Below are 70,924 nucleotides of genomic sequence, written 5' to 3'. Positions count from 1 at the left end.
ATTTCTCATTTGTTTTCTCCTATTATTTTAGAAGTGGATGCAAAGGAAGTCAGTAGTGACCAGCTGGAGGTGGCGCCCATTGAAAGTGATGAAAGTAAATCATCAGATGCCATGGAAACTGTCACACAGGCACCTACAACTGAAAGTTTGCCTGAAGTGGAGATGGCAACTTGCACAGTCACAGAAACCGTCCAGAAGAAACCTGTTCGAGGCAGAAAGGCCAAACTGGTGGAATCTAAAGCAGCTGAAGATAACCAAGAGGCAGCAGAACATTGCGAAGATGCTGTTGACCCTGCTCCAGTCAGAGGAAGAAGAGGGAAGAGAACTACAGCTACTGCACAACCCGCTGTTAGAAAAACTACCAGGGGCAGAAATGCTAAGTCTCAAGAAGGTACTACAGATGATCAACCTGAAATGGTGCCAGAGGAAGCTGTGGAAACAAAACCAGTGACTGAGGTTTCACCAGAAGCTATACCTGACCAAACAGCAACAAATGCCAGTCAAGAAGAAAACGAGTCTCCACCCCCTGAAAAGGAAGCTGTGTCGAAGCCCAGCAGGGGGAGAAGAGCTAAACCCACACCTGTCGAACCACCTCAATCAGAGCCAGAAGTGAGTGAACAGCCCGAACAGCCTGTTCCCACTGTTGGAAAATCAAGAAGAGGGAGAAAGAGAAACCCTGATACTGTTGAACAAAATGAGGTGGTTGAAGACACAGTTGTTGCTGTGGAAACCAAGCAGCCGTCCCAACCTCCTGTCAGGGCTAAGAGGGGAAGAAATGCCAAACATGAAGAAGAAAAGGTAGAGGATGATGTCAAGACTACCTCAGTAGAGACTACTAAATCCCAGGAGCCGGTTAAAAAGTCGAGGAGAACCAGAAAGGCTGAGCAAGACCACGTAGAAGCACATGAAGAAGTCCAAACGGTTGAAACTCTTGTCCCAGAGGAGGCTGAAGCTCCACTTGCTACTGAACCAGTGAAGATGAATGAACAAGCAACCGTGGCTGCAAAACCCGGGCGAGGAGGGCGAAAAGCAAAACAAAACGCTGAATCCACTGAGACCCAAGAGGTACCTGTTGTCAGCACCACAGACAAACCCAAGCGAGGTAGGAGGGTAAAACAAGTTGCTGAAGAGGTTAACATCACTGCTGAAGTACCAGAGGAAAAACCTGACCATGAGCTGGAGACCGAGGAGAAGCAGCAAAATGTTGAGTCAAATGCTGCTGTCGTTAAAACTAGTAGGGCAACAGGGGCGAAAACTTCTGCGAAAAATGAGATTTCACAAGCCGTTCCAGCCAAGCGAGCACGTCGCGGTGCAGCCCCTACCACTGAGGAGACCAAAACAGAAGAGTCTGCTCCGATTTCAGTAGAACCGGCCAAAAAGGGAAGACGGGCAGCAGCAAAACCCACACAGCTCACTGAAGATTCAAGCAATGCTGTTGTGGAAGACACAAAAACGTCCAAAAAATCCGTCAAGTGGCAAGGAGATTTGAAAGTCTATGATATAACGCCTTTAAAGGCAGTTCGCGGCAGGAAGTCAAAACTTGGCGGCCAAGATGATGCTGAAAGCAACAAGATGTCACAGAATGCCGACAAAACTGAAGAGAAGGATCTCTCAGATAAGGTTGTTGAATCTCAGCCCGCCAAGAGAGCCAGACGAGGGGCAAAGGTCGCTGATGTAACCACTGAGTCCACAAGCACAGTAAAGCCTAAGAAAGGTGATACCGTGCAGGCTGCTGAAGCCGAGACACAGCCAAAAACCAGAAGAGGAAGATCAGCAAAGAAATAAGCATTTGTATATATTCTTAATCATAATGGATTTTTCCCTTTAAAAAGCCTTTTTGTATTTGTTGTTTTTAGACTGTAATGGGTTTTAGCAAGTAGTTTTATAGACTGAAAATTAAGCACTGCTTTTTTTCTTTTCAATACAGCAGGGAATTTTGTCTTAACCATTTATTTTTTTGAGAAGTTGTATGTTTTTCATTACAGATATTGCTGATATTTTATGCTGAAAAAAGTGGTTATTAAATTTGTTTTGTATAATGGAAAAATGTCTCTGAATTTTTTTCGATGTTATCTATTAAGGGTGTGTATCCACATGTGGTGCTAAAATGTCTGGGGTAATAATTAGCCAAATGGCCTATATACAGTTTTTATGTGACTGGGATCCATCATTTTCATGCATTTGTCAGTTGCAGAAAGTGTTGGAGGATGAGATACTCAGAAGTCAAATGACATAACATTAAATGTTATGTCATTTGTTGTTGGTGCAGCTGTGATTTTATATGCAAAAGGAAAAAATAAAATTGTTTTATTCCTTGCACATAAAAGGTATCATCTTTCTAGGGGGGCTGAGCAAAGTAGTAAGGCAGGCATGTGTAAACTGGTAAATGGAGTGTGAGGTTAAAGGGAAAGTCTTTACCTAATTTTAACCAACCAAGGGAATTCTGTCAATGCCCTTCACATATAATGTGGAACAATACATCTTATTAGAAGTAATCAAACATATACACTTAACATTTATTCTTAATCATCCAGTGTTACATGTTATTACAGTAAAGTATTTACCACTGGACAGATCTCATTGCTTGGATATTACAAAATATCTTTTTAGATCTTTGTAGAACACCAGAATTCAGAAATATGAGAATCGAATAGCCGCAAATTGAATAATAAAAAGTGTCTATAATCAATGAGCCGAAAGGTGAGCAGACAAAATATCACCAATGTAAACAGATTAAACTTGGCCATGGTGTAGTTGACAGGCAGCACAGAATTGTTAAATGTTTGCATTTTTGCAGGATGTCTGAATCCCGTCATTACACAATTTGCAGCATAAATAATTAAAATCAAGGTTTACCGGAACTTAAAGATAAAACAGGAAAACAACCCGGACAGATTTTCGAGGCGGACTGGAAACAAACGCAGAGCAGACGCTGGAGGGAGATTTGAGCAACGCGTTACAGGGACAGTCGGTCTCAAACTTGACCGACGACTTCACTGGTTGACTTATTTCCTGTTTTATCCATATAATTTCGTTTTTGGCGTTATGGAGTCAAACAGTGACATAAAATCGACGCCGAGAGGTTTTCACTGCACCCTGTGCAAGGTCAACTTACCAAACAGTAAGTAACGTTAGCTAACTTCGCCACATGCGAGTTAGTGAAACTTCCAGTTGATTTCCAGTTACACCACTGTTGTCCTATGACCTTGTAACTTGTCCAAAGCAAGTATCAGGCGCAAAAATCCAGCTAACTTTAAATTATGTAGCGTTAGTTGTTGGAATTCAACGTTACTTCTAAAACTGATACGACTTTGATGTTGTGGCTTCCATGTTTGTACTAAAATTCTGCAGCTGAACGTCAGTGTCATGCGTGGTTGGTACATTTGGCTAATTCTACACTGAAATATCCACAGCTTTGAATGTATTGGATAAATCTATCATGCTTTGGTTAGACTAGTCGCCAATAAAACTGTGAACAACACATTGAACGTTGAAGATAGATATACACAGCATTGTTAACTGTTGTATTATTGACAATTCACTCTTAAAAACAGCTATATTTCAACCCATATACATGAAGAATACACTTTGTTTAACTTAACATTTATTATCTGCCTGTCATCTTTCAAGCTGATATTTTTTCCTAAGTCATTAATTCTTATATTTAAATCTGTAGAGCCAAGCTTGGATCAGCATGTGAAAGGGCGGAAACACCAGACGTTGTCCACTGTGCGAAGCACTAGGAAGAGCCAGGAAGAGCACAGTGTGTTTGTCAGCGGCATCAAGCCTGACATCTCTCAGACTGACCTAACTGAGTACTTCCAGCAGTTTGGGCCAGTTACAGATGTTATCATGGATAAAGACAAGGTCAGTTCGCTGCACACCATGAGATACAGCTCATTAAGCGATGTATGTAGCCTTGCTTTGTTTGTCTTTACAGTTTGTCACCATACCAAGAGCACTGACAGTCAGTTTCTTCACTGCTTATCGGAGTGTGTCTCATGAACGTGTCCTCTGACTGTGACATGTCACTCTGCACCTACAGGGTGTTTATGCCATCGTGCAGTTCAGTGAGACAGACAGCATACAGGCAACCTTGTCCTGTTTAGAGCATCAGATGAAAGGCCTGAAGCTGCGTGTCAAACCCAGAGAAAAGAAGGAGTTCAAGTTGATTCCCAAGAAGAAGAACGACTCACAGAACCTCCAACAAGTTCTCGACCGTCTCAAACCCCAGCTGTGTCAGCTGCCGTCTGTAAGCATAGTATTATCCAATTTATGGCTACTTAAGCCCTACAAGTAATGATTTGGGTTTACAGGATAAAGATGGAAAATTCAGTTGGGTGTAAGGAGCTTCACAACCTGTAGGGGCTGCTAGTGAAGCCTTTTCAGATTCTTAAATATCAATGAAATCCCATATTGCAGTATATCTTAAAATGTACTGACTCTAAAGTGGTGTCAGTAAATATAAAATAAACTTGCTTAATATTTAAGTAATTATTATTTCTGGAGTGTAAGTGTACATTCTGACCACATATTCAAACACAGTCCATCCTCTGTTCTCCTCCAGGTGAATGCACAGATGCAGTACATTGTAGAGCGATGTGAGCTCGGAGAAAATGAAAAGAATGCTCGAGGTTTGTTGGTTCAACTTCTGCAAGAGGTTTTCATAGAGTTTTTTCCAGGTGAGCGCTGCAGACGCACAGTTTCTGAAATCTTTCATAATGATAAGTGTGCAAAACATTATTATAGTTTGGCTCTCTCACTGTTTACACCATGTTTGAATGGTTGCAGACAGCCAGATCCTACCGTTTGGTTCATCTGTCAACACTTTTGGCATCCACTCCTGTGACTTAGACCTGTTTCTAGACTTGGAAAACACCAAGGTCTTCCAGGCCCGTGCCAAGTCCACCGCAGAACAGGTCTGACATTTTCACATATACAGTAATTGTGTGTATATATATATGCACAATACAGTTTCCACCTCATACTTGTTGCTCAAAATAAGGTTTTGAATCCACAAAATTCAGAGCCAAAATATTAAATAATGTAAATTCAGAGGGAACTGGCTGTGTATGGATTAGTCACACTTGAATCGTCCTCTTTTTTTTTTTTTTTTCTTTTTTTTTTTTCCTTCAGGCGGGGGAGGGCATGTCAGACGATGGGTGCTCTGAGGACTCCATCCTGTCTGATATTGACCTGTCCTCGGCCTCTCCAGCTGAAGTTTTGGAGCTTGTGGCAGCAATCCTGAGGCGCTGCGTCCCCAGTGTGCACAAAGTCCACGTGGTCAGCAGTGCTCGTTTGCCTGTAGTGAAGTTCCATCACCGGGAGCTCAACCTGCAGGGCGACATCACCATTAACAACAGGTCAGTGGCCCATTTCTTAGGATATTATATGATATACTGTGTTGTATGATACTGTGTAGAATTGAAAGTCTAGAGATGTGAATTACTGAATAGTTTCTATCCGTATCCCTCACTAGACTTGCAGTAAGGAACACCCGCTTCCTGCAGGTGTGTTCAGGGATGGAGGACAGACTGAGGCCTCTGGTGTACACCCTCCGCTACTGGGCCAAACAGAAACAGCTGGCTGGTAAGATAAATGTCTTTCCCCTTAGAGAACATAACATCAATTCACTTTTTGTCATTTTTAAGGGTAAGATTTGTGTGTTTCTGGTTACCTGTGCATTTAGATCATTTCATTTTTGGTCACTAGATGTCAGTAGAACTTCACTTCTCCCTCTGATCATTTTGGGATCTGCCTGGACATATTGATATGCAGTGCCTTGTAGCACCTTGTTATGGAAGCCGTAGTTGAAAAAAATAAATCAAAACAGCACAAGTTCATCTCTTTATGGGTTGTAATAGTACAAGCAATGGCTCCTGATATAATAGGAGTGTTCTTCATTGAAGAGCACACTAATTACCTTCACTCCTGGGCCATAACTCCTTTATTCCCTTTCATGAGCAGTAGCCTCCACACTGCCAGTGCAGCTCTCAAAAAGGCACTTATGCAGCGTGATCAGCGGAGTATGATGGGATCAGTGACATGTAAGGGTGTTGTTGTGATCCAAACTTAAGATTGTGAAGTGACAGCATAGATCAGTGTTGCCAGGTTCCTAAAACCAAGAACTGCACAAAGACTCAAAGAAATTATTGTTTCTTACATTCACACCTGTGCACCTCTTTCTGAGCTTGTAACTATGACTCTGTGTCACAGTTTATTAAATGCTTCATTAATGCCTTTATCTGTTGGCTACCTCCTGTATAGACACTTGCATGACATTGCAGCAATTATGGTTTAATCCTGTCAAACACACAATCTGTCATTATTTTGATTGTAACGTGTAGGTAATCCCAGTGGTGCCGGACCTCTGCTCAACAACTACGCTCTGTCACTGCTCATCATCTTCTACCTGCAGAACTGTGAGCCTCCTGTTCTTCCCACAGTGGACCAGCTTAAAGACATGGCCTGTAAGTGCTACATCGCTCTTACAACAATGTGTCCTCCAACATGTTGCTCCACATTACCAGTCCAGCTTAGCTGAATAGGTAATGCAACAAATATATTTTGCAGATGATGTGTAATCGAAAGGATAGATGCACTAAAGAAATAGTGTTCAGAGGACTTGTATACTTATTTATGGGAACCTTTGACACTCTGAAATGCAAATGTGGGATCAGAAATACAATTATTTCACTCTTTGTGTCTCTTTAACACAAGGGATGTTACTGGATTTATTCATATTTCCTTGGTAATTTAGATTGTTCCATATAATGAAAAAGCTTTAGCAGGTTAATTTCTGTTTTGCTGCCATTTTGAATCAAACAAACTATTTGTTGACCTTTGTTTAATTATAATTTAATCTCCTTGCAGGTGAGGAGGAAGAGTGTGTGATTGAGGGCTGGAACTGCACCTTCCCCAGTCAGCCTATTGCTGTGCCGCCCAGCAAAAATACCCAGGACCTCTGTAAGTATGAGTAATTCTATTGGGAGGAAAAAAAAAATTCAGTGACATGTTTTTATGTAACCTAGCTTCTTCATAAATTCTAAATATGACCTAATTTAATGTCTCAAATGTGAAGCCCACATCACTACCACAAACCCTAAATGTCTCTCTTACTGTACATGTGTACATGTACATTGTCTCTATCTAGGCACCCTGCTCGCTGGCTTCTTCTCCTTCTATGCAAAGTTTGATTTTGCAAGTAGCGTTATATCTCTAAGGGAGGGGCGTGCACTCCCAATCACAGACTTCCTCTCAACGAATAAAGGAGAGGAGGCCATGCAAGAGGAACAACGCACCAAGCCTCATCAAACTGGTCCAAGACTGGGCCCCCTAAATCTCTTGGACCCCTTTGAACTTTCCCACAACGTAGCTGGAAACCTGAACGAACGCTCTCATCGCAGCTTTCAGAAGGAGTGCGTGGAGGCTGAGAAGTATTGCCGCAGCCTCCAGTACCAACGCAAATCCACCAAGGGGAAGTCATGGGGGCTGGTGCGCTTATTCACCCCCCACGGGGAAGTCCCACGCACCAAAACGGAGCCGCTGACCATCAGCATTCCTTTCAAATCGGCATCGCTCCCAGAAGAGCTGCGCAATCAGCTGCACATGGCGGGAGACGGTTTCCGTCTGCTGTGGTTTCAGAAGGTTTGCTCTGCGGTGGAGGAAGTATTCCAAAGTGTACTCAGGTGTCACCTCGCTCCCTCTACAGAAGCTGTCTTTGGCGAGGATTCAGTTGTCGATGCAGCTGAGGAAATGGAAAGTACTTCAGCCTCCCTCAACACATCAATAAATGACAGCTGTGACAGTGTTGAATACCCCGATGAAACCAGCCCTCTGGGTACAGCTGTGGTTGGTGCCAAGAGGCGGCTGTCTGCCGGCAGTGATGACTCTGTGTCACCTCAAGGAAAAAAACCGAGACTGGCAAAAAGGGGCAAGCCTGAGTTCCCTCACTGGATCTGGGTGCAAAAACACATAGTGTGGGCTGGCAGGAGAAAGGTGAGAAGGGAGCTGATCAAAGACACCGACTCAAGGCCAGAGGGCAGCTGTATGGAGCTGGAGTCCCAGGTCACAGCTCACATTGTTGAAAAAGAGCTGGCACTTAAAGACCCACTGAAATTCAAGGTTCAGCCACAGATGATGGGTGGGACAGAAAGCACAAAGGCAGTGCTGAAGTTGGAGCCATTCAGTGACAAGGAAGGAGTTTTTCATGACTTCTTTCATTTCCTGGAAGCTTTCCTACCCAAGATGGTAGAGACATTGCTAGAGAAAGAAGTGGGTAGCAGTTAAAAAGGGACGTATTTGAAATATGTCTTCATTAAATCTAAAAGATTTGGGTTCTTTTTTGTTTTGAATCAGAGATTTAATGACTGCAACTTGAATGAACCCTTGAGAGTAGTTCATAAAAGAGCATTACTGTGGCTTTATATTGACCAGCCATCCATAGTAATACTGTATATTAGGTATGGGCTTTTTCAGAGTGTCAAGTTTGTAATTGTTTTCAAATATACTGTATTTTTGTAATTATGTGTTTTGTTTCAAAGTTATATTTCCTGATTAAGCCTTCTTTTATGTTTGAGAGGTGGCTTGGTTTTAGTAAATTTGTTTAAAATAATGCTCTTAAATGATGAAGCTTTGAAGGGAAACATCAGTGGCAGATATTTTGTGTAGACAGCATCTAATGGTGTCTTGAAAACAATAAAAAAAATCTTTGTAGAAACACTGCTTCACACCCAGGACTATTGTGTATTATTTTGCCTTCAAGCATCATCTTATAAAGTAACCTCTTCATAAAGAATCAGTAATTGTAGTTTACATAGTTGCAGCAGTGAGGGGGAATTCAACTTTGGTTCAACTTGTATTGTGGGCCGCCAAAAAGGGGCCGTGTGGAGCTGTTATCCAGCCGGGTCTTCATTTAAACGACTGAGACAGATGAGAGTAATTACTCAGGCAGGCAGACTGCTTTATTACAGCAGGTCAAGCTGGAGCTGAGGGATGCGCAGGGCTCCCATGTGCTGATTAACATCATTCATCTCACTATTAAAGTGGAATACAGATGGCCAGCAGGTTAGATGGGACTATGGAGGATGGAGAAGGCTTTGATGATGAAGAGGTTTGAGGCAGCTTACTACTTGTTTATCTGATGCTGGTTCACATTACGGATAGAAAAAACAGATAAAACTGTGTTACATGGTCCAAGTACTCAAGAAACGTGTGTTTCAGGGGAAATCACAATGTGTTCTTTGGTAGTAATCAGAAAAATAGCATAACATGGGTAACATTCAAATCAAATGAGCAACTGTTGAGCTTATCAATCATCAGTAAATATTGTACCATGACTCCACTTGAACCACTTGAAAATGATCAAAATACAGATTTTTTTTTTCCGTTCTCATTTGTGTTATTTTTTTTTAGGTATTTTCTCTGTTCTACATTTTTTGACTTACCAAGGTCAGCATCTCTTCAGTTTTTGATGGCACGTCACTTGAACACCAGCTATTTTCCCTCACTGACACTCCAGGCTACTCCGATATCATCATCCCTTGCTTTTTTTTTTTTTTTTTTTTTAAAGGCGCTCCTGATGTACGACCACTCACACACCTCTAAGCCAGACAATCAGAGTGATTGATATCAAAACTAGAGGGTGTGTTTGCTGTTGGCCATTAATAAGAAAACAAACCGTCACCAGCAATTCTGATAAGAATCATACAAGCTATTTTCCTCAAGTTTCCCCTCATCAACAAAAGCAATCTATTGTAAAATCTTAAAGATGGATGGTAACTCATCAGTCCTGGAAAACGATAAGAGACGGTTTCATTGGGGATTGATGACCAACCAGTTCAGTTACATGTAGCTCATTTGCTGTAATTACTTCAAGAATTGATTCTGGTGGGCATTTGTATGTACGCCGTGGGTCGGAACACATGGCCTATTCTTCATTTAGAGTTTCCCAGAAATTAGAGAAAAAAGCTAGTTTCATGTTTTCTGTAATTGATGTCCATTGGGAAGAGATCCTGAGTCAACCCCCCCACCTCGAGACCTGAAATTCCCTGCAATATCAGCTGTTTGTGACACATGACTAACATCTTGCATGATGTCATCTTGTTATATGACTGTGATGCTGCAAGTTTACAGCACAACTAGTCATCAACCCCTCTGCGCAATCCGATGCCCAGAATATGGAAAGCGAGCAAGTACAATTCCGACTATATGCTGCCATTAGAGTTCATAAATAGCACGCTGACTCCCCTAACTTGTAGTGAATTTGAGAACATGCCCTGAATCAAATCATCAACCATTCCTGAGCCCTCTGACACCCGTCTTACCATCCATCAGGGTTACCTGAAGCCGCCGTTGCAAGCTTGCTCATAAACACATCAGTTGGTGAGGATATTGCTGGAACTGGTCAGCTCTGCTTTCCAGAAAAGACAAATTGCCTAAGTGATGCTGCTGCTGGCAGAGTGGTGTCAGTCCTCTGGGGCTAAGAGAATCACATGAGACATTACTGTTTTGGAAAGAAAATGAGAAGCCCTGACTTGTGCATCCATTGTTTAGGATGTGACTATGCTGTTAGGAAGAAGCTGATTCTGTGTACGTTTGTGCCAGGAAGCGCTGTAAAGCCCATGGGGGCTCAATGGAAATATGTCATTGTTTGCCCACTACTCATTCTACAGTGCTTTTGACTGACACTCAGTGGCCCCTTTTAGAGCCATTTATATGGTCATGAATTATCGCACTGTGGTAGTGGGCAGCCATCAACCCCCCTATTTTGTCTCTGAGCTGTGCAAACAGACCTGGCCGGCTGAAAAGCACTCTGTTCATATTAGTGGCTCCCCCATTCTCCAGATAAGGCTAAATAAAATTGCATAATCATTTCCCCCTTTCTGTCTGTGATGGCAGGAAGGAGTCAGACATTCTCCTGGGAGATTGCTCTTACACTAGAATGGTTTTTTGTGTGTGTGTGTGTGTGCGTGTGTGTGTGTAATCTTCTTTTCCTATTTGGACTAGGCAGCATGTGTCATGCAAATGGAAATGTAAGCTGTTTTACTATCTAAAGTGAAGACAGAGGTTCAGGAGAAAAGCTTTTAGAGCTACATTGAAGGAGTACAGGTGCAGAAGTCTACGACAGTAAGTAGATTTCCCAATACTGTGATTTGTTTGAGAATATGTTGTCGCTCTCAGCTAAAAAGGTTATGTAAAATGTGCATTTCTTGCCTAACATAGTCACAGACATCATTAGCACCAGCAGTAAAAGTTAGTATAACTGAAAAAGTTTTGAAAATTTGGCAGCACCCTACTGGTCCCATTATCTTGGCCTTGATGGCAACTCAAACACTTCTCCCCTCTGTAGGAGCTCAAACTGCTCTTCAGGAGTGCATTAGCTGGGATTTATTGGACTGTGAAAACTTTAACTGTCTGCCCTTTCCCTTATCTGGTGCTGTTCCTTTCTCAGTGTGTACCTGCAAACACTGGACCAAGCTAATGAGTTTGTCTTGTACATATTGTTGTTTCTTGCCATTGACTTTTATGGCCTGTGGAGTGGACACAGAGATGTTGATTGCTGGAGCAGAATTAACAAAATGTTCAGGAGAGCCACTGTTAGCTGTGGGAAATGGGGTGATTACAGCAGAGAGGACTCATATCACTTCCCTTGAATGAAATGATTTATTGTTATTTATGTTAAAAGCCATGTTTTTCCACTTTAGGTTCCATTTTGCATTAATTGGGACGTTAGTGGCTGTTTAAAAACTGCAACGCACTAATTGTCCCTTAATATCAATTTGAATTATGCTACAATAATTGCTCAGAAATGATCAATGCAATCAATGTGTAATACCACAATCCACTTACAGCCTTTATGGCATGGTCATATACACTTTAACTGCTGCTTTATTGTCAACAACGACAGCAGCTCCCCGGAGGCTGTCAGTGGGGATTTATGCCCAAATCAACTTGTGTTTTTGACAAGGGCTTAGGGACAGACAAACGAAAAACCATTGTTTTTACGACTCTATAAACAGCACATGAGAGGACTTGTCATGACTTCCCCCGGGAGCCCAGTGGGACAACGTGTGTGCTGTTATGTTGTATGGCACCATGACAATTTCTTTGATTTATGTATGATTTGATACTAATCTTATACAGTAGGGCTGTAAAAGGTTATGATGGCTTCTTTTGTTTTGTATTACACTCTTGCTACATTTGTATAACATGTTGCTTTTCATGAAGAATGCATCTAGTATAAGCCTCTAATAAGCAATTGGAGTATCCATGCAGCCTAATGATTAGCATGCATACCCTATAATTGCAGCATCCTCTCTTTGATTTTGGCAAGGCACCTTTGTTGCAAGTCTTTTCCCATGTTTGCTTCTCTCTGCTAACAATAACAGCTAAAATGCCCCCTGAAAAAATTGAAAGAAAGCTACTGCATGAATAAATAGCAAAGAACCAATGTCTTATTGACTTTGCTGATACTTTTTCAGACTGGTTTGAAAACTTAAACCACTTTTTGGAAAAAGCAAACTGTGTGCACAATAGCACTTTGCTGCAAATTTAACAGTTGCAAAATAAAACTGCAGCTATAGATTAATCCAGCCTTAGTGTCAGATAATAACAGTATACAGACTGTGACACTTAGGTAGCTTTTAATAATGACACATTTTATCATCTTTAACCAAAGCAGCCAATAATCAGTATTCTGTCCACAAGCAAGGGAATGACTTCCCCCCGAAAATTCAATTCATTACAGTAAGAAACTCTAAAATCCTTTATTGTCATGGCTACATGATTAAAAACAACCTTACATCAGTCTTTCTCAGGGTCAAACAATCAATACTGTATCCATCCAATATATGTAATATCATGGATAATAGTAACATCGATATATATATTAATTTTCTTGAAGAAGTGCATAACCAATACAGGTAAAAGAGAAATCCCCATCAAGTAAGGGAAAAAGGACAGATTGCTCTAACTGCAGTATCTTCAGCTGCAAAACAATGTTTATGTTTTGCAACCAATGTTTTGTGTTAACTATTAATATTGTTACATAAGAGCAGTTTTATCATATTAATGACAAGAAGTTGCAGTTATCCACAATAATTCCCTTCCAGACTGGATAGAAAAAGCAAAACTCAGACAGTTCTTCATAGTAAGACTGTGCTCCTTTAGTGAAAGGGAAACTAGGATACATCTGGCCTTTAAATGATAAATGAACCAACTAAACAATAAAAAGTGTAGAGAAAATAAAATATTTTGTTATCAAATTTCATGCACATCTCTATCTTTTGTGCAAACATACAGGCAGAGGCAGAAACCCTTCAACATGCACACACACACACACACACACACTAAAAAGAGATCACTGCACCTACACTAGGATAAGGGAAGGGACAACTTCAGGCATTGTGAACTGAACAGCAGACCATGAAGATCCAAGATAAACAGGAGCCGCTGCAATGGTCATAAATCTGACCGATTACATTAGACTCACTCTCAGCACTTGAGACCTGAAAGGTATTTGTGTACACAGTGTGTGCTCATGTCATATGAGCCCACATCCACCCTTAAAGTCTTTGTGGTGTGATGAATTTAGAGAGGCAACATGTAAGGGTTATTTGAACACCAATCATAAGAGAATTACTGCACTGAAAATGACTTTTCCCTAAAGTGTGCTGTGGCTATTTTCATGTGAGTGTGTGAAACAAAATAGCATTATTGATCTGTGGATGGTGTAGCCTATGACCTCCAGACCATATTAAAGGCTTTATCGCCATCTGAATAATGCATGCAGGAGTGATGAGTGCGTAGAAGGCCAAAGGTGTCGTAACTAATGACTAGACAAGTTAGGCTCCATCATTCCTGGAGAAGATGTGTCATATTAATGAATCAACACAAATGGATTTACATCATCCAAATCTATTTGTCTCTCTTTGTCATTCTTTAAGGCAATAAGTTGTAAATTAGAGCATGCCCATATTTTGAAATGTAGTTTTAGTGTCTGCACAAACAGGCAACTTCCATCCTGTATCCTCTAGATCTACCTTAAGATGTGTTTGTTCATTAACTACCCACATGCAGAATAGATTGGAGTCAATAAAACAATCAGATAACCCTGATTACACCAGTCTCACTTTAATTAATATAAAAATCGAATTAATTTGCCTTATTTTCATGTGAATATACTGTATAGCACTGCATAGGCTCATTAATAGCATTTATCGATAAAACCCTGTTGTGAACCTTAACTCATTCAGTATTATACATTTATATCTGAAGATCTGACACATTCAATGAAACTACACAGAAATTCTTTTGACCCTTATTGAGAGTAGATGCAAGGCAAGTTATACTAAAAATGACAGTGTGCCATGTTAAGATATCCTTGACAAAACACAGAAATCATAAGAAAACGTCTGTCAACAGAGGAAGTGATCCATGGATAGAGACTTTAGACTGTGATAGCTGGTAAAATGTGTTCTGTCAACTGTTGTGTTGCAGTATATCGGGGCCAGTCATCCCATCCCTCTCTGACTGTTGATACACTGTAGTTTGTGAAGTGCTGTGCAGACCATTATTTCAAGTGCAAAGGGCCAGTTGTATTTTTTTTTTTCTGATTGCAGGTATATTGTGGTTTCTGAACTCCAGGTTGAGCTATTTTAAGGTGGTCAGTTCTACAAGCCTGTTGAGGTAGAGGCATTCTAACTTTCATATAGGTGAGTCTAGCTTTGTGTTAATTCTTCTGTGTGCTGTCACCAATGTTTTGAGATGAGTTGCCCATCACTCTCACCCACCAGTTCCTTCCAGATCCAAGGCAAGCTCCTGCTCTTCACCTACAGGATGGTTACATCACCTGCATACAGGCAGATAGAATAAAATAAAAAAACTTTATTTTTATAGCACTATAGCACAAACCAGAGATTACAAAGTGATTTATGAGGACAAAATAAAAAATAAATGGAAAAACAACCAACCACATGCAGACACATTTACCCAAATTGAATGAGGGAATAATGCAAAAATACATATTTTTAAAGATATGAATGAACCAATAAACTTTATGATTTGATTTACAGGTGTAACACTGCATTCAACCTATCTGAACCATGATTTGAGCTCATAAATCATAGCAGGGACTACTTTATGACAACAGTAGGACTCTTGGCGCTGTTCGTGGTGCTGAAAGCTCATTTACGCAAACCTGAGAGAAATCTGCATATTTTGTTTCATGTTTACAACGAAATAAACCGAAAATAGTGAAGCTCAGTTGCGAGTGCGTCCACCAGCTTTTGCAAATATGTGTGACCCTTCACACGCTGCTGCTGGATGAATAAAAAAAAACCGAGGGGTGTGGTTAAGTGTTACTCAAGCGCGCATCAGGTATCCATCCCTCACTATATAATCCTGTGAACCGGGAGGAGAGAAGCAAGACAGGACACCAACGAAGTGACTGCATCAAGAGACAACTGATAAAAAGTAAGTGAGCTTACTTTTATGTTACTTTGCTGCATTTTAGAAAGATTCTTGTGCGTAATTTATGCTGAAATTGCATGTTAATTAATGTTTTTATATAATATTGGGCATGCACTGGAGACACTTTATAAGCTTTAGATATTTATCTGAAATGAAATTAACTTGAAAACAGAGTAAAATAAGCTTAAATAAAAGTTTTATTTTCGGCAGAGTATTTTACAGTGATATTCTTCTTATCCTCAGATGGCCAACATGCTGAAATCGTGGATGATGCTCGCAGCGCTCGTCGTTTGCTTGCTGGTGTGTTTGAGCAGCTTTGCGGACGCCTACCCTCCCAAACCGGAGAGCCCAGGGAGCAACGCCTCGCCGGAGGAGTGGGCCAAATACCACGCAGCTGTCAGGCATTATGTCAACCTCATCACCAGACAGAGGTGAGCTTACCAAACTCAGGACAGACAACGCAGGAATTTCTCCTGTCATATCAAGACAGAGCCATATCAAGCAGCCTGTATTTGCAGGCAAATAGCTCTTCTATCAACACATTATCACATGCAAAAACTCAAGATGCTGTCAAAATCCACATCTTTCATTTTTTATATAGCTTATTTAAATGATCTGTTCATCCTCAGCCGGGTGGTTAACCTCCTTTGATGTGAGGGTTTAAGTTTCTGCTCCAAGGACAAGTTAGTAAGGATGGGCCACATGGGGGGGAGGACTGAGTCCTCAGGTTGTGGCATGACTTCACTCATCATGAGGCCTGTCTGCTCCCTTTGCTCTTGTTTGGCAAGTCAAGGAGCACTTAGGTCATTAAGCTACAACGCATTGCTGCGATTGTTAAGAGAAATAATGAGGCAGAGGAAGACAGGAGCCTGGTTTTCCTCAGGCGGGTATTTAAAGTTCAGACTAGATAAGAGCCTGTAATGACTCAGTCGTGACCCCAAATCTTGTAGCACTAATGGAGACACACGAGAGCAACAGACATCCTAATAATTTCATTTTGTTTCTTACTAGGTGAAAATCAAGACTTGGTAATCACAGAATATCTAATATTTGAATTGTAGTATGTTTTATACGCCTTTAGGTCTTTAAAATGTAACATTGAAGACGTTTTGTGTTGCAAACCTGTAATGAAATGTCCCAAATGTATACATGTTCATTGTTTTCAAAAAGGCATGTATAAATTAGAAGCAGTAAATTCTATTGGTCCAGTTGGAGAAACTGGTGGGTGTACAGTTTCCCTTCACCATTCACCGTCCTGGTCTGTAATTAAAGAGGCTGGATCTGTCATCACACTCGCAGGAGTCTGTGTCACACAGTGCATCCCTCCCGCACCTCAAACAAAGGCAGGTTTACTCTTCACTGGCCAGGCATTGATTTTAGTGAAAAGACTTCAAAAGACAAAGTCGGAGGAGCTTGTTGTGTTTGGTCTTTGCTCTTTACTCTAAGTAGTGAACTTGAAAATTCTCCTTTTCTGTCAGATAAATGCTCAGCTGATTTGATACTAGAGACCAAGCAGAGAAGCAATACTGATGAAGTCTTACCTTGTTCACAGCTGGATGATTTTTTTTCAAAAAACGACGTCCCGTAGTTGAAATTCAAGGCTGGTGACACAACTTGATTGCAGAAATGCTGATAGAGTGACCGCTAGTGTATGAACTGGATGATCTCCAATTATTATTTAGTTGTAGCTGTTACATGCCGGTGTTTGGTTTTCTTCAGGTACGGGAAGAGGTCGACCCCGGAGGAGGCAGTAGCGTGGCTGCTGTTTGGAGCTGATTCAAACCAAGACTCTGAACCACGGTGAGAGAAACAGATGTGGATACTTGTTTGGTTTGTTTATATGAGTTTTTAAAACTGATGTTTCTATGTAGGGAAGTTAACAATTGACAGTGTTTTGTGTGCCTAAAATTACAGACATTTTTTCAAAGGTGGAAAGGACACTAAAATTTATATAAAGACTTAAGTTAATAAAATTCTGTTTGGTGGATTATCAGCTCCCCTATGCATGGTGCTACTAACAAATCCATTACTGACATATTTAACTGAGAAAAATAATACATAAACTGCACCAAAAAAAAGATGTTGTTGCGTGATTTACAGAATATTTTTATGTGTCTGTGGTCAGTGATGGGTATCATATCTGTAGCTGCATGAGTGGCCGATATCCAACATTCAATAAAAGCCTCATTACAGGGGTGAGAGAAGGAGGGGTCTGATTGGCCACACTCGTAGCTCCCCACAGTGATTTTAACTATGACAAGCAATTGGCTGGTCATTATTAATAAAGGAAGAACATGCAATTTAATGAGGCAGTGCCTAAAATGAAGTGAACAGTTTTTGTTGATGCAATTGCAACATGTGAGAGTTTGTACCTCTAGCTGCCCTCCTACTTAAAATATTGAAGACACAGTCCTGCCAGTACTGGTCTAATATAGTCAAATTACTTTATTGCTTTAATGATTACTGCATGAGGATTACGTTGCTGTTTATGTTGCTATTTTTGAGCTCCTTGTCAATATTCTTTTCCTCTTGGAGTGATTATTGATTATTTTATCTCACTTGTGGGTTTACACAGCTTATTGGTCATGTCGTCATCATACAGTTTAGCTGATAATCTGTTAGAGCTCAGTAAAGTGGATGCTGCAAATGTAAACGTCAATTAATCAAACCGTTTTTTTTCCCTTTTCTTACAGCTTGGACTACAATGATCAGTGGTAAATGACTCCAATGTTAACCCTTCTCTCAATCCCCCCTCCCCATCCTCAAATTAACCAACAACGAAAAAAACTGAGATTCTCAACAGACAACCTGCACTGGACTTTGTGACTCTCCATATTTAATTATTTAATGCAAATATGCATGCATAACACGCATGCAAATCTCTGTCTCTCTTTCTCTCTCTGTCTGTCTGTCTGCCTCTTTGCTCTCTGGCCAAAAATGTAAATAATTTGTATCAAAATCAATCACTTTACAATAAAAAAACGAATGGAAATAAAGTACTACATAGACACACATAAGCTTTTGGTATTCATTTATTTATTTATTTTGATGAAGCCCGCTGTACCTGCATTTATTGCCACTAGATGTCACTATTTCTCTAGGAAAAGTGCATTAGTAAGTTAGTCCATCTTATTGGTGGTCTTGTTGGGGCTCATATCGACGGCAGCGGTCAGGCTTCAACTTCTCACTGTTTAACCACTGCGTAAGACGCGTTTATCATCATTAAACCTTCCTGTGCATCCTTTGGGAAACAGGATCAGTGTGAACGGAGCAGCCAAGTGTCTTTTAACCGATGGAGCTATTTGTCCGAGCGCGCGAGCCCTTTTAGATAAGGTCTCGTTAAAGATAGCCGTTTGTGTGGGCTGCTGTTGGCTTCGGTGTTGTGAAAGTGGCTGCATAGGTTTAACAAGAGCTGCCCGCGCTACGGAGGAGACAGACAAGACTGCCTCAAACCTCTTCCTGCATCTTAGACCGAGGAGGCATCCGGATAAAAGGTGACCGGGGCAGGTGAGCGCTTTAACCTTTCGCTGTTTTTCACGGAGGAAACGCGGTGTTTAGTTCAGGTTAGCATTTAACGCCGTTTTCCAAAGACGTAGCCCACCTTCGCTACTCGTCAGGTGGATGGTGGTGCACGCAGTCAGTTATTATTTCACGTCTCCTGTGAAAGAAGGAGCATACGATATGATTCAGCCTTATTATCCCCATAAATAACGTTAAAATCCACTTATTGTCAAACACTGTGTGGCATTTTTTTCCTCTGACAACAAGGTAACGCAGCACGAGAGGAGGCTGGACGAGCGCGTGCGCCTTATTTTGCCTCTGTCAGTAGCCACATGCAGTTTTCATTGTGTTAACCTAATTGACCTCAGGTTATATGCACCTCTACAGCACCGACACGTGAAACACAACTGTTTTTGGCACTCATAACTTAGTCTGAGTATTTGAAATGAAATCAAATAATGATGTTAACAAAGACTGGATGGACGTCATGCACTTGTAAATTGCTACTGCGCATGCTCACACACCGGGACATGCACAGATGTTTGAGCGCTTGAAAGTCAGGCGCCGATGTGTGTCTGACATGTATTGTAGACGCACCTTAATAACAGAGGGGACGTTTTCCTTAAAAAAGTGATTTTTTGGATAACTATATGTTATTATTGAATGACAATGTATTAATTAAATGATCTGAAATAGTCTAAACCAGGTTTTCCACCCATGTTACCAAGTTTTTGGAAGAATATGTTTTTAACAAACATGCATATATAATTTTTTCCCCAGTTTTATCTTCTGTGACATATACGTAGACCCTTTTCATGGCATACATTTTGACTTGTCAAAGCAGGAAAAACACAGATGTAAATAATAATATTAAAAGTATACTATGAAAAATTTGTCCGTTGGTGTTTGTAAACACAGCATTCACAGTTGGCCTCTCCTCCCTGGTTCGACCAGAGCGAGCAAGTGAGAGAGAGCAGCAGTGGTCGAGCAAGCTAGAGAGTGAATGAAGAGAGTGAGCAGTGCTGGCAAGAGCAAAGCTGTGAATCAGATGAATAAAATGTTTTTTTTTCTGATTGTTTCATGGTGGTTACATTCTAAAGCACAAATAAATACGCCCCCACACCTCTGCACAACCCTGCAGAATGAATGCAGAGGTTCATCCTGTCCGCTGTGGCCTCTCTGCTCTGCATGTGTGTAGCTTAGCCCCGCCCTCGGTCAAGCAGACACACAGACCTGCAGCTCTTTATACATCCATGACACAGAGACAGAGAGCGGAACAGCGTGGAGGAGAGAGACAGAGACATCGATGTAACCTGATCGCTACGCTACGAGTCCCAACCTCACGCCCTGCGTGCTGTTATTGGCTGGGGGCTACACACCCAGTGCCCAAAGGCTGATGCCCAGAAGTGTCCTAAACACAGCAAAATAACAAGAAAATACACAGCCAGTTTTGCGCACAATTACTCACTGACAAGGTTTACTGGGACAGTTAATGGAATGGAGCCATCGTTAATGTTGTTATTTACATCTGTGCAGGTGGCACAAAACCCTGCTGTGACAAGTCAAAATGTCTGTGAAATGGGTCTAAAGTATATACAAATTTAATTTAAAGGTCCAATAAATTACATTGAGCCTCACTGGATGTCAGCAAACGACTCTTTGCTATGTAAAGATATAGTGCAGTAATGGCGACCTGAGCAGTGAATGAAGTCACACTCCCTCAGTGTGTCGTTATCTGAGCCTCTCTGTTCTTTGTATTTTTCTGAAAACATTTGAGTTGAGAAATTCGCAATGCACTAACAGAATCTTTATCAGTTTTTGATCAGCACCGCCTAGTTTGACAGTTTGATCTTGAGTTTCATGAGCTTTTTTTTTTTTTCTTTCAATTTTATTGAGTAAATGACTCGTTAATTTCGGGCTGAGATGTTGGTGCTATAGTGCGACATCTAGTGGCTGAATTTCGTGTATTGCAACTTTAAATAGAACAAAAGGGAAAAAAAGACAAAAAATTGTCAACAGTTTTTACATTGACATCTACAGAAGCAAAAACGAGAAACAAATATTCCCCACCACAAAAAAACCAACAAATAAATCAAAACAAGAAAAAAAAGCCTACATTTCACCCTTTTAAAGATACACAATTAAACATGCATCATGTCAAGAAAACCAATATCACTGTATCATAAATAATGGTGATTTCTAGAGCTGCAACAACTAGTCGATCAACTGAAATTTAATCCACAACGATTTTGATAATCAGCTAATTGTTTTGAGTCATTTTTTAGAGAAAAAAACAAAAATTCTCTGGGTTCAGCACCTTAAATGTGAATATTGTCTTGTTTCTTTTGTCCTCTGTGATAGTAAACTTTGGGTTGTTGACAACAAAGTATTTCAGGTTGCACCTTGGGTTTTGGGAAACAGTGATCAACATTTTTCACCTTCTACTGACATTTTATAGACCACACAATGAATCGATTTATCGAGAAAAAAATAAGCAGATTAATTGATAATAGACAAATAATCTTCACTTGCAGCCCTAGTGGTTTTACAATTTACTGATAAACTTGCTTGCATCTGAAAGCTTCTTTTCCAATCTCAAACATTCTGCCATTTTTTAAACCTCAGACACTAATGCTAGGCCTACATTACCGCCTTAGATTTGTCTGAAAGGGAGGCTTTTCAGATCTAGTCCAGATCAAGACTACAACTGGTTGTTATTCCCTTTCAGTTTGTGCTAAATAGCAGGAAATATCATAGATGTGGATTTTTGTTGATATTGATATATGTTTTCATCATATGTATGTTTTTATGGTCTCAATTTTAACTTTTATTCCTATGAAGCACCTTGTGAATTTTATTTCTGTGAAAGGAGCTATCCTAAATAAACTTGTTATTATTATTATAATAATTGGATGTCCATTAGTTTCACCTAATGTTCATGTTGTAAGGTGTCTTTTAGAGAAATCATAGTTTAAGTTAGACTCACTTAAACAAGAGTAAATTCAACTGGTGTTTACCAGTTGTGTTCAACTGTCTATGATCTCTCTCTCGTGTTTTACTGCCAGGACATTTTATCACTGCAGAGGAATTATTCAAATGACCTCTGCCAGTGAGAAAGAAGTTATTGTATTTTCAGTGGTAATATAGATGTACAATCCATTTGGGACTACTCAGGCAGCAGGCCTATATTACAGAGCAATGTGACGCTGTATGGTTTGTGGTCCTAAAGCATTTTGGAAGTAGAGATTGGAAGGCCATTATATTGACAAAGTATCTTCAGTTTACATGCAAATTTATTTAATAACTTACTGCACTAGACCTCATAAACAAGCAGTTTGTCTGTGTAATTGCAAGGAAATTTATGCTGTCAGTTAAAAGAAAAGTAAAGAGTGTAAAGATCATTTGCTAATAGAGCAGCCTCAAAAAATTAAACCATAAATGAAAAAGTTTGATTTTTGTCACTGACTTTTTTCCGCATAAAAAGCTCTAATTCTATACAGATAAAATCTGTCAGGCAAACGCATGGTGGTGATAACTCTTTTATACAAAGGAACTGATATAGTCCAAAGAGTAATATTGTTATTTTGGAGTAGTCTTTCAAAATTAAAGCACTATCATGAGTAATACAGTTTCCTTAAACTTCCATAATTTCTAGTCACATATAACTACTCTACCGGAATTTTATATCAAACCTCAGTCAGGGGGGTCTCAGAGAGCTTTTTACTGGGATTAAGAAGCTTCAGCAGTCTTATCAGTTTAAGTTTTGGAAGTGGGAGGTTTACCATAAACAGGTCTAGTTGTACCCCAACAGAAACATTGTCTAAGCACTTCTCTAACTGCGTGAAGTAGGACTCTTTAGACTTTGAAAATACGTCTGTGGCAGCATGGATGTGTAGTCAATGTGACTGGCATGTCTGAGCTTCTGAGTACTGCATACTTTACACTAATACTAATCCTTTAACATTGGTCACACATTCAGAAAAATTCAAAGAGCTACGTGTGACCCATGAAGGGATTCTGGTTGTTTGATGTCACGTACAGAATGCTCACCTTCAATCATACCAGACCTCGACACAGTTCACTTTTACTGCTCTGATGCACTGAATGATTAATTACTGCATCAAGCAGGAATTCTAATTAACTGTAGCTGTCAGAGAGAAGGCTTTAAAAGTAGGACCCATCCACATTCGATTCCACATGGAGATTAATCAGCAGTGGTTCACAAAGCATCTCAGCATCTCTGCCCCTCAACACTGCGGTGTCATTGATAAAAAAAACCTGCTCATTTACTCTCACACCTGCTACCTCAGTGATGTCTGCATCCCCCAGTTTTCATCACTGTGCTAATATATGTATATCTTTTAATAAGCAAATATGATATTTTTAGCCATTCCAAAGACGTTGGTCAGTCTATCGGTTGGTAGGTTGGTCAATTGGTTGATTGGTCCACCACTTTGGTCCTGACTGAAATATCTCAACAGGCATTGGATTGATGCCAGAGGATGACTCCTAATAACTTTGGTGATCCCCTGACTTTTCATCTAGCGCCATCATCAGGTCAAAATTTTTATTTATGTTTATGACTTAATACCTATAAAACCATTGACATGTCTCAGCTGTACTTTGGTAATTAGCAAATGTTAGCATGCTAACTAGCTAAACCAAGAAATAAACATTATAACTGCTAAACATCAATATGCGAGCTTGTCACTGTGAGCATGTTGATATTAGCATTTAGCTAGAGCTGCAACAAATAGTCGATAAATCGATTAGTCTATCATCAGAAAATGTATTGTTTTGATAATCAGTAAGTTTGAGTAATTTTAAAGAGAAAATGCCAACAAATTCATTTCAGCTTCTTAAATGTGAGTATGTTCTCATTTCTTTAGTCCTCTATAGTAGTAAACTTAATATCTTCGCATTATGGACTATTTGTTGGTACAAAACAAGACATTTTAGTTTGCATCTTGGGTTTTGGGAAACAGTGATTGACATTTTTTCCCCTTTTACTGAAATTACATCAGTTAATCAACAATCATTAGTTGCAGCCCTACATTTAGTGCAATTATTGTATATTGTGATGGTATTTAATATCTTTACATTGGACCCACCATATTACCAAATACCTAATAAATGCCAGCATTGACAATAAACATGGGTAAGCCAATGTATTAGTCTTGCCCTAAAAGTAGGGATTTACGCTGTAATGTTCAGGCTTTAAGCCACAGAGTTTTTCTCAAGAGAGATCTGGTTGACATTGAAACAATGACATTCATTTTGGTTATTCCGTCATGGCTGCTTCTTCAGAAAAAAATGACAAAAGGAGCTGGGACCTTTAATGAAATCCAGGCAGGGTGGTGATTGTAAATTCTCCCCCCTGTGTGGTTCTCAGCACTTTGCCTGAGTCCTTTACCCTCTCAGTGGTATGTACGTGACATTTAATTTTAATTACACTAATTATAATCCGTATCAGCTGAGGGAAAAGGAAGACCCACAACACTCAGTCGATCAGGTTATTTTAAATGTCTTGCTGTCAAGTGATCTTGCTGCTGGTAAATCTTGTGTCAGTGCTGTTTTAAAAAGGCTTTTAAAATATTGTTCTTTACTAATAATGCAGAATATAGAAAAATGCATGGTAAAATACTAACAATATAACATAATTTCTTTCTGTTTGAGACTCTCTGGGTAGTTTGTGTGGCTTAGGTGGCTAATGAGTCCCAGAGTTGTTAGCTGATGGTTAATAATTTACATTTAGAATGAAGTTTCATTGAAGGATTAAGCTCAGCCTGTGCCCAGGAAAAAGACATAAAATGTTATTTTCCATGTTTCTCACTGCCAAGTAGTAGCACATTGTGTGTATTAATATGCATGTGGGGAGTCTGACACACCTTCATTTTTGAAATCATTCAACCATGCAGCACTGACTGGCTTTAAACTGCTTTTGAATTTGTCTCCACCTTCAAAAGACCTCCACAGACTGTTTTGATTTGTAGGGGCATTTGTAGCGACTTCGGTGTTGATATGAGCCCCAGAAGGCGAGATTGAATGAATTGCTTTAATTTTGTCTTTTTAGTCTAGGATCTAAGCTGGTTTGACAACAGGGAAGCATAAACACACTGGTGCTTTAGGGCAGATACTCAAAAGAAGCTTTAATGGTAGTTTTCATGAAACCTCTCAAGTGCTATTACCCAGTATTTTATAAGAATGGCATAAACTCTGTGTTTCTCTTTCCCAACCTCTGCACTGGTAATTGGTTGTGTAACATCTTAGTGATAGAGATATATCTACTTTTCCCCAAATAAATCATCCCCAAAAAAGGCTCTGTGAATCAGTACCTTGATCTTGTTCTACAGTTCTGATTAAATTGTTGTTCAGGGTTTCTGGAGCTGTAGAAACAGTGTAATCAGGTACAGCTGTAGGGTTCATTTACGTATTGTGCTCAGGCCAAAGGAGCTAAACACAACAGGTCTGTTTTTCTTGATTTCATCGTAGAGCTCTGAAAGTGCTGTCTGTGAGTTTTTGGCTGGTGAACTCTGTTAGAATTGATTTCCTGCCTGTTGTGTAAATGCTAAAGTCTTTTTTTTTACAATTGGGACACTGATATAAAATAATTTCCTCAGATGAAGAACAACTCTGTATTAAAGTCTTGCTCAAACCTTTTAATAGACCCAATTTTAGCTCCAACTTATTATTATTTTACGCATTTTTCCTTGTTGCCATGGCAAAGCACCGGGGAAAACGGCGAAGAGCTGCTCATGGTTGTCTTGGATACGACAGTTTTCCCTTGTAAAGTAATGAGAGGAGCTGAACCTGTGGGAGCACAGGGTTATTTTTAGGCCTGACGCCAGCCTGCGTGTGTGGATTAAGACTTGTTTGGTCGCTGGTGCGTTTGTGTGTATGTGTGTGTGTGTGAGAGCATGTATACAGGCTTTAATGCAGCTTCACCGTGGGAATAGCTCAAGGCATTTTGCACTTGGCATACAAACACCTGGGCCACCACTTGTATCATTGCTCTAGGCTAAAATGTGAAATATAAGAAATATGTGTGATAAAATAATTTACCACAGTAGATGGGTTTCACTTGAGAGAGCAGGCTTAAAGACCATCAAAAAAAAAAATCATTCAAGAGCAAAGGTAAAGCAATTTGAAGCAAATCATTCACATTCCTCAATGAATAGTAGATGTTCAACAGAAAAAAGATCATTCAGTTTCATTTTGAAACAAGAATCCTTAAATGCTGGCTGTAGCACTTAGTCCCTGGAATTTAACGGATATTGTAAGTCAGCAAAGCCTTGACCTTTGCACTCATTATTGGTTATGTAAGAATTTTAACTTCTGTCTGTTGTTAGACTGTGCAGGGTTATTTGGTTGAGAGCTTCAAAAGTGGCTAAAAATATAAAATATAGATCTTTGTGCATGCACACACAAAATCACACGCAAAATCCAACACTTAGCTGGCCTCTTGTTTCAACAGATTAACACTGTAGAGATGATATCAGGTCTGTGAATGTGATGTCATGGCAGCTGTGCTACTGAGCTGCTTTCTCCCCTCAACTACAATGAGGAAGATGGAGTGTGTAGGTGTTACTGTACATATTTGTGTGAGCTGACTAATGGACACATGGTGGAAATCACTCAGTACACAAGACAGTAGATATTACTGTAGATACAGTCTGACCCACAAGTTGCACAACTGCAGGGTCTTTTCCACCTGCAGCAAAAAGACAATAAGCATGTATAATTAAGATGACCTATTTAATCCTTGATTGTAGAGTTACTGGTTGCAACTCTTATTAGATATCCAAGCTTTCCTGCATGAAAATGCTACCAATTAACCAGAAAATGCCACCACTGATGATGACTCCACCATCATTAGATCTTAGTTAATTTTACCCCATTGGTAAAATGAAATAACCAGGGAGAATGACAGAGTGAGAGAGCAGAGAAGATCCTGCCCCCCCAAAGCTCATCCACCCAACCCCTCCAGTGTGTCAGCATAACTCTAGCACAGCCAAGCTCTGCTGCAATCGGCTTTGGCTTCTTAGCTGCCGTGTGGTCCCTGCATACTTTTAACAAGCTCTGTCATTTCCCAGTGCAAACAGGGGATGCCATGGATAAGCCTGGGGGACTGGTATGCGGTATTAAGGACCTGATCCTCATAGATTGGAGTTTTGAAAAAGCCCTTCAGCATCTAAGAATGTGCTTCAATGTCACACCGGTAGCAGCAATTATAGCTGTTAAACAAGTAAACATGTCATCCCCATAGATGATGCGGGAGACATCTTAGGCTTACTTTGTACAAATTTACATTAGTTAGTCTATTTTTATAAACAGATATTTTGTTTAACAGCTATAATTGCTGCTATACATTAAATAACATTTAACATTCTATATGTAAGAATCGTGAAGTTATTTACATGTATGAATTTTTTTTCATTGCCAATGAGTGAACAGGTTGTAACCTAACTTAAAAAATGAGCCCTTCCCCGACCTTCTTGGTTATCTGTAACAGCCTGTGGACTGATTTCTATGTAAAGGACCTGGGTCAGATTTTCCGTGAAAAATCTGACTGGGAGTGAGAGATGCTTTGCTGAAACATGGTTCAAAACACGTTAGAGATCTTTACTTACGTTAGAGATACTCATAGAAAAAGGCACTTGAAAAATTTGACAGGTTTTCTCTATGATGAGTCAGTGGAGTTCAGGTGGTACTATTAGAATTGGATTTGACATGTCCGTGGGTTAGGAGAAATAGATTTATTACATAAGGCAAAGAGAGGGAGTTGAGTATAGAAGACCAAAAACCATGGACAGGATCAAAGCAGTCCAGTGAAACCAGGTTATTGTGAGTACAAAAGGGACTTACAGAAGGATATATTTGATTGAACTTGTCGTTATATCTTGAAATTAATCATTACTCAGACGGTGGAGGAATGAATAGCAATGACACTTTTATCCCAATTGTCTTCCAGAATTTCGCTTCTAATGCATTCCCAGGCTTTTCTCAATATATCAGCTTGGATCACACTATATAGTTTATAAGATCAATCTTTAACTGGTGTCAAGGAATGTTTTGATAAAATGCTTAGATACAAAGCTGCGACTGCAAAATTGAGAAAAAATAGGATTTGTGAATATTTTATGCACAGAGAATCAAATTAATGAAATTAAATACCACTGAGCTTGAAGACATCTTTATATTTGTGTTCACTGACAACTGAGAGGCTAGAAAAGAAATAAGTGAGTGATAAAAGTATCTGTCTTGATGAAAATGTCGCCCATTAAGCCAGTTTAGAAATATTTGCAGCTGTAGTAAAAGAGAAATGTGATTCCATCTGAGGAAAAAAATATATTTATTCAGTTTTTAAAAAAATAGATTTGGAAGCCAGACAGGAACCATTTGTAATGTAATTTTTTCTGCTACTGACAGTGCCCTATTTGGACCGTTCAAATACGGGAACAAAGTGTGAAGATGCTTAATCACTCCAAAATTAGTTCAGTTATGATGAGGCTGAAACAGGATTTTAATGTTGACACACACACACATTCACACACAAGTGACCCTGTGGTGACATTGCTGGGTTTTGGCTACTACAGCACTGGTTTCACCATGGATAGATGTTGCTATGGCAACCAGGAATTAGCATCCTTGGATACTGCGGTCTCTCCTCATCAGCTGCGCCCTTTCTTCCTCACCATTGTTCTTGTTAGATTTTTTTTTCTCTCTCTCTCTCTCTGACCCCCCACCTCATGTTTCCACACAGCCAGAGCCTTCCTGCCTGACAATTTTCTCCTCAACCCGCTTCTATTTTTTTCTGTCTGTTTCCCCTTAACCTCATGACTATTGATTGCTTATTCTGTTTATTTTCCCCACAGCCCCTCCTTAGCTCCTAATTGCTATTCAAAGTGTGTATTTCACAAATGCCACATCACCTGACAAGCCAGTTTTGGATCTCAGGATGGTCTTTTTCTTGCTGCCTGATGTTAAATAGATCAATAAGAATCAAAGGAGATCCTTGCTAAGCTAATGTTAGTTGGCCTGCCCACTCACTCACCCGCTCACTCAATCTTTCCAACTGTTGCTAATAGTATTCCGGACGTACATGACAGCTAAAATTGTTTGGGTGTTACCAGAGCAACCAGCTATTCTATTAATAGGTATTAACAAAGTTAGATAGCAGTTGCCGTGTGTGGGAGCTTGTTTAGACAAAATGGGAATGAGCTGAATATGTACTAAGTCCATTGACTGTGATTATGACAAAATAGGATTTGTTTTCTTTGTCATGGCTGGATTAAGACTTCCCTGGGTGTTTAATATGAAGGGCCTCAGCCTAGCAACACAGTTTGTCACAATGTGTGATTTACAAAAAAACACAAGCTATAACATGTGCAAAAATCACTTTCTGTTCTTTATATGTACAACATTGATCAATAAACCAATCATGTCTGTCATCCTTTGTGTGAATAAAAAAAGTTAATATAATGAACACCAGGTAGTAACAAGGCATCCTAATTAAATATTTGGTCTGTTTACTCTTTGCACATGCAAGAGTCAACTAGTATATTAGTGCCCTGAATGTGCATCCAAGACACCTTCATTCAACTGTGTCTTGTGTTTTGACAATATTTCATTGTATGGTGTACTTTAATTGTCTCCAGACTGGAAGTATTCCCTTTCCCCTCTGCATTTATTTTCTGTTATGCTCCTTCCCTTGTTTCAGCTTTGATTCTACCAAGTATAAGGGATTTTGCATTCATATTCCAAATCAATACTTCTTTAGTGTTTTCAATGACTCTCCATTCTTTGTCTTTGTGCTCTCTTTCATTGCAGTTGACGTAACAAGTTTTGCGGACGATACTGGGAGGAACCAGTTTTTAAAATGCCCGTGGCAACATCCAGCTCTGATTCTGGTAAGTGGCTTGGTCTTGCTATAACGATTGTATCTCTGTGTGTGTGTGTGAGTGTGTGTGTGTGTGTGTGTATCAGCAAGAGAGAGAGAGATATCAAGAGAGATGAGAGGGAGGAGATACTGAACGGTTTGTGGTTATTCTAGCACTCAGGACATGTATCTCATATCCTGAGTTCTAATGTGACTTAATGAGCTGGCTAATGGAGCGCTAAAACTCCAGTCTTAGATCAGTCATGCCTCGAAGGATTTGCTCTTGTACCCTTTGCAGCACACCACTCGTGCACACATGCATGTCAAATCTGCACTAGTGGTCAGTGGTACAAACTCACACATGTACATGCTCATGCTTGCACACACATAAACATAAACGTTGTCTTTTAGAGGCATAAAGTGAGTCCTTTAATATGGATTGATGACTGATCAATGGTGATTAAAATCATAGGATGTGAAACCCAGAGGGTTAAGTAATTTGCAATCACCCTTGGAGTGTCTTACATGGTCCATGATTCCTCATGCTAGCGGTGTGACTCAAGGGATGGCAGTGGGACCACCACTTTATTTCAACAACTATCAAATGGATTGCCATGAAATTTTATACAGACATTCATGCTTTCCAGACGATGGTAGTAATGGTGGTGATCCCCTGACTTCTCCTTTAGTGCCACCAGCGAGTTGATTTTTGTTTTTTAGTGAAATGTCTCTATGGTGCAACAATGAGTGAATGAGTTTGGTGGTCCTCTGACTTTTCCTGTAACACCACTTGAGTGAAATGTCTCAACAACTATTGGACTGATCCCATGACATTTTGTACACATATTCACGCCCAACTCAGAATGAATTGTAATTACTTTGGTGTTCACCACTATCAGGTCAAAATGTGTCCAATACTTTGGTTTATAACGTAATATCTGCAAAAGTACTTTTTTGACTCACAGTATCGAGATGTTCATTTGAAATGGGCTACAACTGTCTATTTTCTTAAAATTGATAGTTTTCATTTTAACTGACAGCTCAGTACCACCTTGAGGCTTCTGTTAAAGATTAAATCTAAAGTAAAGTAAAATAATGTGCTGAAAAGGCAATCAATCTGGCTCGTGACAACAGACTGCAGCAAATTCACTCTGACTGCTGAAAACATGGCAACTGCTTCAGACAATACACCCTTTCTTGCACTGGATCACAGGCCATAACTGGCTGATAATCTGATCCCGGACTTAAAGTATATGACAGTATTGCATAAAATAGTGAAAACAATGGATATTTAATCAGTATATTAAAACCCTTGTGTAAAAGTGTCTGTTGAACTGCTGCAATCCAAGTCGATGGTGTCAAAGTGAATTTTCAAATGTTTACCTTGGCACAGAAAGTCAAAACTGTGATAACTGTGGAAATATATTTCCTAGTTTGAGCACCAAAAGGTGCCCTCTTTAAAATCTAAACGGGCAGAAAGCTGTTCCTCCATTCATTTCCTCCTTAGTGCTGAGGACACTTGATCTAGGGAAAAACAGATTGAAAAGCAACGGCCAGATGTCTGAGAAATTAAAGGACCAGTGTCTAGGATTTAGTGGCATCTAGTGGAGAGGTTGCTGAATGCAACCAATTGAATAGCCCTCCCCTCCCCCTCTCCCTCCAAGTGTGTGGCAGAACCTATGGTGGCCGCGTATTTCGCAAGAAACTCAAAAGGCCCTCTCTAGAGCCAGCATTTGGTTTGTCTATTCTGGGCTACTGTAGAAATATGGCGGTGCAACATGGCGACTCTGTGGAAGAGGACCTGCTTCCTATGTAGATATAAAGAGGTCATTCTAAGGTAACAAAAACTCAACAATTCTTATTTTCAGGTGATTATACACTAATTAAAACATACTTCTGAATATTATATTCCATTTCTGCTAAGCCCGTTCTGCTAGATGCCACTAAATTCTACACACTTTAAGAGTCACAGTATATTGGTCAACATTTGGCCAAATCTAGAATTCAAAGCTTTGTAGTATTTTATCATGTGGTAATAAATTGCAGCAGTCAGCTGCTGGATAGAGGGAGAAAAGCAGGTCCACAGAGAGTTAAAATATGTGTGGAGTTTCTTTTTTGTAATAGGCTGTCAGTCAGACTTGATTTGTACACTAGGGCTGAGTCTGGATGACTGGCATTTTTAGTAACACACAGTAAATTGTTTCTCTAAACCAGTTCCAGTCTTTGTTCAATTTAAATTTTGATCAAGGCTGTTTTCCGCGCAGGCTTGGAGAAGGGTTAGAGAAGGGTCAGCTTTTAGTTAAAACAATATGATATTTCTCAACTCTTGTCAACAAAGGAACTCGGATTACAGTCCTTGATTTATGAGCAGAAAGCACAAATATAAATTTCCCATTAAGCACCCTTTACTTATTGTGCATCTGTAAGGTTGGCTGTGTTTGTAACTGTGTCTGTGATGTCAGCTAGGGTAGGTTATCACTCATATATGAATCCTGCTCCCTATGCATCGCCTCCTTGATCAATCTCCTACTCACAAGCCAACCTTCTGCTGCTTTTTCTCCCAGTTAACCACCATGGGGAAGCCTGGAGGAAAATCATTCTGCCTCCTTCTCTTCCTCCTCCTAGAGAAAGCATCGTACTTCCCTCCCTCTTTCTTCCCCACTCCCCCCCCCCATCCTTTTCTCATACACACAAACCTCTCTCGTCTCCATTCATTCATGCGGAGGAGAAGACGCTCAGCCAGGCATAGCTTATACACATTTACGTCAAGAGCAGGTGGAGAGGGAGGAAATAGCGAGGAGCTGTTTGGCAGAAAGAGGAGAGAATCAGGGACGGATAGGGAGAGAGGGAGGAAGATCTCTCAGTCTGCCTCAGATACAGTATTGGGTGTGTTGCTGTGAGTGTGTGCACTGTGGTGAGGTGTTGTTCACCATGGCTGGCAGCCTGTTTGGAAGGCTCTCCCTGGAGGATGGGGACTCAGCCAACTCCCTGGAGGGCCTGGAAATCAAGCTGGGGGGAGAAGGTAAGAACACAGGTCCCTGCCTGCTGGGTGTCTGAGGGGATGCAGGATGGTTTATAAAACAGATGAGTTCTCTGGCCATGTGTTATGTCACTGATTTGTAAAATTATATGCAATAACCAATTCTGCAATTCTGCAGATTCTGTAGGTAAGGTTAAAATGCAACTAAGCAGTTGACAATATGCTTATGTATATGCTGGCAGTTGAAGGCTGGTTGGTATTTGAGATTCGCATTGCACCTGCTCCTGATGTGCTGGTTCAAACCTCCAGAGTGTGATGAAGATGAGCAGAGACAGATTAAGACCCAGGGCAGCATGTGATGTACAGGAATCCGTGGCAGCACACTACAAAGACGGGAAGGGAGGCATTAAAAGACAGCAAGATGCTTCTAAATATTCACTAGAAGACATCATACTCAGAGTGAAAACATGCCATATTTAATATACAACAAGAAGCTTGATTGTCAAACTGAGAGCAATAGAGTGTGAGAGACAGACAAATGTACTTTGAGATAACTAAAGAAAGAAAAAAGTTATGAAGTCATTACAAGAGAAGTACATATTTGTTGTATTGAATGATAATGCACAGATAATGTTTTCTCACACAGCACAGAGCGGGAAGTACCATACATCCTATTCATAATTGATGGAGTTCATTAATAATGCATGGTGTTGCATACTACACAGTAATATGCTCTGACTGTGTGTCCATATCTATTTATGTACTGTTATTTGCTTACATCATTTTTCATGAGTGACCCATGCATGGGTTGCCTGTCTACTTAAAGGCAGATATAAACATACTTTTGGATGGAGGGTGAGGGGCTAAGAATTAAAGCAACTGTTTGATAGGTGTCATGTTGAATCAGTGGAGGTTAGAAGTGTCATTACATCATTGCCAAGTCTATTGCATGTCACACAGTATACCATATTGCAAGATATCCTCTGCTCTGTAATGTAGCTTGACAAGACAGCAGTGACAGCCATAATGAATCACATTTTCTATCAAAGCATTCGCATCCTGTCTATCAGTTCAGCGTGTGTGTGTGTGTGTGTGTGTGTGTGTGAGAGAGAGAGAGACAGAGAGAGAGACCTCTAATGCATTGTACATTCATGGTGAGTAAGTAGGGGGTCATTCATATGCAACAGTGTTCTGATCAGAGACAGCACGCTTGAAAGTGTCAGACTTGCAACCTTCAAATAACTCTCTGGCTCTCTCTCTCGCTCACACACACACACACACGGTCATGTTTCCATCACTTCAGAGGACATTACCTTGACTTAAATTAATTTCCTGGAGACTTACCCTAACCTTAACATAACCCTAAACTTACCTTAGCTTTAAACCAAGTATTCACCCTAATATTAAAGATTTATGTTAAGGGGACTTGCTTTTTGTCCCCATAAGGGAGGCGAGTCCCCACAACATGACTGTGTAAACAGATTTATGTCCCCAAAACATGAGGAATACATGAGGTCCACACACACACACACACACACACACACACACACACACACACACACACACACACACACACACACACACATACACGCACACACACACACACACACACACACACAATACTTTCCCCATCGAACTTAACCGACAATTTAATTCTGTTCTGACTGTGAGTATTTCGGTAATGTAGTGACACTGGCAATTATTTCATCCATATCAAAGCCTGACAATCTCTGTTTGCTCTTTCATTAACTGCTGCATGGAAATAGATGTACAGTCAAAGTCCAAATGTTTGCCTCCTAACAGCCCCCTCAGTCATTAAACTTTGTCGTGTTAGTTGCCCAAAACTTGACATGAAATGATCTCCCACCCAGACTTTCTGTGGCCATGGGATGGTGTAATGGGAGCTGCTGTCCATTTGCAAAATGTCAACAAATATCACAAGTGTTATCTCTAATGGTGACCTTCAGCCAGCTAATAAGGTGATCCAGTCCGCATCCATATCATGCCAGCTTGGAGCAAGCATCACCATGGCGATGGGGTGGCTTAAATGGCAGCTTTAAAGTGCCCTGTCCTCCTGATTGTCCATCCAAAAGAGAGGAGGTCAGCGTCACAGTGTTTCCACTAGAAATCATGCCTTTCATCGGACAGTCGTGCACCATGCCGCAGTTGTTAGAACAGTTACAATTTTGCAAAGTTAGGGAGAATGTAATGGATTTTTTTCATAGTACTTCTTATGAACTCAACCAAATAAAATAATTATTAAGTTGACAACATTATCTGCCACAATAGTGGGCTATGCAGCCTTTTCATTCGAAAAGACTCTCTACTATTTTTGCAAAATGTGCCACTTCATGACCACTACATAGGCTTGTTTCAATATCTTGGATGAGTTAAAACCTTAAAAAAAAGTAATGAGAGGACCAAAAATTCTGTAAAGCATTTTACTTTCCTGATAAATGTCTACCAAAGACCTTACAAATAACTAATTAATACAAGTGAAGGATGGTGTGCAGGATTTCAGGTTTCTTCTCTATTTCCTGGATTAGTTAAAGCCCCTCAAGGTCCGCCCACACAGGTGATTTCAATTATTTTGGCTGATTTGATGTCCTCTCAGGACTGTGCGGGCGTGTATCCATTGTGTATGACAGGGAGAATTTTACCTGCAAGGTCCTGGTCACGTGAGCTAGAACTACCACTAGCAAGCAAATCTGCGAACATGTTTACGGCCGACTGATGGATGTTAGCTATGTGAGCTATTATTGTAATGTTATCTTGTACGCCAGTTTGACAATGTTTTTTTCTGAGTTTTTATTTTTAAAATGTGTCACAACGGACGCATTTTGTGAGAATGGATCACTGAAAATTATGTTAGTAGAGAAACCAGCATGATGCACAATGGCATCGTGCTGGTTTCTCTTCATTATCTGTATTTCTCCAGTCAGACACTCTGAACAGAGCTGGTGGAAGTTTTTTAGGTGACAGACTGATTGACAAGAATCTGAGGGAAAATTCTGTAATAACAGACCTGTAACATATTAGAAAGTCATTTATATCAAAAGGATCCTTAATGTAATTCTCAAAGTTGGATTAACTAGATGTTTGCATGAATATTCATAATGGACACAATGTCATATTTTGGAGGGAGGGTGTTTTGCTTACATGAAAAGCCTTCAGTTTGTTTATCTTATAATCGTTTTTACATTTGAACATTTTGCATAGTTCAAAATACAATTTGTAAAAATTAAAAAAAAGGTGAAAGAATAAGAGGAGATGATGGGTTGATTAACAAGCTTTACTACATTTTCCCTTTCATGTATGGAATTTTTCATGGACAATTTGCACTTCTTCACTGTTTACCTTCTTCTACAGTACAAGTAGGCAAACTAGCTGGAAGCCTACTAACATGTAGTCTACTAGCACCTTCAGCTGCCTCCATTGATCACATAACTCTTGTCTTGCAGGTCGTAGCGGTCTGGCAAGTCTCCCATATTTGATTGATGTCTCACTCTCCTGCTAGTTGTGTTGCACCTATTAGTGTGGGGAAAATGACACCTTTATCATTCTATTATTACAAAGAGTTTGGTGACATCACGTATTTCCCAGCAAATGTAGCTCCACCCAGCCTGAGCAGAGGCCTTATCAGCCACTAGTGAAAACACCTGTGGGGGGCTAAAATATAGTGTAAACATAGCACAAGCAGAAAATAATCATAAAGACAGCAAACTGATTCAGTAATGAACGTTAGCTAACATTATATCAACCATACATAGTGTACATAGTGTACCAGTAGCACATAGTGTATACATAGTGTATCAGTAACACAAGTTAAGAAGTCATAAAAGCAGCAAACAGACTGAGTAATGTCAGATATTCAATCTTTCAAAAATATATTCTCTCTTTAAGGTCCCCCATACATCACATTGACAGTTTCCCAAAACTGACAAATGTAAGTTGACATTAAGACCCTCAAGTCCTACTACAGAAATCAGACATTAAATATTTACATTTGTCATTCATAACATTCAGACTAATTCAACAATTCTTAAGCACTTTTTGCCGTTTATAATTATGCTAACCAGATTTTAAGGCAAGCCTATACAAGTTGAATACACACACTGACCACACAAGTACATGAAACAATTGATGTGCCCACACATGCTTCACACAACTTTTCAGTGACACTCCATGAGGAGGATGTTAACTTAATTATCCTCCAGTTGATCACATGTTCACCAGAACAGTTTTCACATTTTAGCTGTAATAGTTGTACTCTGTATGCTCAGTGTTGTCTGAATTGGAGAAAAAAGTGCGTCAGACTGATTGCACTCTGCAAGGGCATCAAGATGGAAAAAATCAAGTCCATAGCATGAGGATGAATTAATTTTATACTTCAGTCATAAATGATTAATCAGTTCTGGTACTTCAGTCCAATGTAATTCTCCCCCACTGTCTTAGACATTCATCTTGCGCTACCTAAGGGATTGATAATAATTATATTTTGCCTCAGAGAAGGGAACAGAATCAAATCTAGGAGCGACCTTAAAGTATTTAATAATATCTGTCAAGGCGCATGAGTATGTTATTACATATAGGTGTATTTTCCAATTGGAAATAGTTTCAGTGTCATCCTGAACATGCTCTTGTCTGTCATTTTAATAGAGTGACAGAAAAATAACGCTGCAACAGTGTTTCCAGGAAACAAAGAGAGAATTAATGAGCTTCTGAGGAGAAAACACAGACAGAGAAATCTCCCTGTGTTTTCACAATGCAGGTGTTACTACTGAGGAGTCGCCCTGCACATTAAAAACATTATTTTGACCTTATCCATTGGAAGTACCCTGATTAATCACCACAAGGTCTTTGTAGTGACTGAATTTCACTGTCCTTTTTAAAGAATAATTCTGGCTACACAGTGAATTATTTGTCTATTTTCCAGATTGAAATATATTTGTAGTAGAGACAAGATAACACATATGTGGAACTTTTTAAGGAGCCAAAGTATCATTTTTTAGAAGTTTCATTATTATTATTAATACTACTATTAATTTGTTTTTCTGACACACAAACTAATATGGTGTTATTGCATTCATGTTCTATCAAAAGTTGGGGTGTACAACCACTGTACAACATGGTAGACGTGCTATTATTGTCCTGTGCACAAAGTCCTACAGACTTTCAGAATCTGCTGTTTAATGTAGACTTAGATTTGGGCAACTAAAGCTTTAGTTTATAGTAAATATTTAAGCTTAGGTGTCAAATTGTTAGAATAAAGATTTGGTCCTGTAGCAGGATACAACTCTGTAGCCCACCAGGGTTGAAAATTGTCTCTTCAAGATATACAGTATGTTTTCAGGGTTGCCACATACTTCCACAAGAATAAAGGTCCTAGTTGTAAAACTAGCATCAATTAAAATGAATCAAAGTGTCTGCACTCTTTTTAAGGGTGCATACAATTTATTTTCTAAGCTTTTTGTCAGTCAGACCCTGATGAGACATGCTAAACACAGGATGCAAAACGCTTATTATAATGCTTGTGTTACAAAACATTGATGATTTGTAATGTATATAAAGCATTGACATTAAGCACTTTATGCTCAAGAATCATTGCAAAGCCTTAATATTAATGCTTTTTAATAAGCATCAAGGGGTATTCTATGATCACTAAGACATAAGATAATTAGACACAGTTAAATTAAATGTAGAAGTTAACTCACGGAAGTGAGAATTTAGGCATTATTTTATTAATTGAGCCAATGTTGTTGCAGGTGAAGGTCACATCATCTTAATCAGCGATCCTGGCCACTACACCCATACTGCAAGTGCACCTAGTACTGAACCTGTAACTGTGCCTTTTTCACATACCATGATTCTTCCATATGTGCATTAAGACAATGTCAGCATACCACATTTTGTTTTGATAGCCAGAAACAGAGAGTAGAAAGAAGTCAGCTGCACACTCTACTCCACTGTGGCCAAGACCCCAAGAGAAACACCAACACAACAGTATCTCTCACATCTCTTCCTCCATGTTCCACCCTCCCTCAGCACCCCCTCACCATCCTCCCTCTGTTTCCCTAACCGTCACTCCATAGCAACAGAACAACCTTCACTAAGTGCTGGGTAAGAGGTTCATGTTCCCCTGCTGTGCTCTAACCACAAACAATAACAGCCCAGATTGTTTGGCTGCCTCCGTGACATTGAGTTTAATTGTTACTCTCCTTGGAGGTGAGCTCTCGCTCAGATGAGACTTTAAGAGACAAAAGCACCTTTAATTTGGTTTCCTTGTGATTACATGTCCTCTGCTGTCACCATGGCAAGGAAGCTGGTGATCTTTTGTGAGAAGTCATGCAGCAGGCCACCACAGCATGTTATTGTAAATTTTAGCTGAATGATACAATGGTTACTAAGTAGCTTCTCACCTGAAGGTTTGCTCTAAAGCTGTAATAAGGCCAAATGAATCATTACCTTGCTTATTGGCATGCAGCATCTCTTGGGGACTTTTTATTTTTATTATGATTATTTATTTCCCCCTTAAATCAAGTTGAAGCTCAATAGTGAAATACTGGAAAAGCATGAAAAGAGCTTTAAACTTTGCAACATTTTCCTGGAAGAGCAGGTTCTGTAGAGCACATGACGTACATGTAGTTAGTTCAGTCCTTTTGCACAACTGAGTCCGTCATTGTGCTCTTAAGACCTCAACTACTAAATGGAGTTCTCTACTGGTATCAAGTTACAGTGTGTAGTATAGGGAATTTAGATTCACTGAAGCGAAAAATTACTTTTGCCTGAGTTTTCACGCGTAAAGGCTCAGAGGATGAAAACCTGAGTATGTCATTACGTAAATGTCTACATGCAACTTTGGAGCTGATATGAGACATGAGCAGAAGAAAGATAAATACTGTTAGTGATAAAAAAAAATGCAGTTTGGTCCTTGCAGTGCAGTTTTATTGGAAGCTTATGCAGGTTTATGCAAGGGAGGATAGGTTTGACAGAAGCGATATACAAAGATGAAACACTCCAGCTGAATTCTAAAGAGAAAGTTATTTTCAAAAGTAATCTGAATTCAGAAAAAAAAGGAAATAAACATGATACCGTAGTCTGACATTCAGACTTCTCCTTGTGTGAACTTTTGACCTGAAAGGCTGATCTTCTGTTGTCTTTGTTTTGATACATGTCAGAGAAAATGAGGTAAGCAACCCTATAATGTACAGAGAAGAGAGGCAGCAAGATGTGAGAAGGAGGGCAAGTTGGATTTTTAATCATTTCTATGAATAATAGAACGACCCCGAGCATACCCAGCATCGGAAAAATGGGTATTATTCTCCAGTCCTTTTCACACCTCATGATTCCTCTGTGACTCCAAGCAATGACAATATCACAGAATATCTACACACAAGTTGGGGCCATTTCTTTCCCTTGATGTTTTTGTTCAACATCCTTGATGCACTGTGAAGAATCAGCTGTCAATTTTATCAGGATTGTTAGGTCTGATAGGGGCTTGAGTGAAAGGAGAAAGCAAAACAATCATATATGTGATGACACATGTAAATGACAGTATAAGAATATGAGAGAAAGTTAAATACAAATCCCAAAAAAAAGCGATGGAAAGTGACTAAAGTGATTAAAAAAATCCAACTCTACACATGTCTAGGCAGAGCAGAGATGAGCTGACATTGTGAAAAATGCCGATGTGACAACAACACCGGCGTACAGTTGTGGTGATTAAAGAGAATTATGCAGGACCTGTAAGCTGAGCCTGCTGGTCTGATATTCTCTGCCAGGCGCAAATCTGGCAACTCTCCTGCTGGAGCAGAGCTCGTGTTAGAGGGAAAATAGAAGAAAAACAAGACTTCACTGCAGAAGACTCATGTTATTATTTATTTAATTTACTTATCAAATTATTCAGAGAGAGGGCGGATGGACTGCGTAATCATCAAGGCTGTCATCTTCTGCCCTCGTTGCCTCCATGGCTTTCCATCTTTTAATCGATTTCCTGAATGAAAGCCAAGATAATAATAGTTTTCTTATTCTACGTGTTTGACAACCTGACCAACATGTAATACAAAACATGTTTGTTGTTTGTCTTCATTTATGCATGCATAATGGATAAACAGTAAATGTATGTAAAATACTTCCAAACAGCAAAGAGGTACAGACCAAAAGTAGTTCTCAAAATATCTATTACCTCATCACTCCTCTTTAAGCACCGTAATTACAAAAATAGACTTCCATTCTGCAGAATATCATTTAAACATAAACAGTGAGTTTGGTGATAAAAAGCATGATTTCAGGGGGATCTGACTTTTTTTTTTGACTTGTTAGTTTTTGAGTCCAGAAATAAATGTGGTTGTTCATTGTCAGTAGAGCACCTTCAAGCTGTGCATCTGTGAATAAAACGACCCAATAGGACCATTGTCCTTTGTGTTAAAGAGACTTATTTATGATCCCAGGTAGTAAATACGTCAAGACTTTATTTACTGTTTGTTGGTAGTTTATCGGTCACTATTGGTGTTGATGCTATTTGTACGTTTAAAATGCAGGGTTATCTGTATCAATGTACCTGGACTCGACCATCAATCTCAGCGTGCTTGTTTGCTAGTTGGTATTTTGCCAATTTTAAAACTCCATGAAATAATACAAGACGGGTGCTGATGGGAAACAATTGAACTGTGCAAGATTCACAAAGCTGTGAGTGTACATAGCTGTGAGTAGCACCTAGGACTAAAACTATTTTGATAATTTCATAATCATTATATTTATCAAGCACAAGTCCATATATTTATATTTTGTAAGTGAGGGTTTGCTACTTTTTTTTTATTGTATATCATTGTAGCCTGTATATATTTGTGTTGTGGACACTTTGTTTGACAGAAAATGTAACCTAAAGATGCCAGCGGGGCTCAGGAAACATTATATAGCCCAAACGATTAGTAGGTAGAGTAACCAACATTTCAATCAATAATGAAAATAGTCCATTGTGGGACAATATTTTAGTATGTGTACTTCATCCTGTCATTTTCAGTTGTAAAGATGCTACATGGTTGAATTAGACTACAGAATACAATTGGGACACAATCTTCTAATGCCAAACTAATTATCAGCCCTCTAATTGAACCAATCACCTCTTAGTGCTCTATTGTGCCTTTATTAGGGCATAAGACCTATGAAGTGTGTTGTGCAAGGACTGTGGTGGACCACCAATGTACCTCCTCTATGAAAATTACAAGCCACAGTTATATTTTTAGCCTAGAAATCAAAGACGTCAGTGTGTGTTTAGTAAATTGCAGCAAACAAATGTTCCCTGTGAATACAAATGCCCACTCTTCTGACAGTCATGTCTGCTGTGATTAACGCCTGCTGGTAGGTGATGTCAGTGTGTTTGGTACCTTAATGTGTTATATTCCAAGTCAGTAAAGATGCTTTGAAATTAGAGTGAACCTTCCCTGACCTTCATCAAATTGTTGACATCACCTTGCATTTACTTATTGATTGGTCGTCATATTGAGTGATGTGTATGGCTTAGCAGTTTGATATTGCAGCTTTGAGATAAGGTTGTTTGTGTGAATTTCTTTTACAGGTTTATCATCAAGATTGCTCCATGAACCAGAAAAAGAGTAGAAAAAATTGCAGAACTCACTTATGTATTGACATTTAGTCCAAGTAAAGTTTGATGCATGCACTAAAATGATGAAGACAAACTGGTAAAAATGTTCATTCTCTTCGCAATTTCTGTCTGTACTGTCATTGTTAAGCTGGAGTGTTTGTGTACGTGTGTGTATGTGTGTGTTTATGAACATGTTCGTGGGAGGGAGACAGAGGAAGTTGGGAGTTGTGGGAGAAAGATAATGTCGCTTCTGACAGACACAGGAGGAGGGTGACTGACAGAGGTGAAATTGCATGGGAAAGGATGTGAGGCAGCTCCCATCCCCTCTCCCTCCTCACCCCCCGCTCACTTTTCCTCCCCCAGCCTCCTCTTGCTCAGCCTTGTAGTGTAAACTACTGTAAATGTGCTCTCTCTCTCTCTCTCTCTCCCTCTCTCTCTCTCTCTCTCTCTCTCTCTCTCTCTCTCGCTCTCTCTCTCTGAGGTGATCTTTTCAGTCTATTTCCCATGGGTAACTAGAATATAGAGGGAAGTGGAAATGAACTATCTGTTCTTTCTCCTCTTTTTTTCTTTGTGTGTGTGTGTGTGTGTGTGTGTGTGCGTGTGCGTGTGTAGCCATGCATCAGGCCTTGGACACGCTGAGTGACAGCACAAGCTCCACAACTGCTAATGACCTGGACCTCATCTTCCTCAAAGGCATCATGGAGAGCCCAGTGGTGAGAACAGCTTTGTTGAACAATACTAGAACAGTATATGTATGATGAAATATGTGTGTATGGAAATGACATGCAGGACATTCATAGTGTTTAATTGGTATGTGTCCAGGGATGGACTATCGAAGGACTTTAATGTAACTAAATACAACACAGAGTAATTATATCAAGTTGGATTGCCCATTAGTATATCTGAATCATTAAAATAAGGGCATTTTATGCACATAAATTTGTTAAATGGCACTGTAGTCTTGATTTCATTACATTTTCCCCTTTCATATTCACATTTTTGCCTTAACATTACATTTTTTTCAATATTATCATTTTCATGCATGTTAATGCATGGCTTCATAACACTTTCACATAATGCAGAAAATATGTATCATGTTTTCAAAGAGATTTGCGTGCGATATGAGAAGCTTTATTAAAATGATATTTGCAAAATGGAAACTTAAGTCAAACACAATATTACAATTAATTTTAAATTTCAGCTTACAATAATTATCCTAAAAATGAAGCTTAAATTCATCAAGTGCAATCACATTTCCATTTTAATGGTCTTGCTTCATTATTTTCTTATATGCTAATTAAATGCTAAATGCTAATTAAAGAGGCATTTGGCATTTTATTTTCATACAGTCTCATACAGCAAAATTGAGTTGAAAACTCAAATATAAAGAGGCAAATAGCGCCTCCATCTTTACAGCTCAGTACTATCACTAGCATGACTTTTACCTGCCAAGATTGATTTAAAAGGCTTTGAGTAATTTAGTCACTTTTCTCAGTGGTTTGATGTTTTTTTTGAAACATGGTGTTGGGATAACAGTTAACATCGTAAGGGATTTGAGTTTGAAGTTCAAACTTCAAAAGCAAAGGAGGCAAAATGGGCACTGATAGTAGCCATCAAAGACTGCTTGTTTCCTTCTCTCTCTCAGTTACAGAGGAGGCGGATGATGTGGATGAGGATGGACATACTTGTAATGACAGGCATATCAGAAAGAGCTGCTATTGTTGTAGGTGATGTACAAACTTAAACCCAGGTAATACATACCTCTGGCTCATGTAACTGTAACTGTTGTTGGTGCCAGTAACTTGATAAACCTGCAGGCTCTCTGTTTTGGTACAGGACTCAAAATCTGTCTGGTGAATGTAATAGCATATTGAATGTATAGAGGTTGAGTCAGTGAAAATATTGGATTAATATAAGGATTTTCATTTTGACGCAAATGCTACGCAGAAATGTTTCTAAGAATATTTAGTGGAGCAACATAGAAAACATCTTCTGACATCTTTCTTTCTATGAGACTATTTTTGGGACATTTCCACACTGTTTCCACCTGTCAGTCATTTTAACGAGACAACAAAATATTTCTGTCACCAATCAGAGATGCCTTGAAGAAGGTCTCTGACCGAAAGCTCTCTAATTAAAAAGATTCTTCAATTCAATCAGAGCAAAAATTGTAAGCCAGTCAGTGGGCAGCACAGTTATTCTTGACAAGTTTGACAAGCTGACAGATGCAGGTGGAGTGGCAACCTGTGATCAATGAAGAATCCAGACATGAATAGCAGCCTTGAGGTAACCTGACATGTCAGATGGTTTGTTACACAGAACCATCTGAGAAGTCGTCCTTGGAAACTGTTTGGAAAAGGGCAGACACTTTCAAAAAATACTTGGCAAGTGATTGGATGAACCACCTGTCTATCACCGTCTCACCTTGCGAGGGACCTGGCTTCGTGAGATCACAAGATCACTAGAGAATCTTTATAGGATGCTGATTGGTCTGAATCATTGGTGGATTAGACACAAGTGCATCACTTGAAGCCTGACAAATTAGATTCTTGTGTGATCTTCTGATGTTGTGATTTCGTAAATCCAGCTCTCTCGCAAGGTAAGCCTTGAGGTTTTCCAATTAAATATCTATTCCAAAAACATGTTGAATCTTTATTTGGTTTATAATAATGTTCAATTGAAAATTACTTAGAGGTTTTTATAGATGTTTTATTATTTCCTTCCAAAATGAAATGTAATCATAATTGGAATATATTGTAACTGACATAAATTCAAGCCATAGATGCCCAACTAAAAACTAAAAACTTTTTACACCTCTCTTTCAAAGCCACGGGAGGCCAGTTTTTGATATCTAAAGATTTCAGGGGGAGTATCACCATAAAAGTACAATTGTAAAAGTCACCACAGATCCTAATCAATGCTTATGTGGCAATAATCTCCAAAAGCTTTACATTGTGAGCTTTACAAACTGTCAATTATGGCAACAAAACAAAACCACACCACCAAAAAAGAACTTGTACTTGAACATCATTCTGTATGATGGCTGAGAAATATGAGAATGATGTTCCAACACACTAGTCCAATACAATAATACTCAAATATACACTGCGAAAGTGTACTACCTAGATATACTTCATATACACATAGTTATTTTTTGTCCACTCCCTGTATATTTGTCAGAATAAACAAGATATGTTTTCAAATCCATATTATATTTGTGCAGATTTCACTTGGGCAGTTGCCCAGATATTAGATTAAAACTGATCCTGGATGGAAGCAAATCAGTGAAGTTACTCCAAGGACATCATGCCTTTATCCAAGAAAATGGTCCGTCATTAGTCTTTTTGTTGTCTTGACTGGCCTATAAAAAACTTTTCCCCTTAAAATAATAATCATAGGTAAACATTAAACCTACATATGATTTAAGAATATATTCACACTGTTCAGACCTTCCAGACAGTATTCACCCTCTGTCCCATTTTAAGATTTTTTTATAGATTTGATTCTAAAAGTTTTAGAAGTTTGTGAAAAAAACAGAAAGTTTGAAACTTGGCGCTGTGTGAAACAGCACAAAACATGTGCAACCAACACTTTGATATCAATAAATCATTCTCTGAAAGAGCTTATTGAAGTCAGTTACATTTGTGGATTATCAACAATCAGCTGTTTGTTTTAGGTCTCACCACAACGTCAATGAGGCTTGAGTCTGGACTTTGACCTGAAATCCTTAAATATCTTTAACAGTTTTGATGTAGACTAGGTTATGTATTAGTTTACTTTGCTGAATGAAACAGCTGCACTTTAACCTCAGATCAGAGGTTCTCAACACTGAGCAATAAGAACTTAGATCCAAACCAGAGTTTGTAGATTCATAATTGATTGCAAACCATCCAAAGCATTCCTGGTAAATCTTTAAAATAGTCTGTTTTGCATGCATAATGGGAAGCATGCAAACCTGGAGTTTCTCCATATGCTTTGTTGCATTCATTTTCTTCTTTTTGAGAACTGGCGTGCACCTGCTATTCTTTTTTCATTTCAGTTTTAGCAGTGTCACTAGCAGTGATGTTGGATGCCTTAATAAGGAACAACATGGTGCATGCCTTTTTTTTTCTTAGACTGGAATAGACTGTACTTGATCTGACTCCATCTGATTGCCAAAAACAACAAAACCACAAAAATGTCTCAGTTCTCCACCAGTTTTCACCCTTCCCTCTTAAAAAAACAATCCCCACTACAAATTTACAAGGAGAAGAGTGATGTCGTCGTTTTGGAGTTAAGCTTTTTGATGTGAAGGGAGAGGGGTGAATGAACTTAGCAGTGGCAGACAATCTTATCAGAGTTTCCTCCCACTAAGTATTATGTTCTCCCTCTGCTGTCGAAGTCTTTCCCTTCCACTTTTTGCCAAAAGCGGCATGCCTTTTAGAAATGTGGACTTTTTCAACAGCAACAAGAAGAGAAGCGAAAAGTACACTGCTGTGCACTGCGAAGGTATGCAATGAAAAAGATACAGGTGCACAAAGTACAAATGCAGTTCACGTCATATAAAGAAATGCATTTATTCTGCCTTTTCTTTGTGCTGTCAACAGTTATTAGTATGGATGACCACATTTTTCTTCCTAACATTGCACAGTCAGTGTTATCTCAGTTGCACTGAGGTGGAAGCTGTTTGTGGCCATGAGGTGCCTTTGTCCAGGGAGATGCAGCGGTCTGTGGGCTACTTTGCAAACTCAAACAGAGCCAGAGGTAAAAGGCTGTTCAGTATCGTTCAGTAATTCAGAGTGAGTTCTGCCCAGGAAATTTGGAGATGGACTATCTTCAGGGAGCAGTAGGGAATACTGCATCAATAGCCGCCCATTTTGCAGAGGACAGAGCCTCCTCTGCTGCTTTCTATCCCTGTTTCTCTCTGTGTCTCTCTCGCTCTCTTTCCCTTTGTTTTGATTGATTTCTCCTCTGCAGAAAACCGCATATGTATGTGTGTGTGCCTGCATGTAAGAGCATGACACTGGTGTTTGTTTGTACTGTATGTCTGAGAGTTCCTAGGTGATACCGGTGTATTGATGAGCTTTCTCGTAAAAGATTAATCTGCTGATGCAAGCTCTGAGTAAAGACACCTTGCTGAAGGATGTGAAAAAGATTTCCAAGATTATAATCTCTCTTGACCCGGTAGTGGATCCATAAACACTTAACAAGCTATCACTCAATGTGCTGAGGGTGGAAAGAACATGTTAATGGAGGGAGAGAGGGGCAGAGGAAGTGTCCGTATGTGTGACCATATACCATGGTGACTTCAGTGAATTGCGCTGATTGCGCCATACTCACTAGAGAATGATGCAATCAGTGCAACCTACAATTCTATAATGAATCTGAACTATGATTAAGCCCACAATGAGCACATATTGACAACAGTAGCTATCATCATGCAGAAGAGCTTCCGCAGTGCTCGATTATTATCAGTTATGACTATGGCGCTGACTCAATGCTTGGCTCTATATCTGACTGAGCAATCAGAACTATTGAGGCATTTAGGGCAGCTAAATGAGCTGACACTTGCTTTTATACATTTAGTTATGTCCCCTGTGCTTTTCAACCTAACTTCTAAGCCATCACATTCCCCTTTTTCAAACTGTAAATGAGACTCCAAGGTCTTTGTAAAATATTTCCACATGACCTCCAAAGCAATGAATTCTGACGCATTACAAAACAGCTTGCACCGAACAATTTAGTTATTATGTGCTAAGTGGTCAAATCCTGACAATTATTATCCCATTTCCAGACAGCTATTGACATTTAGCTGAAAGTACAGCAACAGAAATCATACTCATAAGCTTGCGTTCACGTTCTGTTGCACATGTTTTCTAATGTAGCACTCAGAGCTCACCATGAAGTATGATTTTAAAGAAGTTAATGTCCAATAATTTATGTAGGAGCTAAACCAAGCAGAAATCCTACGTAGTGAAACATTTTCATCAAAGCTAATGTTTGAAACTGGTTTACCTTTACTTCATTTAAATTACCTTTTTCGAACGCTATTGATGATCAGTGGGAGCAATATTGGCTCAAACACAAGCCTCTGGTATGAGCTCCCACCTTCCCTTTCCCCACTGAGCTATATTGGTTTGTAAATACATGAAGTTTAGTTACATTTTCACAGTCAAGAAAAGAAATCCCCAAGAAACATCTCAACAAAATGCAAAATAAAGTTATAACAAAGCTTTGTTATTTGCTTCCTGTCTTGAGAACAGCAGTGCTCATTAGCCTTTATAACTGAAATGTCTATGTTGAGAGGAGCAAGATTACTATTGTCTTCTAATTACAATGGATGGGGAATTTTGAAAGCCACAAATTTCAGTACTTGGCAGAGTAGCAGTTGAATATAATTGGTTTCAACAATAGATTGTATATCAACAACATAACCAGCTTCTGCAGATATATTGTAAAATGTACAATATAATAACTGAGTATTTGTCAAGTGGTGTCGAAGCGAACACATTCCTCAGAGATTCTGTGGGTCATGTTGATGGCCACATAACAGTGTCCATGCTGGCGTGTTGTCCAAGGGCCAGATACTGACAGCTTGCTCCATCAGGTTTGGAATAATTCTGCCAAAACACCAAATGAGCGAGGTCCTGCTGCCCTATCACTGAGCCCGGGCTGCAGAGCTCCCTATCTGCATGCTTTAATCCATGTGTAAATAACTTTGTCTGTGCGGGTAAGTGTGCAACGCTTGTGTCCCTGTGTGCTCAGTATGTGTGGGTACGAGTGGTACACATGATGATTAGTATGTGAGAGTGTGTACATGCAGGAATTTGTGAATATCTGTGTATCTATTTATGTGTGTATGTGCACCATATCCTGTCTCTCAGCAGGATATGGTGCTGTTTCCTCAGCAAACAAACATCATGGCTGCCAGAGCAGTAGTGAGTCCCACCAGAGAAATCCTCTGTGGGATTGCTTAACAATGTGAATCTTCAAATACAAGACCTCTTGGTGTACAATTGCAAATAGTCATACTGTAAATGAGTTCATTTGCATGCGGCTTGGAAAACTGTTGATTTGTAATTAAGTTCTGCAGGCTTTGAAGGGTTTATACAGTATTTTTAAACTTGTTTTTCACTCAATTAATTTCCATCACATTGCATTTGCAAAATAGCACTATGCATTAACCCCAGTTCTCTGATAAAAAAAATAGAAATATCATAAAGAAAAATCCAGGTGCAGGATACAAAATGATTCATAAATGTACCAGATGAGAAAGGATAACTCACTCATATTGTATCACTGACCCTGGGCCAGAGGTATGGAAGCCATGTCCAATAACAACAGACTCCTGTGTCCTTGGCAACTGAAGAGGAGAAAGTGAAAAATTAATGTTCCCTGAAATATTGATGTTTGACAGCACACACTGAAAAAACCTACAGGGCCACAAGATTTGACTTGACTCAAGTTTGTGCTTCATTTTCTCGGTTTTGTGTCTTTCAGTCAAGATTGAGTGCAGGCTGCGTGTTGTTCTCAGCAGGGGTCGGTTTCAGGTTGCTGTCTTTAGTTGTTTGTTATTGTGCCTTTTACTATGTTACTGAAGCAAAACAAACAGTCCTGCAGAAGTCGGAAAACATTTCATTATGACACAGCAAGGTGCATTAACTGCTCACTGAGAGGGTGGAACTGAAAGTTATAAAAGTTGTCTTTTCAAAGGCAGTGGAGTTTATATATTTCAAAGGAGAGGTGATGTTATCTGAGAATCGGGCAATCGTGCCACTTAGGATGGGTGACGTAACCCTACAGTAAGTAACATCTGTTTTATATTCATCAAAACCCAGGCTCATGAGCGGTTTGAGGAACCCAAGCTGGAGGCTGTGAGGGAGAACAATGTGGAGCTGGTCCAGGACATCCTCAAGGAACTCGGCCCACTCGCAAACAGGAGCCAAGCAGCCGAGGAGCTGGTCCGCATCCTGAAGGAGCCCCACTTCCAGGTTTGGAGAACAGTTGCTCACACCTCACAGCAAACTGTTAGCTGTAATGAACATGCACTCTGGCTAAACCTTTGATTACTTTTCAAAGTGATGTTCATGCTTAATGATGCATGTTGTGCCAGCATGGATTTAATTGATTTGGAGCTGCAGTAGTTCATGTGTTTCACTGTGTGCAGTCTGAAAGTTAGCTCTGCACAGACCAGAGCAGGAACACCAGATTTGTGCACTATATTATGGTTTCTGTTACAATTTTTATCAACATAATCAGTCTTTCTGTCACCTTTTGTTCAACTCACAGTCCCTCCTGGAGACTCATGATTCTGTGGCGTCCAAAAACTATGAGACTCCTCCCCCTAGCCCCTGTTCCTTCATGGACGCAGCCCTCAACAACCAGCCTGTGCCCCCCGACGCAGTCAGGATGGTGGGCATCCGTAAGGTGTCTGGTGAGCACCTGGTACGTCTGCTCACTTAATGAACTATCCATTGTAATCATTGTGGCAGGAGAGAAACCTATTGTAAATTGTTAATGGATAAAATTCCTCAATAAATGATATGATTTGTGTTTTGGGAGCAGCACATGCACTCAGCATAATGAGATCTTTTTGTAGCATTGTTTAAGAGGGAAATAAGTCAGATTTATACCGCCTCATAGCACAAAATGGTGGTGATTTATCTGCAGGGAGCTGACAAGGGTGTCGGTGCTTTAATGTCTCACTTTCTACCAAGACAATCTCTCTGCCAACTGTTTCACGGGTTTCACAACCATAATATTATGATTATTAGGGTTTGTGAATTCACACACAGGTAGCTGAAGGGACATTTGATGCTTAACTTTAGGTCAGCTGTTGCAATTGAGGAACTACTGGTGTCACATCATATACAAATTTGATCAAACAGGAGGAAACACTTTTCAAAACCAGGGTTACAAAGTGCTTCACAGTTACAACTTGAAGAATGTGAGGACAAATATCTATAAAAAGCATATGAATAAATATTTCAGTTAAACACAAGTTGTTGTTTTAAATAAAAAGAACAAAGAGACCAAATCAGAGCAAGTGAGCATCAAGAGAATTCCTTTGAGAGAAAGTAGTTAGATCTTGAGATTTTAAACAACACCCCCACCTACTTGAATTTTAACTACTGTGCAATTGAGGGCAATGCTTGACTGTTTTTGTGTTCAGATTTTGAGTTTGTGTAAAGTCGATTTTGCATTGATCGAGTGTAGTTGAGCCACATAACAAATTCTTACTACTGTGTATAGGGAGTGACCTTTCGAGTGGAAAATGGCGAGCTAGTGATTGCCAGGATCCTCCATGGTGGCATGATTGACCAGCAAGGTCTGCTTCACGTGGGTGACATCATCAAGGAGGTGAATGGCAAGGAGGTGGGCAACGACCCCAAAGTGCTTCAGGAGATGCTGAAGGAGGCGAGCGGCAGTGTGGTGCTGAAGATCCTGCCCAGCTACCAGGAGCCACACACACCAAGACAGGTCAGTCAGATACAGTTATACAAGCTCCTGGATATTGGTTATCCGAGCTCCTTACCCAGTTCCAAGACACCATGTGAAGAAAACTCATTTCGGTTGCTTGTGTTTAAAGTCTTATTCTCTCAGCCACTACCAAGAGCTCATGACCAAGCATGAGGGCTAGAATTTAGATTAACTAGTAAATTGAGAGCTTCACTTTCAGGCTTAAGTAGAACACTTTGAAAAAACGCCTGTGCTACTGCCAGTGACTCGCCGATCACCTGTTTATCTTGTGCTTCAACTTACCCACACTTAGAAGTAAGTTCATTTAAAGTGTAAAATCATAGAAGTCTCAGTACACTTTACAAGGATAGTACATATTACAGGTAAATAGATTGTAGCACAGGAAAGCGTGTTTCCATACACATAAATAAAATAAAAATTCAAGACAGAACAGAAACCATTACTAAGGAAAGTACAGGCTTTGCAAACAGGGTTTAATTATTTAACTGTATGCGAGTGAAAATAGAAATAGAAAAGAGGTTTTTAGTCTTGTTTTAAAGGTCTCAATGGTATTTGTCTCTCTGCTCGAGTGTGCTAAATCATTCCACAGTAGTGGAGCTCAGTATGAAAATCCTCTGACACCAACGGAATGCTTGTTAGTATTTCAGATAGTTAGGTAGTCTCTATCCTGAGTGTACGTGGGGGAATGTAGGGACTGAGAAGTTAGGATGGTGCTATTCCATGAAGAGTTTTGTAGGTGATAAGGACCAGCTATAGTCTGGCCTTAGTGAAATGGGGAACCAGTGAAGTGAGGACAGAGTCGGTGCTATGTGCTCAAATTTAAATTACATTCCCACAAGAGTTCTGGCAGCTGCATTTTGGATGTTGTTGCTAAACAAACACACAGCTGTCCCCGTGTGTTTGTTTAGAACTCGTTGTATTTTAAACATCTCTCTTCCACATTGAATCTCACCCACTCTCATCTCTTCTCTGTGAAATCAATTTCTGATCACCCATCCTGAAATAAATATTGTACAAGAAGTTATGATTAGGTTAAAAGGATACTGTCAGTTTCATCAGTCAAATGATTACCACTCACTGTCCTCCACGACATCCTCACTGCAGCCTGTAACCTTGGATGCTGTGCCAATCATGCATCTAATACTACAGAGGGATTTTTTATATGACATTGGCTATTTGGCTATAATACCTGCATTACAGTTTTGTCAGTTATCCAAATGAATAATAATTTTCTGACGATACATAATGGGTCAGAAATTGCAGTCTCCACAAACAAGACTGAGAGATAGAGTAATCCCACACACAGCTCATGACACTAGAGTCCTCATCTGACATTTTATATTTTATCCTTTCCTCCCTTAGTCACAACATTCAGAAAGAATACTTCAGTGTGTGGCATATCAAATATTTGTAAGAAATTCCTCAGGATCTTGTTTTAAAAAAGATGAAAAACAGTGCGTGGATGTCACTGGGTTATGCTAGCTGACAAACATTAGCTTTCTAAGAGCCAGAGGAGGCTATTCACACTGAAAATGTGACCCAGTTTACAGTGTGGAGAAATAGAAGGGTTATCTTGCCTGTTGATATATTGCCAATAGGATAGGAGGATAGAGCACATCAGAGGATGCAGTACATACAGCCAGAGATATGTTGGGCACAAGGCTCTGTGACTGATTGGTCTCAGCCATAGAGAAGAGGAACACTAGCGCTTGAAGAGGCCATACTAAATTAATTCCTTACACTAGACCAAAATATACTAGAACATAATCTACAAGAAAAGGATATTGAGAGGGTTTATGTGCTAGGACTATTAGCATAGACTTGAGAGATGTATTTGAAGCTTAATGTTGGAACTAAAGTCAGTTTTCCACTGGATGAGAATTCAATTCTAAGTTATTCTTTTGACTTTGAATTAGCCCAAAAGAGGAACCGTGTAATCCTTGAAATGAAAGAAATGAAATGAGAACATGAAAACTACCAAAAGTGGACAACAGCAATATCACAGTTGTTAAGAATCACATTTACAGCTGTTTTTTAGCCATGATAGCAGCATGGCTACAGGGACGGCAATGTAAGTCTGTCAGTCTGATGGTTGGTCCACCACTGGTCTAGACTGAAATATCCAACCAGTGGATGGATTGCCATGAAATGTTGTACAGACGTTCAAAGTTGCCAGAGGATGAAACCCACTGACTTTGGTGATCCTCTGACACCACCATGAGGTTGACATTTTTGTTTTTTAGTGATGTATCTTGACAGCTATTGTATGGGTTACCATGAAGTTTGGTACCTGTTCCCTTCAGGATAAATTGTAATAACTTTGACAATCCCTCCACTTTCCATACGTGCCAAACTAATTCCTGTCAGCCTCAGCTGTACTTTGCATTTAGTGATAATTAGCAAATGTTAGCATGCTAACACACTAAACTAAGATGGTGAACATGGTAAACATTATACCTGTTAAACATCATGTTAACATTGTCATTTTGAGCATTAGCATGCTCTTATTGGCATTAAGATCAAAGCACTGCTGTACAGCTTTACAGAGCTACTAATGGCTGTAGACACTGTTCAAACTGAGGACAGCAGCCAATCTGGTAGAGAACTACCTTCATGTAAGAAAACTTAATTCCCACCAATTTCTTAGGGTTATCCACTGAAAGAAACTGTTCTGAGTCATGGCACTTTCATACAACTCAAAAGGTTCAGACTGTAGGAAGAATATCATCTTAAAGGTAGAGTCAGTCATCTTGAGGAAAGATTGGTGATATTTGAACTAAACACCCAAACATATTATCCCTCCTTGCATGCTCCTTCAGAAGCACCGCCCCCCAAATTCATGGACGCGCATTGACAAGGCAACAACCAGAAGAGAAATATGGTGGAATCCAGAGCAATGAGTCAGCTGTGGAGTCACTTCTGTTCCTCTCACGCTCTATCACGAGCTGAAAAAGAATTTCGTCTCATGGGAGCACAACAGTCCATCCACTGTCTCAGCAGGATATTTGTCTGATTTAAACAGCTACCTGCTCAGATTACACTTCATTAAACGCAACAGAAACAGACTCAGTGTAAAAAAACACAGGGGTCTCTGTGAGATTGTCTCGGTTTCAGGGTGGATTGATACATTCAATAAAATGGAAACATGTCTGTTCCGTGAGAAAACACTTTCTGCGTGACTTGGCCATGGCCTCTCTTTGCCAGCCCTCCCCCACCATTCAACAGGTGCTGGAGACGGGAGACTGTCATGTCCTCACAAAGACATCTGCTCTGATGACTTCCCCCTTTCCTGTGCACAAGCATGAATGCCCCCTGCTGATTGGCTGGAATAGTGTTGTGTGGCTCAGTCCAAGCCACTTTGTTTGTCTCCCATTTACAGAGCCAGGGCTGTGTATGAACACCAGATTTTTTCAGCACACACACAGAAGCTAGCAGACCGTGAGGAGATATTCGCTGAATTTGACAAAAAGTGTATTGAACAATCTTTCTGTAGAATCACTGACTCTACCTTTAAGACCTTTCCTTTGTGAAACCAGAGTTTACCAGTGTTTAGTTTTACTTTTTTGTCCAAGTGCATACTTGTACACTTAATAGATCCTGTGTGTCAGAGATATTAAAGAATGATTTGGTCTTGCTCATACAGTACAGAGCCATGTAGGCAGATGTTGTACAGTGCAAGTTGCGTTGATTAGGGTTGTTCCCAAAAGTTCTCTCTGAACGTAATCCAGCTGTCTGTGTTTCATGCCTTCAGCTTGGCCGTCGCATGGTGATTAAACTCAACTGACAGTTTCCTTTGGCCATTTGAGACTTTTATCGTGTGTGTAAGGGTGTGTGTGTGTGTGTCTGTCCACTGTGTCCTTATAGGGGAATGAGGCAGACACACACAGTACAGTAAGAGCTGGCAGCCTTTTTTTATGTTCATGCTTCAGTTCAGTACGAGAAAAGGCGTCAAGTGCAGGGGGGGGGTGGATGGGGGATGGTTGCCATGGCTACAGATTTTGTCTCTCTCTTTATTTATTTCTGTGTGTCTCTCAGACTCCTTGTCCTGTCAGTGGGGATTGTGATACAGGGTTTGGTTTATGAGCTGAATCCTGTAGCCTTGAGATGTCGGGAAAGTGAGCAGAGAGATAGAGTAGGCTTTAAGTGTGCAAGGCTGTTTCATAGTGATGGACACTCACCCAATCTGTCTACCACAGATCATGTACCAGAGGTGGTTTTGGTGTACAATTCCAGAGTGTTAATTCAGTAAAAGTGGTATTTTTTTAGTCTACCCCCACTTTTTTGAAATGTTTTAAAGCATTTTTACTGATATTTTCCATCTCTATGTTCATTTCTCATTTCAGGCCTTTGTAAAGTGTCACTTTGACTACGACCCGTCCCATGATAACCTGATTCCCTGTAAGGAGGCAGGGCTTAGCTTCAACAGTGGAGACATTCTGCAGATTTTCAATCAAGAGGACCTCAACTGGTGGCAGGTAAGTACAGCATCCAATATTTCTCAGCCACATACAGTATATTCAGCATTTTTGTGCATTAATTTGTTGAGCTGAGCCTGGAGAGTTTAGAGCACGTTCGCTCATTTTTTTGTGTGACGTGTGTTTCCCTCATAGGCCTGTCACATAGAAGGAGGCAGTGCAGGTTTAATTCCAAGCCAGCTCCTTGAGGAGAAGAGGAAAGCGTTTGTGAAGAGAGATCTGGAGCTCGCTACCACAGGTACAGTACACCTCTCAGCAGCGTGCAGCCAAGCAAAGAAGCACTTCTCATTATGCAGATTCGACACAGTCTCCTCGCTGCAAAACACACGGGCAACAAAGACAACATCTGTTCTTTTCCATATCATACAAGCATTTCATCTGCACCGGCCGCTCATCCTCCTCTCACCTCTCAAGTCTGTTCACTCTGTCAGTGAGCACCGGAGAGCTGGTAATGAGCATCAGCGTGACTCAGGCGGCCTGATTCAATCTGCTGGTTATTAAGCTGCGGGGTCTGACAATCACAAACAGCCTCCCAGAGATGGAGTGTTGATTGAGGATTCGTGATAAGACCACGTAAATACAAACCTGATCAATAATCATCTCTTCTCTTATGAGGTGCAGAGTGAAAAGACGCTCTGTTCCTTTAGATTTATTTGCTCCATACTGAGTCCTCAGCAGCAACGAAACAGGTGGTGAGTCACTGCCAACCACTTGCCCTTCACTTCTGGAGGAGAGGAGGATGACAGTCCAACTGTACTGCCCTTGGAGCCCGGGAAGGACACATCTGTCTGCTAGCATGCTTCACACGTGTTATACCAACTGAGAGCATGGTTTGAATAAAACATTTGAACAGAATATTTTTGGATTATGATGTCTGAAAATCCAATGATCTATCCAGCTGAGACAAAATATTTGATAACTGTCACTCTGGCTATAAGGTGCACAGTCACAATTACCACTTGCCACAGCTTGATGAGTTGTATTCTGTTATGAAAAATCTCATCTGAGCTCATTTTTATTTCTGTGCATGCCTCTGTGCGTAAGACATTCTCCCCCGATGGCCAAATAATCAGCCATATTGAACAGGCAGTGAGCAGAGCCTAGTCACAGGTGTTCACTGGTAGCAGACTGATTGCAAAGACTGATCAGTGTTGGTGCACAGTGCCACCTAGTGGTGAGATCTCCTAAGTTTGGATTTATGACCCACCTGAGTTTGGATTTATGACCCAGCAGGGCTTTCAGAGACATTGGTAGTACATCATTTAAGCAGGGACTGGCAGAGACAAGAGCAGAGGTTGGAGGTTTTATTTTGTTTTGTGTGTCTCTGCTTCTCTCAGGTCCTCTGTGTGCTGGGATGGGTGGCAAGAAGAAAAAAAAGATGATGTATTTGACCACCAAGAATGCAGGTACTTTTAACTTACCACAAGAAAAACTATAACATCTGCACATCATCTGAAGTAAACCTTGTAGTTTATTGTGTTATATTCCTTTTTTAATTCTGTTCATTCACCTAATTACCGGGTTCTGACTAGAATTTGATCGTCACGAGCTGCGGATCTATGAAGAGGTTGCCAAAGTCCCACCCTTCAAGAGGAAGACGCTGGTTCTGATTGGTGCACAGGGGGTCGGACGTCGCAGTCTGAAGAACAAGCTGCTGGTGTCAGATCCCCAGCGGTATGGCACCACCATCCCCTGTGAGTGCAGCCATTCATCAATTAAACCACGTACACTGATTCTTAATCCATTTGGCATTCAGTGCCTTTGACTGTTTACTGTTTTACTGTTATAGTACCTTTAGAATTTGTTGAATACGCATTCATTTTATGTACTTTTTTCCACTTACGTGTCTCTCTTAGTAATCTTGTTTTCTAGTCTCTCACTGTTCTGTACAATTGTAATTTCTCTCCCTTCGTTTTGTGGTTTTCTCCTTGCATCTCACCATATTTCTACCTCATGATGTCTGTTCATGCACTGTGCAAATAAACTAAACCAAAAGTATTCAAATCACATTGGTTTGTCTGTACAACATCTATAGATTTTTTACTGGGTAAAAGCTGTCATTGAGTGCCATGTTGTGGGATTAGTTTGAAATAATGATTTTGTCCCCAGTCACCTCCAGGAAACCAAAGTTGGATGAGAGGGATGGTCAGATGTATTCATTCATGACCCGCAGCGAAATGGAGTGTGACATCAAAAATGGCCGATTCTTGGAGCATGGCGAGTATGACGGGAACCTGTATGGCACAAAGATCAACTCCATACATGAGGTGATAGAGACAGGAAAGATCTGCATCCTGGACGTCAACCCACAGGTAGAGGAAGCTCACATATCTCCTCTTACCTTCCCTCACTTCTTCTTTGCCTTCACTCCCTGCTTGTTCTTCGCCATCTAATCTTCCATCTGTTATTTGCCATGTTTTCTACCGTTAACGACTTATGTATAAAATTCTAGATTCAAACCAATTATGCACAGCTTGTTGCTACTGAAGTATTTTCGGGCTGAGCACATCATCAATATTTATCAAAAAGGATCTCTTAATGATCAGCATTACTTGCTGGAAAGACTCCACTAATCTTATTTACACACATTAGCTTGATAAATTTATTAGCTGAAGATGCTGCAGTTGCATTTTAATCACATTCTCAGCTTTATAATTGCATAAAAGTTTTTCAGCTATTCCCATTGCTCATTGTGCAGTGATGCAGTGATAGTAATGCATCTCTTATGTGTCTGTTTTTTCTTTGAAGGCTCTCAAAGTGCTGCGGACGTCAGAGTTCCTGCCCTATGTTGTGTTCATTGAAGCCCCAGATTTTGAGGTTCTCAAAGCCATGAACAGGTCAGCAATTGAGTCAGGAGTGGTCACAAAACAGTTAACGGTGAGTGCATCATTTCCTAAAAGTCAGCTGTCCTACCTTTAGAATCAGACTAATGATTATACCATGAAAAAGTTACACTGAAATGCATCACAACAAAGTTCATTATATTAGTAATTGGAATAGCTAATGTGTTAATGTGTTAATTTACATTACAATTTACATTTGTGTGTTACCTTTTTGTGTGTGTTGTTTTAATGGTTTATGATGCCTCTTTGCTTGTTTTGTCTTTCTTTCTTTTGCATTGGAACTGAGCTACCATGCTGTACCAAACAATTACCACTGACACTGTTGCGTGGCATAATAAACTATCTATCTTAAATTATTCACTCAGCACAGTGGAATACTAACTAGAAAGTCGGATTCCTACCATTTAAATTATGCAAACTAATTGAATTTCCGTTGTGTACCAATTTCACTGTTTACTCCTTTCTTAAATTCAAGTAATTGCCTGCATTTATTTTCACCTGATTGTCTCACTGTTCAGTCAGAGACACTTTCGTAATGGAATTGACCATTTATAGTAAATTGTCACATGAGGGAAAAGACTCTGTTCTTTGAGAGTCTGAGCACCAAAGCAGAATCTGCCGAGAGAACTGATGTCCCTAATAAACATACATGAGTATAAATCTTAGTGAAACCAACAATACTAGAAATGTCACATAAGAGGTGGTGGAGGGAGCGGCAACAGAGAACAGCGTTGGCACAAGTATATTAGCAGAGCAATAGTGATAAGTGAACTAACCATGAATGACTATGATAAATGAACTAACGCTATGCTTCATGCTGTCTCTCACTGACATGCTCCCTACAGGACTCTGAACTCAAGAGGACGGTGGACGAGAGTGAGCGCATCAAAAGAGCATACGGACATTACTTTGACCTCTGCATCGTGAACGACGGCCTGGAGGCGGCTTTCCGAAGCCTACGGTTGGCATTGGAGAAACTGTTAACAGAGCAGCAGTGGGTGCCTGTCAGCTGGGTCTTCTGAAAGTCAGCAAGAGCCCACAGGCCGAAGGTTGGAGGACGTTTTAACACTCATAGCTCCAGAGGGGCTGACTCTAGGCAGTCAACGGTGGTGGAGGTCTGTAGTGAAGGGCCGAGCGTCATGATACCGTGCAAATGACCAGCCTCATGTAGAGCGTTTTTGTACAAACTTAGTGTTCCTCCGTTGACCTTAATGTCAAGTTGCATTTTATTTGTCAGGATTGGGATCATTCTATTGATATTTGTTGAGAAGGCTTTAGAGTTGATTAAGAGGTTTAGTGCAATAGTGTGAGTGAGCGTGCGTATGTTATCATAAATGTGGAAATAGACTTAGAGTAATGCGTATGTTTTTTGCGGATACAGTGCTCTGTTGAAGGTTTTTGTTGAAAGGATATTAAACTTTTTAGCCTTTCCAAAATCTTAAATACTTTACGTAGAGTAATGTTTACATTGGATTGGTAAGACAGATTGGTTAAGGAAAGATACCAAATGTCATATTTGTATTCATTTCTATATATTTTACCATTTGATCATATAGTATGACTGTATGTGTTCAGAAATGTGCTTTATCTTGTATGTCACCACTGATGAAAATGAACAGCAATAGATCATTTTGAAAAGAAACATACTGTACACGCAATACATCACACACACACACACACACACACACACACACACACACACACACACTCTGATATATACATAAAACACAGTAAGACCAGTGGAAAACTCTTTTATTGAGACATTTTTGATTAATCTCGCAGTGCATATTTAGTCTCAACTTGTTTTGTTTCTTTTTTAATGTTGATTACATTGTACATTTCTAGTCCTTTGCTGGTAAAGCTTCTGGTTTGTTTGATAGTGAGAATCCAGTGAACGACTACTGCCCGCTTGATTCTGTTGGAGTTTTATTTGTAGCACTGAGAACACTTAAACCCTAGTAAAAAAACTGAAGAAGTAGCCTACAGTATGCACTGACTGTATAATGAAGGCAAACATATTACTTAACATTACAGGTTCAACAGTTGACAGTAATAATCACATTTCTTTTGTTATTTTTGAAGTACAAACAGTTAAATATCAGTGGCTTCTTATTCATACTTACTTTTTGCCTTAACATGGTTCAAAAGCCAAGGAAACACTATTTTTTCATCATTGACAATTTCACTCCTATCACTACATGTTCCTTCTTAGAAAATAGAAACAAATAATACTGGCAACTTATTTAATATTTATTTTATTTTCCCTGAAACTTGTAAGTACTGTATTGTAATAAAGAGTATATAGTATATCATAGAAGAAACACTAGGTGCTTTGATGATTCTGCTGGTGTGTAGATGCAGTTTGGACAACTACACTGTAGTTTTGATGTTCATATAAAAATGTATTAGAATCAAAAATGTTGAGATGATTGTTTCACGGTCTACGGTTAATGTGATTGAAAATACATTTTTTAAATTAAAATCGCAACATTATATTAAATAAAGGACAATGTTAATACTTATTTTTTCACAGAAACAATACAAGGTGCGTCCTCAGCATTTGTTTACAGTTAAAATGGAGTTTAGGTGGTGGATGTCTGCTGTAACCTCTGGGGCAGTGGGTGGCTATGGGTGGAGGTTTGAGGTTGATGGAGTGGGATACATAGGCCCTGTGGGTGTCAGCCAGTGATGAGGTGCCAGAGGCAGCGTAATTGGATACATCTCGTAGGCAGGCGGCGAGCCCCCTGGCCAAATGCTTGTCAGCTTCGGATCAAACTGAAGGAAATTCAAAATGATATAGTAATTAGTTTGCAGTAATGCAACCCTTATTATATTTGTTATCATAAAAATGATGTATTCATACTTTTTATTAATATTTATATGTAAGCAACACAACATTTTTATTGTTAACAAGAGTTGATTTTTCAGGGAAGCTAATTAGTAAAAAATTGTTTGTCAATCTGAGTCAAAGTACCACTCATGAAGCAATACAAAGGTGGGCAAAGGTGAAAACAACAGATGTAAAACATGCTCCTATGTGCTATATATAATATTTATATATAAATATAAATATTTATGAATAATAGACATATACTCTGTGTATAGGTCTGTGTGCCCTGATCTAATGACAATGGTTGACTGTAGTCAGGGTTCACGCACCAGTGAGTATGGTGGTGGGTGATCGACAGTGCTGTAGCGGGGAGGGAATATGTCATAATGTCTCTCCAATTCTTGCTGATCTTCAGGCAAAGAAATGGTTTGGATGGAGACTCTGCTGTCATGTTGTATTGCTGGTATAGTGACATCATACGCTGCTCTTTTCTTCTTTGCATGCAGATAGAAGCAGAGGAGTACCACAGCTATGGACACCACCAAGACTGGGAATCTAGGAACACATTTACATCAATTCAAAACTTCATTAATTCATATTTTAAGTCATCTTTTCTCTTCCTGTATGGATAAATGACTACTTACATAATTTGAAAGATGTTCACTACAATGGTCATGGCTGGAATTACGTCAACTTGCTCACATTACTGTGAGAGAAAAGAATTTTGAGACATATAGCAGCAGATGAGTTTGGTGCCATCCTACATGAAATCAACGACTAAACAACTAGACTGAACACTACACGTAATTCACACACATGATCGGTTTTCCTCTCTAAGGTGTAATGTAAGTTTAAAGTAGTATTTAGTTAGTTTTGTAGTCATGGAGAATCCAACAAAACATCTACAGTGTCAGATTTAATATGATTATTTATACTGTAGAATAATACAATAACAGTCAGGGAGACATTTCTGATTTATGAACTCTTTACACATGTAACTGACAAACATCAGTAAGTGGGTGAGAGGGTGACATCATAGGATACGACTATCAGCCTTTACATCCCAGTTTATGCAAGTCCACTGGACTATATGAGACTAAGAGAGAGGCTATGAGAGTGCTGACTCTCCAATCACAGGAATGTGAGCTAAAGCGACACTGCAGTGATTCACCAACAATAATGCCGTTTTAAAAACCTCTGAAAATCTCTCAGCAGTGTACAACAGAAAAGGTTCAGTCAGTTTGTTTGCAGCATAAAAAGTAGCAGGGATGACTAGCATACTGTCATTCATGAGTTTAACAACTGATGTTGGACCTTCATCCTATAAATCTGTTGCTCATTACGTCTGTAAGAACGAATCAGTTGAATTCACATATTTCTAAGACATTACACTCAGGACAGAAAGAACTGCATTCTTAGGATTTTATACAGCGTGATGATTCTTACCTTGTTTAAGAGTCCCAAAACATAGAAAAACTGTCGTGACATGTGGGTCGCTATGAAGCAATAATGTGTCACTTAGGGAAGTACACAATGTGATGAGCTTTTACAGCATTATTGTCTCATTTAAAGACACAGGACTTTGAGGTGTGCTCTGTGTCTTGCACATTTCCTGTTTGTATGTTGAATGCAATCAGTCTGAAATCTACTTCACTCACTGAACAGTTAGTCGGTTAGAATTCACTCTTGTTCCGTTACTCTTACAAATTCTATCGTAAAAACAATTTATTGGTATTTGTTTCCCCCTGAATTTGTTGCACGAAATGGACTGAAACCTCATCTTTATCTTGCTTTCCAGACAACAAAACCAGACTCTTTTTAAATTATTATTAAGTGTGATTCACTTAAATTATTTTTATTCATCAGTATAAATTATTACAAAAATAAGTTTCTATACATATTTTACACATGCACATACAACTTAATAAAATATGTGGGATGTAGTTGTTGTTTACAGGTATATACACCAGTCTATCAAAGAGCTAACACACATAGACAGACAGCCATTCATTCATAGTGACAGTGTGACAAAGTTTCACTGAAGAAACCCTCAGGCCATCCTGCTCATCCTATATGTTCCACATGAAGCACATGACTACATACTGTATGTGCACTGAAAGCTGCTGTGACCTGTCCTGTAATGAAAAGTGCAGTAGAGGCTAGAGTGTGTTTGAGGAGGAGGATGAGAAAGGTAAGGAGGATGAAGGTTGCTCTGAGTAAGGTGGAGGGTCTGTGTATGATAGTGGGGGATCTGGATAGGATGGTGGTTCAAGCTGGAAAAGGGAAGGGGAGACATTTTATTTATTTGAAATCTCTGACACTTTGTAAAACATTTACAGTTTCATCTTAAGTAAAAAAACAAACTGTCAACCAACTGTTTATCTAACTAACATGAGCATCATTATCATGTAATATAATAATGAATGTATGAATGTAACAAAATGCAGTGCTGTACCCTGTATGGAGGAGGTGGACTGACATTTCTTGAGCAGTACATGGGAGGTTCTCTGTAAGGAGGTTGAAAATATGCTTCATATATGCCCATTATTTCTTCCTCTTCCTCCTCCTCTTCCTCCCGCTCCTCATCATATATGGGGATGACATATACAGATGGAGAGTTATTAGGCCTTGGGGGCAAGCCTTCCTCTCTTCTGTGTTTTTTTGCAAAATGACAACAGAAAATCCACAGAACCAAACCAATACACAACAGGGGAATCCTGAAATGTAGAACAAATGTGTTTTTGTTTAGAAGTAGCTGCAGTTTACATACAGTTAGGTTGAATGAATGTTAACTAGCTGAGAACAGAGGAAATACTTACTCAAACGAAGGATGATAAATGACCATGGCAGTCTTTTTTTTTTCTTAATCAGGTTTAACTTTTCACACCTGAGAAAACTAGAACAAATAAATAAACCAGAGGCCTTGTCATTTAAAAGGAAAGAGATTTGATTTTGAACATTGAAGATCACAGCTCTATTGTACTGTTCAGTTTGCAACTTAATGTTGTTCATTTGTAAATGGACTGTTCAAAGGTAGCTCTGTTTATAACAGACATAAAACAAACGTCTTTATGGCAGACAGTGGGGGAAGAAGTATTCAGATCCTTTACTTCAGTAAAAGTACCAATGCAGCAATGTAAAATTACTCCACTACAAGTAAAAGTCCTTTATGAAAATCCTATTAAGTACAGAAGTATTAGCAGCAAAATGTAGGTAAAGCACTGCAGTAATAGCAGTGATTTGGTCCCTCCGACTGATATATTATTTTATATGACATCATTAGATTGTTACATAATACTGAAGCACTCGTGTGTAAGCAGCATGTTACTGTTTTAAGGTGGAGCTAGTTTGAACTACTTTATATACATTTAGCTAGTTTAGTTCAGTAGTTCCCAACCTAGGGGTCGGGCCCCTCCAAGGGGTCACCAGATAAATCTGAGGGGTCGTGAGATGATTAATGGGCGAGGAAAGAAGAAAAAACAAAGTTCTGATACACAAATCTGTTTTCAGTTTCTGGACTTTTTCTCTAGTCTTTGATTTTTGGTGAAATATTGGATCATTTGAACATTTATTGAAATGAAACCATGTGAGAAGTTCACTACTAAGAAAAATCACTACTTGGTGGAGCAGTTAACAACTCATCGACATCTGAAATGTGACCCGACTACACACTGCTTTTTGTATGACGTTTAAAGATGAAACCACCGGTTTCATCTTTGTGTTGTAATGTGTTGTATTTTAAAAGCTTGTTATAATGTCCATTGTGTCAAATCTTCATCTGAAAAAGTAGCTAAAGCTGTCAAATAAATGTAGTGGAGTAGCAACTTTGTCAAATTAACGCTACAGTTCAAAGTAAAAAAAAAGGAAGCATAGAATGTGTAGCTTCATCAGCTATCACTACATGAATGATTACAGCGTAGACCTGAATTCAGATTGATTTAAAGTAGGCAGCAATGAAAGGCAGTAGCATTTTAGCGACATAACCATTTTTATAAATATATCACACTGGCCTTGTATGATCAGGCTGCGTCTCATGTTTCAGGCCTAAATGAACACGATCAGATACCAAATAGCAAAGAAAGTGACTTAACAAGTTTGGCTTAGCTGTCCCTTACTAATCTGATATTTTTCATGCTGAAAATAAAGCTTACCTTCAAGTACAAGGCATGTAGTGCAGGTTAAGTAGACTGCTGTCTTGCAACAGACATTTTATAGCCTCATTGACCTGGTTAAAGTAGCAGAACAGACTGAGGTTACAGTCAGTGACGTAAACAACTTATCATTGGCAACGCTCTCTCCACACACCAGGAAGACAGCTGCCGGTGTTGGGCTGAAGGCTGTTAGCCTCTAAGGTGACTGTCACTGATAAAGATACATAGTAATAACACAAAGACATAATAAGGAAGGGAAATCATTCTACGGGAAAAAGAGGATAACTGGGACAGACAAGAATCCCTGTTTCAGCTTGTTTCTGAGGAATGTGGTTAGGGTGTTGTTGGAACATGCTGGAGGTATCTGTACCGCGGCTCTTTGCGCAACACAATGTTTCAGTTTGAAGGAGAGTTTTCTGTCCCAGAAAAAATATCATTTGAGGCCATGAAACACACATGACACAGCTCAAGGTTAAACCACCACCCACACTTTTTCAAGCTTTTATTTGTGCTTAACATTGATTTCACAACACGCCTGGACTTAACAAAATACTGCACATGCTGCCCTCATTTTTACACATCCATCTAATGGCAAACGTAGCATGCCAGCTTACAATGTTAGCTGGGAATTACACAGGAAACCCCACACAGAAACTTTACATGAGCTATAATGTTTTTTAACGTAGGAAAGGGGGAGGTGGAGGAGGTGGAGGAGGTGGTGGAGGCGGTGGTGGCACAATACCCGAGTTCCCAGTGGGAGGGGGTGGTGGAGGTGGAGGTGGAGGGGAAGGGGCAGCTCCTGCTACTGGTGGGGGTGGAGGAGGAGGAGGAGGAGGAGGAGAAAAAGGACCAGGTCCTGATACAGGTGGAGGTGGTGGAGGAGGGGGAGGACATGTGGGTGAGGTCAAGGATGGGGGAGGGGGGAGGCCAGTGTCCATGGAGGAAGGAGGAGGTGGCGGAGGAGAAGGAGGAGGAGGAGGAGGAGCAGGCATACTGGGGTCCAACGCAGCTGGAGGAGAAGGCAAGCTGTCATTGGTGAGGTTGGAGACGGTTGGCAAGGTGGGGACTGATGGCAGAGGCACAGCGATACCAAAATTGGATCTACGAACAAGACAAAAAGAAAATAGACTTTCAGCTACTGTGAGCAATAAAAGTGATACAACTGTAGGTTCTTAATTATCTATGCGGCATTGTACAATATGTCTTAAAGGAATAATTTGACATTTTGAGAAATATGCACATTTGTTTTCTTGTCAAGAGTTAGATGAGAAGATTGATACCACTCTAATGTCTGTATGCTACAAAGACTGGAAACACAGGGAAACAGCAAGCCTGGCTCTGTCAGAAGACAACACATAACAAATACTAACAGCTCTAAAGCTCACTAATGAACACGTTTAGGGCTGCAACTAACAATTGTTTTCATTATTGATTTATCTGTCATTTATTTTCTCAACTAATCTTTTAGGTGTTTGGTCTATAAAATGTAAGAAAATGATGAAAAATGCTGATCACTGTTTCCCAAAAGTCCAAGATGCAACCTAAAATGTCTTGTTTTGTCCCGACCAACAGTCCACAACCCAAAGTTATTCAGTTTATTGTCAAAGATGACTCAAGAAACCAGAAAATATTCACATTTAAGAAGCTGGAACCAGATCATTTTGGCATTTTCCTCTTAGAAAAATTGACTCAAAACGATTAATTGATTATCAAAATGGTTGGTGATTCATTTTCTTTTGATCAGCTAATCAATTATCAACTTATCATTGCAGCTGCCAGACTATTTCTTGGCATTTCCCAGTCACCTCCTGGTATGGGCCAAGAGATAGTCCAGCACATAGTCCCCCTGTAAAACTGATTATGTAAGTATGTTGGATATTATACCCATAAAATAATAAATCTGTAGTGTATATTGTTGCTATAAAAATGAAAAAGGAGGAATGTGTTTACATACACAGTGGTTTCTGCAGTGCTCTGTATGCTGTCTGTGGTTCCTGATCTTTTTCTGGGCTGCTGCCCAGGGACCTGTGGGGAGAAGATGAATGAAGGGGAACAAAGGATGACATTATCCATCTCTACACTACAGTCAGCCATCCTGTATATCACATTTGACATCACCCTAGCACTACAGCGTGGAATACGGGGGACTGTAATGTGCTGTATATGTTTAATCTGAAGAACAATAATGGAAAGTGTTTGACTCTGTCTTTGATTTAGTCTTTCAATTCAGTATCCAGTTTACCTGAAAACAATGTCCGATGGAGTCCAAGATGGAGTATGATATTGGCGCTCTCGAGTAGCTTTTCTCTGGCTCCTTGCCTGAAGTCGGTGGGGTCAAACGCTTGGTACGGCTCCTGTTTTTGGGAGTAGTAAAAACGCCAATCTCTCTCCTGGCTACCTTCTCATGGTGGATAGCTTCAGCCTGGATCAGTGCACAGCATAGCAGGAACAGCCGCAATCAACAATCAATACACTGGTGCTCAGTCATTCTCAGATCACTTCCTCCCTTGAGAAAGTGTCTCTTTAAGTTATGACAACAATAAAGTAAACAAACCGAACAAAGATTAAAGGTACAATATGTAAGTGAAACGAATACAGTAACTTGCACACTTGGTTCCCAAGTAAACAGCTACGACTGTAGTGGTAGTTCATTTAAAGGACTAGTGTGTAAGATTTAGGGGGGCAGAAATATTGGCAGAAATGGAATATAATATTCATGTATATGTTTTATGTTTTAATTAGTGTATGATTGCCTGAAAATAAGAATTGCATTTTTTTTAACCTTAGAATGAGTCCTTTATATCTACATAGGGAGCAGGTCCTCTTCAACGGAGCCTGCTATGTTGCACTACCATGTTTCTACAGTAGCCCAGAAAGGACAAACCAAACACTGGCTCTAGAAAGGGCCTTTCGCATTTCTCGTGATTTTTTTGGCCACCGTAGGTTCACCTACATGCTTGGAAGAGGAAGGTGAGGGGAGGAGTATTCAGTGTGTTGCAATCTGCAACCTCACCGCTAGATGCCATTAAATCTTACACACTGGTCCTTTAACACGCAAGGCATGCAATAATAAATGCAACTAAAGAATTTATGAAAATGAAATACAGCACCAGCCAAACGTTTGGGCACACTTTCTCATTTTGATTTGTACTGTAGTAAATAATATATTTTCAAAGTAAATAAGTGTATTTTTTTACAGCATTTGGACCACAGGAAACTCATTTTTGGTTTGTTCTTATTATTTAGTGATTAATGAAAATGAAGAAGAAAAGAAGAATAATGCAACCTTCTAGATATTTTGTTAGCATTAAAGAGTCTCCAGCTGTGCAGAAGTCAGTGGGCAGAGCAGAGCTCAGGTATGTTTCAGGTGGAAGGTGTACCTCACCAGTGTCAGCAGATTGAGTGAGGACTCCATATCTTTGATCTGCATGGCCTGTGAGTCCAGCAGTCTCAGCACGGTGCTGGCCATACTGTTGATCTGGTAGGTCACACTGGCCAGCGCCTGAACAGCCAAACCCTTGGCTTCTTCAACAGCCTTAGTTGGATCTTCTGCCTGCAGGATTTAAAAAAAAAAAAAAATCAAAACCAGGATAGGTGATACATGCTGTAACACACTTCATATGCTTTAAAGTCCTCAACAAAGTGGTTGTTGAGCAGTAGTTGTGACATTTGTAAGAGCTCACCTGAAGATAATTGTTTTCGCAGTAATCTGCCACTCGGAGGAGGTTGCTTTGGTTTTCAAGAAGATTCTTCCTGGCAGCTGGCGCCTCTTGTAATATCTGATTAATAATGTCTGAAAAGTTCTTTTGCTCCGTCATTTCTCCTATGCTAACAAAACCTTTTAAATCCTTTAAAACAACTTACTTGGACAAGTTTTTGGCAAGAGTCAGTGGAGGCAGGAAGGTGTTTGGTCGGAGGTGAATGCGGAATTACCTTAGGGTAAAGATTTTCACCGTGTGAGCAGCTGGTCCCAGGGCAGGGCTGCACCAGGTACGCATACACTGAAACTGATGAAGCAACATCTCTCTCCTAAGGAAATATGATATATCATATTTATCCTTGTGTCACACTCATATATTCTATATACGCATATATAATTTCATATATAATACATAATATACTAGTACATAATCGTGCTGTAAACGTCACAGGAGCCAACATGACAGCTACTTGAATTATTTACTAAATCCACTAGAGGTCAGTGCAGTCTAGAGAAAATAAGTGAGGATCATCTGGTCTGTTGATCTGCTGCCCACCATTGTACTATGCATCATGGATCATGATGATGATGATGATGATGATGATGATGATGATAAATAACTAATGTAGCATATGATATAATAGCCAAAAACAGTGAGAAGCTTACTGATAAAATTCAGCTTTACTTTATCTCATCATCAACTGATGATACTTCCAGTGGAACATTGTTGCATAATTATGAAACGCTCAGTAGAGTTATAGTAGTACATTGTATTGTTCTGTATATCCTGTGTAAACAGTTTAAATTACACAACATCCTTGATTGTGTTTTTTTCTGTGCAAAAGGTCACGGTGGCCTGACTCCAAATTCTCAAGAGGTTCCTTTAGGTTGGCGAACAGTGGTTGCATTGATTCATGTAGTATGTGCACTGTCACATTGGGATCATTTGAAAAAAAAAATATTACTCAGAGGACATTCAAGATGTTATACACATTATATCTTACAAGAAGTGGTTCAATCCAGTCTAATAT

General features: G+C 39.7%; 5 protein-coding genes and 1 long non-coding RNA gene across 10 annotated transcripts in view; 4 read left to right on the top strand and 2 right to left on the bottom strand.

The window, feature by feature from the left end:
• The window catches only part of mki67 (marker of proliferation Ki-67), a 10,889-nt gene extending 8,743 nt beyond the window's left edge, over positions 1-2,146 (top strand). For all 3 annotated transcript variants that reach the window (XM_044337284.1, XM_044337283.1, XM_044337282.1), the window contains one exon: positions 32-2,146. In XM_044337284.1, the coding sequence (XP_044193219.1) occupies positions 32-1,785 (1,754 nt within the window). In that variant the 3' untranslated portion in view covers positions 1,786-2,146. The remainder of the gene's footprint in view (positions 1-31) is intronic.
• Positions 2,147-2,877: 731 nt separating this feature from the next.
• Positions 2,878-8,731, top strand: tut1 (terminal uridylyl transferase 1, U6 snRNA-specific). The gene is made up of 10 exons (XM_044337285.1): positions 2,878-3,121; positions 3,677-3,867; positions 4,046-4,252; positions 4,568-4,682; positions 4,792-4,919; positions 5,137-5,363; positions 5,480-5,589; positions 6,348-6,470; positions 6,874-6,966; positions 7,154-8,731. Exons 1-10 carry the CDS (start codon positions 3,046-3,048, stop codon positions 8,287-8,289), a joined length of 2,406 nt encoding a protein of 801 aa, XP_044193220.1. The 5' UTR covers positions 2,878-3,045; the 3' UTR covers positions 8,290-8,731.
• Positions 8,732-14,608: 5,877 nt separating this feature from the next.
• pyyb (peptide YYb) lies at positions 14,609-18,250 on the top strand. Its single transcript, XM_044337862.1, has 4 exons — positions 14,609-15,474; positions 15,715-15,902; positions 17,191-17,271; positions 18,165-18,250. Exons 2-4 carry the CDS (start codon positions 15,715-15,717, stop codon positions 18,187-18,189), a joined length of 294 nt encoding a protein of 97 aa, XP_044193797.1. The 5' UTR covers positions 14,609-15,474; the 3' UTR covers positions 18,190-18,250.
• A 353-nt stretch (positions 18,251-18,603) lies between these two features.
• Positions 18,604-61,705, top strand: mpp2b (MAGUK p55 scaffold protein 2b). Of its 2 annotated transcripts, none has more exons than XM_044338046.1 (13): positions 18,604-18,978; positions 29,803-29,882; positions 43,048-43,148; positions 50,253-50,405; positions 50,704-50,859; positions 51,667-51,894; positions 56,238-56,369; positions 56,505-56,607; positions 57,707-57,775; positions 57,902-58,063; positions 58,479-58,681; positions 59,118-59,246; positions 60,058-61,700. In XM_044338046.1, exons 2-13 carry the CDS (start codon positions 29,852-29,854, stop codon positions 60,232-60,234), a joined length of 1,644 nt encoding a protein of 547 aa, XP_044193981.1. In that variant the 5' UTR covers positions 18,604-18,978; positions 29,803-29,851; the 3' UTR covers positions 60,235-61,700. The 2 variants fall into 2 exon arrangements, with proteins under 2 accessions (XP_044193981.1, XP_044193980.1); XM_044338045.1 differs by lacking the exon at positions 18,604-18,978 and adding an exon at positions 32,416-32,873 and having other exon boundaries at positions 29,799-29,882; positions 60,058-61,705.
• A 147-nt stretch (positions 61,706-61,852) lies between these two features.
• Positions 61,853-66,294, bottom strand: LOC122971408. Of its 2 annotated transcripts, XR_006399468.1 has the most exons (7): positions 66,194-66,294; positions 64,862-64,938; positions 64,498-64,759; positions 63,489-64,315; positions 62,687-62,748; positions 62,372-62,597; positions 61,853-61,987 (listed from the first exon to the last, which is right to left on the bottom strand). It is a non-coding gene; the product is annotated as an uncharacterized LOC122971408 (long non-coding RNA). The 2 variants fall into 2 exon arrangements; XR_006399469.1 differs by lacking the exon at positions 62,687-62,748.
• Positions 66,295-66,659: 365 nt separating this feature from the next.
• abi3b (ABI family, member 3b) lies at positions 66,660-70,254 on the bottom strand. The gene is made up of 5 exons (XM_044337974.1): positions 69,877-70,254; positions 69,579-69,746; positions 68,436-68,615; positions 68,148-68,218; positions 66,660-67,294 (listed from the first exon to the last, which is right to left on the bottom strand). Exons 1-5 carry the CDS (start codon positions 70,009-70,011, stop codon positions 66,871-66,873), a joined length of 978 nt encoding a protein of 325 aa, XP_044193909.1. The 5' UTR covers positions 70,012-70,254; the 3' UTR covers positions 66,660-66,870.
• Between the last annotated feature and the right edge of the window lie 670 nt (positions 70,255-70,924).

The sequence above is a fragment of the Thunnus albacares genome, chromosome 20 (genome assembly GCF_914725855.1).
Source record: "Thunnus albacares chromosome 20, fThuAlb1.1, whole genome shotgun sequence".
Taxonomy (NCBI): domain Eukaryota; kingdom Metazoa; phylum Chordata; class Actinopteri; order Scombriformes; family Scombridae; genus Thunnus; species Thunnus albacares.
The sequence above is the reverse complement of the archived record's forward strand: the minus strand, read 5'-3'. Positions and strand labels throughout refer to the sequence as shown.

What these genes read in the sequence shown, in the direction of transcription:
- pyyb (XM_044337862.1), top strand. Translation starts at nt 15,715, where the DNA reads ATGGCCAACATGCTGAAATCGTGGATGATGCTCGCAGCGCTCGTCGTT. An exon ending in AACCTCATCACCAGACAGAG is followed by an intron (nt 15,903 to 17,190) that starts GTGAGCTTACCA and finishes GGTTTTCTTCAG; the next exon opens with GTACGGGAAGAGGTCGACCC. An exon ending in AACCAAGACTCTGAACCACG is followed by an intron (nt 17,272 to 18,164) that starts GTGAGAGAAACA and finishes CTTTTCTTACAG; the next exon opens with CTTGGACTACAATGATCAGT.
- tut1 (XM_044337285.1), top strand. Translation starts at nt 3,046, where the DNA reads ATGGAGTCAAACAGTGACATAAAATCGACGCCGAGAGGTTTTCACTGC. An exon ending in CAAACAGAAACAGCTGGCTG is followed by an intron (nt 5,590 to 6,347) that starts GTAAGATAAATG and finishes TGTAACGTGTAG; the next exon opens with GTAATCCCAGTGGTGCCGGA. An exon ending in CCAGCTTAAAGACATGGCCT is followed by an intron (nt 6,471 to 6,873) that starts GTAAGTGCTACA and finishes ATCTCCTTGCAG; the next exon opens with GTGAGGAGGAAGAGTGTGTG.
- mpp2b (XM_044338045.1), top strand. Translation starts at nt 32,783, where the DNA reads ATGGCTGGCAGCCTGTTTGGAAGGCTCTCCCTGGAGGATGGGGACTCA. An exon ending in TCCTGGACGTCAACCCACAG is followed by an intron (nt 58,682 to 59,117) that starts GTAGAGGAAGCT and finishes TTTTCTTTGAAG; the next exon opens with GCTCTCAAAGTGCTGCGGAC. An exon ending in TGGTCACAAAACAGTTAACG is followed by an intron (nt 59,247 to 60,057) that starts GTGAGTGCATCA and finishes TGCTCCCTACAG; the next exon opens with GACTCTGAACTCAAGAGGAC.
- abi3b (XM_044337974.1), bottom strand. Translation starts at nt 70,011, where the DNA reads ATGACGGAGCAAAAGAACTTTTCAGACATTATTAATCAGATATTACAA. An exon ending in CACTCAATCTGCTGACACTG is followed by an intron (nt 68,616 to 69,578) that starts GTGAGGTACACC and finishes GCACTGATCCAG; the next exon opens with GCTGAAGCTATCCACCATGA. An exon ending in CCATCGGACATTGTTTTCAG is followed by an intron (nt 68,219 to 68,435) that starts GTAAACTGGATA and finishes TTCTCCCCACAG; the next exon opens with GTCCCTGGGCAGCAGCCCAG.